The sequence below is a fragment of the Mauremys reevesii genome, linkage group 7 (assembly GCF_016161935.1).
Source record: "Mauremys reevesii isolate NIE-2019 linkage group 7, ASM1616193v1, whole genome shotgun sequence".
Taxonomy (NCBI): Eukaryota; Metazoa; Chordata; order Testudines; family Geoemydidae; genus Mauremys; species Mauremys reevesii.
In genome coordinates, this window is record NC_052629.1 from 73,682,374 (window position 1) to 73,752,146 (window position 69,773).

At 46.9% G+C, this 69,773-nt stretch overlaps 1 protein-coding gene and 1 long non-coding RNA gene across 7 annotated transcripts; one reads left to right on the plus strand and one right to left on the minus strand.

Moving 5' to 3' along the window:
- The first annotated feature begins 14,067 nt into the window (after positions 1-14,067).
- Positions 14,068-17,722, plus strand: LOC120409235. Its single transcript, XR_005601224.1, has 3 exons — positions 14,068-14,211; positions 14,750-14,856; positions 17,603-17,722. It is a non-coding gene; the product is annotated as an uncharacterized LOC120409235 (long non-coding RNA).
- An 880-nt stretch (positions 17,723-18,602) lies between these two features.
- LOC120408985 (E3 ubiquitin-protein ligase TRIM39-like) lies at positions 18,603-60,188 on the minus strand. 6 transcript variants are annotated; one of them, XM_039546237.1, is made up of 7 exons: positions 57,133-57,404; positions 53,068-53,175; positions 38,858-39,326; positions 25,830-25,852; positions 25,092-25,204; positions 20,834-20,893; positions 18,603-20,060 (listed from the first exon to the last, which is right to left on the minus strand). In XM_039546237.1, exons 3-7 carry the CDS (start codon positions 39,281-39,283, stop codon positions 19,504-19,506), a joined length of 1,179 nt encoding a protein of 392 aa, XP_039402171.1. In that variant the 5' UTR covers positions 39,284-39,326; positions 53,068-53,175; positions 57,133-57,404; the 3' UTR covers positions 18,603-19,503. The 6 variants fall into 6 exon arrangements, with proteins under 6 accessions (XP_039402171.1, XP_039402173.1, XP_039402172.1 ...); XM_039546239.1 differs by lacking the exons at positions 53,068-53,175; positions 57,133-57,404 and adding an exon at positions 60,063-60,188; XM_039546238.1 differs by lacking the exons at positions 53,068-53,175; positions 57,133-57,404 and adding an exon at positions 60,036-60,167.
- Positions 60,189-69,773: the final 9,585 nt, after the last annotated feature.

A 69,773-nucleotide genomic window follows, 5' to 3' on the forward strand; every position in this document is an offset into this window, starting at 1 on the left:
AAACCTGCTTGTTTGCACTGATTGTGAAAGTGAAACTAAAAATCATGGCTACTCTGACCAGGCCACTGGAACCTTTAGATGAGAATATAGAGCAATGGCATGTGTATACTGAGCGTTTTGAGCTTTTTGGTATTGCAAATGACATTATAGAAGCGAAGAAGGTGCCAATATTCTTAAGTGTTGTAGGGGCTAAAACCTACTCCCTGCTATGCAGCTTACTACACCCTGTTAAGCCTGAGACTAAATCTTACAATGACGTTGTGAAAATCCTGGGGTCCCATTTCTCCCCAAAACCACTGGTAATTGCTGAAAGATATAGGTTCCACAAAAGAGACCAAAAGGAAGATGAAACAGTTGTACAATTTGTAGCCATTTTAAAAAAGCTAGCAGAACACTGTGAATTTAAAGAGATGTTAAATGATGTCCTGCGTGACAGGTTAGTGTGTGGCCTCTACAGTGAAGCTATACAGAAGCGCCTACTGACAGAGGCTCAACTTACATTACAGAAGGCTGTTGATATTGCTGTCTCCATGGAACTGGCTACAAGGGAGGCGCAATACATCGGTGCATCCCCTAGGGTGCAAAAAGTGTCACAAGACCCAACCCACAAAACTGTGCAGAGTCAAGAATGTTACCGCTGTGGTAAGCCGGGTCACCAGGCATCAGAATGCTGGTGTAAAGACCTGGTGTGTCAACACTGTGGCAAAAGGGGACACATTGAGTGTGCCTGTAAACAAAAGAAAAAGAGGCCTGTGGTCTGGCCAACAAAAAGAGGAACCCTGCATACCCTAGAGCAGACCCAGGATGATCAAGGTGACACCTCATCGCAAGAGGAAGTGCCACTGCATGTTTTGTCTTTGGCAATGGGCTCACATGAATACTGGGTAACCCCGTTGTTGGATGGCAAACCTATATGCATGGAACTGGACACCGGTGCAGCCGTCTCACTGGTCTCTGAGACTGTGTATAAAGAAAAGCTACAGTATCTTCCGCTTAAGGCAACAAAAACTGTTCTGAAGACGTATACGGGAGAAGCTGTGCCCATGTTGGGCACTATTGATGTTAAGGTGGAGCTCAATGGACAGGCTGCTAAATTGCCTCTGTTTGTGGTGAGAGGTAACTACCCAGCCTTAATGGGTAGGTCTTGGCTTGGGAAGATTCAACTGAACTGGGCAGAAGTGCACCGGATGACTAAAAAAGAAACCAGTCTAACCCCTATTCTAAGGAAACATGCTGCTGTTTTTGGAGATGATGATCAGAGTGCACTGAGGACTGGTGGAGTATTTGTCACAAAGGGCACATCTTGAGTTTAAACTGACCCAGATGGGAACATGGTCACTGAGCCCCCTTGGGAGAGGCCAATGACTGGACAGGGGGGAGTTGTCACACTCTCACTAGGAGTTTCCAGGATCTGTAGGCTCTGGGGGACTTGCTGAGGCACACACAGCTCTGGTGTTAAACTATGTCTAAACCTCCAGAGCCAGGGTTGGCTCTGGCTTTTTTGCTGCCCCAAACAAAAAAAACAACAAAAAAACAAACCTGCGGAGCGGCCGGACCCAGGGTGCAAACTTTTGGTTAGTGGGACTCCCTACGCTGCAGACGTGCCCCGGGCAGTGGAGTGTGCTCCCCGGCTAGCGGGGGGAGGGGTTGTGGGGGGGGAGGGAGAGAGAGAAAGGGGTAGCCAGGGCTTCCTTTAGCCAGGGCGCTCACCACTTGGCCCCTCCCACTGCGCCGCCTGCCGGGAGGGCTCCGCGCCGCTCCGGTCTGCGGGGAGGGAAGGACGCAGGCTTCCGGGCTTGCTGCAGACCTGGCACCGGCTGGGGCAGACGGCGCACGCAGCTGACTCCCAGCAGGGCGCTCCCCTCCTCCGCGCCACCGCCCCCTACAGGGCGGCCAGAGCAGCATACAACCAAAAAAAAAAGTGCGGTCGTGCCGCCCTAGGATTGGATGGAATGCCGCCCCTTAGACTTTGCCGCCCCATGCACGAGCTTGCTTGGCTGGTGCCTGGAGCCAGCCCTGTCCAGAGCCCTCCTCACAGATGGAGCTAGTCCCATGAAGGGAGGTGCACAAAGATCCTGTGTGAGTGAGAATTAATGCAGATAGGATAATACATTGCTTCTGCCTCCGTGAAAGCTGGAGGGATGGGGATGAACTAGCATGTCCATTAGGTCTAGGACTCCCCTATCCCATTGAACAACGTATGGAGGTGAATGGCTCTCTCACACTGGAGCTGTGGACAATGAGACCCATTCCCCTCTAATCTAACTGACCAGGGAAGAATCTGTCTAGATGCAGAAATGCAGGCCATATGGCTTCAAATAGCTGTGGGGGCAGGAATCCTTACCCAGAAAGGTCACTGTCTCATAATTCTCCTGTAGAGGGCTCTCTGACCATGGTCCAGCAGAGCCCTCTGCCCCTTGGTGAAATATACAGCCACCTCCTCAAAGGTCACTGGCATCTGAAACAACAGGTGTTCCTCACTCAGTGCCTGCTGCTCCAGCCACAATCCCACTATTCATGGGGGAAGAAGCACAAAAACAGGACAGCTCTGGGAGGGCAAGAGGAGCAGAATCCCATCCTGCTCTGTACCAGAGAACAGAGAGAAGATGGAGGAGGGCAGGGTCTTCTCATTTACCACCCAATAGGCACAGGCTGATATGGGAAGCAGAGCTCTGCACAGGAAACAGGGACAGGAATCCCAGCACCTGTATTTCATAGAATCATAGAATCATAGAACTTAAGATCAGAAGGGACCATTATGATCATCTAGTCTGACCTCCCGCAAAATGCAGGCCACAAAAGCTGACCCACCCACTCTTGAAATACTTTTCTCCCTTGACTCAGCTGTTGCAGTCCCCAAATCCTGGTTTAAAGACTTCAAGAAGCAGGTAATCGTCCAGCAAGCGACCTCTGCCCCATGCTGTGGAGGAAGGCGAAAAACCTCCAGGGCCACTGCCAATCTACCCTGGAGGAAAATTCCTTCCCGACCCCAAATATGGTGATCAGCTGAACCCCGAGCATGCGGGCAAGACTCTCCAGCCAGACACTCGGGAAAAAGACTTTCAATATCCCAACATTGACCCTCGGTACTAATTACCAGTGGCGGCACGTTATTGACCTATTGACTAAATCACGTAATCCTATCAAACCATTCCCTCCATAAACTTATCAAGCTTAAACTTAAAGCCAGAGAGGTCCTTCGCCCCCACTGTTTCCCTCGGTAGGCTGTTCCAGAATTTCACTCCCCTGATGGTTAGAAACCTTTGTCTAATTTCAAGCCTAAACTTCCCGACTGCCAATTTATATCCATTTGTTCTCATGTCCACATTAGTACTGAGCTGAAATAATTCCTCTCCCTCCCTGGTATTTATTCCTCTGATATATTTAAAGAGAGCAATCATATCTCCTCTCAACCTTCTTTTGGTTAAGGAAAACAAACCGAGCTCCTCAAGTCTCTTTTCATACGACAGGCTTTCCATTCCTCGGATCATTCTAGTGGCCCTTCTTTGTACCCGTTCCAGTTTGAATTCATCCTTCTTAAACATGGGAGACCAAAACTGCACACAGTACTCCAAATGAGGTCTCACCAACGCCTTGTATAACGGGACTAGCACCTCCTTATCTCTACTAGAAATACCTCGCCTAATGCATCCCAAGACCGCATTAGCTTTTTAGACCACATCACATTGCCGACTCATAGTCATCCTGTGATCAACCAGGACTCCGAGGTCCTTCTCCTCTTCCGTTACTTCCAACTGGTGCGTCCCCAGCTTATAACTAAAATTCCTGTTAGTCATCCCTAAATGCATAACCTTACACTTCTCACTATTGAATTTCATCCTATTACTAATACTCCAGTTTACAAGGTCATCCAAATCTCCCTGGAGGATATCCCGATCCTTCTCCGAATTGGCAATACCTCCCAACTTCGTGTCATCCACAAACTTTATCAGCCCACTCCTACTTTTGGTTCCGAGGTCAGTGATAAATAGTTTGAATAAGATCGGACCCAAAACTGAACCTTGAGGAACTCCACTGGTAACCTCCCTCCAACCTGACAGATCACCTTTCAATACGACCCGCTGCAGTCTCCCCTTTAACCAGTTCCTTATCTACCTCTGGATTTTCATTTCAGTCCCCATCTTTTCCAGTTTAACCAGTAATTCTTCATGCGGTACCGTATCAAACGCCTTACTGAAATCAAGATATATTAGATTTCACCACAGTCTCTGCCTAGTGGGTTCAGGCTCCAACACTCTGGTCTGTTTTCCCAGCACTGTCCAGGGGGGTTGTTTCCTGTTTCAGAAATGGGGGAATGTTCACCTCCCCCCTCAATGGGCCTGTTCATAAATCAGGCCCTAGGCATATCCCCGCAGGTTTATCACACCCTGTCCCCCATCATGCATCACCCTGTGTATTTCCTGCCCCTCCTCCTCTACAGCAACCTTCTCCAGCAGCTCCACCCAAAATCCTCTACCTGAGCTGGATCCACTACAGCCATTTCCCTTCCCCGTCCCCTAGGAAGATGGGATGATCTAGAGGAAAATGCGGTCATTATTCTGCAGCCTGTCAGGGTGAGAAAGGCAATTGGGGAGATTTCTGAATTAGTGTTAGTCCACTTCAAACCCTGATTCCCCCAAGGCTCTTTCCCTGCAGACAGACACTCTAGACCAGGGGTGGCCAACCTGAGCCTGAGAAGGAGCCAGAATTTACCAATGTACATTGCCAAAGAGCCACAGTAATATGCCTGCAGCCCCCATCAGCACCCCCTCACACACACACACTCCCAGAGCCTCCCACCCACCAGCAGCCCTGCCAATCAGTGCCTCCCCTTCCCTCCCTGCACCTCCCAATCACCTGTTTCATGGTGTGCAGGAGGTTCTGGGGGGGAGGGAGCGGGGGAGGAGCGAGGGCATGACAGGCTCAGGGGAGGGGGCAGAAAGGGGTGGAGTGGGGGCAGGGCCTGTGGCAGAGCCAGGGGTTGAGCAGTGAGCACCCCCCGGCACTCTGGAAAGTTGGCACCTGTAGCTCCAGCCCCGGAGTTGGTGCTTATACAAGGAGCTGAATATTAACTTCTGAAGAGCCACACGTAGCTCCGGAGCCACAGGTTGGCCACCCCTGCTCTAGACTCCGCCATGCCGGGAAAACCCTCAGTGATGTTATTACAACACAGACCTGACCCCTCCCACTGGGACACTTTTAATGCTCCTCTTGCTTCTTTCAGTCTCTCCTCTCTCCCTTCTGCATGGAAGAACTGGTTACTGTCCTGCCATTCCTGTGGCTGTTTCCTCTCCAATAGCTACTGCCACTGCTAACAGGAGTGTGAGTCTGGGTGTGCCAGTGAGGGCAGCAGCTCTGGGACTCACATACCCCCGGAGCAGAGATGGGGTGAAGAGGGGCCACTTGGGCAGAGTCACTTTCCTGCCTGTCCCCGATACTTTCCCCCAGGTTTATCTCATCACCTGGAGCTAATGCTGGCAAAGTTGTAGGATGCCCTAGGGGGCTAGTTCCAGCCACAGGAGAATGTCCCCCCTCAGCTGGGCATAGAGGGACATTTAGTGATGGTCTGTCCTAGCACAGACCCCTCTGGGAGCAGCAGCTGCTCAGCCCGGGCTCCCAGATCATAATGGCAGCTAACTCTAGGGCTCTAGTATCTGAAGCACAAAGAGAGACTGACACAGGGATACTCAGGCCGATGCTGATCTCATTTGCCCATCTGGTCACTCACTGGAACCGGACAACCAGTTCAAGCCGGTATTTCATACTTGAATTGGAACCGAACCTGAACCATAATTTTGTTTTACGAACGGAACCTGAACTGAACACACAAAAAAAAGGGAAGGGGGGGCTGGGGGACCAGTTAAAATAAAGATTCAGCATTTTTAACCTCAATATTAAAAAACAACGGTGATATTATTTCATTTTAAGAGCAGACAACAAACTAGCCAATGGGCTGGTGATTGCTCCCAGAACAGCCTGCCCCAGGATAATGAGACGAGAATGAGAATAGAAGGGGTGCCAGACCACAAGGGCAGGGAGGGAGAGGGGAAATGTGAGAGCTGTCTGCACACCATGGTAGGCAGAAGTGGGTCCCAGAGGTAGAAGAACCATCTCTAAGATGCCCTTCTGGGGAGGGAAGAGGTGGGATGATCCCTGGGCCCTGAATTTCATAATAACTTTTCAAGCCCAAGGACAAAGCTAATGGCTCCCAAACCTCCTCCCCTTAGAAGGCCTCCTTCCACCCTCCCCAACTCCTGGGGCAGCTCCTCCCTCCAGTTGCCCCACTTGAGACAGGGTTCATGCTCCAAACTTCCTTCCCCACTGAAGCCAGCTGCAGGGACACAGAATTAACTAATCGGGATTTGGGAGGTTTGGGAAAAAGGTGGCTGGAAGATGGAGAAGATGGAGATCCAGGGACTGGTAAGTGTGACCTGGAGGTCACTGGGGAAGGGACGCTATGGTGGGAAGGAGCTGCTGGGAGGTGTGGGAGGGGGAATGTCATTTGGATGAAGGTGAGCTGGCTGTGGGGAGGGAAGATGCAGGTAGAGGGCAGGTTTAACTAGAAGGGAGAGAAGAAATGAAAGGGAAAAAACAGGCAATAATGAAATAAAACAAGAGTAAACAGAGAAGCCTGGGGAAAGGGATGGTTGGTGATCTCTTGAAGTCGAGGATGATCTCTTTCACGGGTTTTATTTTTCATGGGTCCTTTGGTGACAGAAGAGTCCAATTCTTGAGCCACAGGCTCCTTGGCAGACATTGCAGGTGGTGTTGGAAGACAGGGTTGGGTCACTATTGCTGCATGACCATTGTCTTTCCTTTCTTTTCTGGTGCTTTTCTGCAACCAGGGCAAGGCGATTTTCCTCAAAAATGGATGTTCCCTCTCTGACAGGTTTTCACCAGGTATCCCTATCCTGAGCTGTTGTCTCCCAGAGTGCAGTGTCGATGCCACATCTGTCAATGTTTATCTTGAGGGTGTCTTTAAAGCATTTATTTTGGCCACTTCATTTCCTTTCTCCTTTGGTGAGTTCGGCATACAGCAGTTGTTTCAATAAGCATACATTAGGCATGAGTACACAGTACTTGCTCCACTTCAGCTGGTGCTGGATAATCAGGGCCTCAACACTAAAGATGTTGGCCTCTGTGAGGATGATCCTCCCACTTTATGTTGAGGCTTTTCCGAAGAAAGTGCAGGTGCTGGCGTTCCAGGTTTTTCAGGTGTTTTCTATAGGTCACCCAAGTCTCACAGCCACAGAGGAGAATTGGGATTACCACTGCTTTATAAACCAAAAGTCTAGTATGTGTTCTGATGTTGTTATTGTTGAACACCCGGCAAGACAATTTGCCAAAGGCTAGGCTGGTACAGCGAATTCTCAACATCTATGTCTGCCCTCTGTGAGAGATGGCTGGCAAGATAGGCAAAGTATTCTATATTTTCCAGTTCTTTGTCAATATAGATCTTCCTTGCTGGGTCTGATGATTGACCAGGGACTGGCTGGTGGAGAACTTTTGCTTTGCTGATGTTCAGAATTAGCCCTAAGCTTTTGTAAGCTTCAGTGAAACAATTAAGTGCTGTTTGTAGATCCTCCTTTGAGTGAGCAACTACAGCACAATCATCTGTGCACTGGAGTTCAGTTATTATTGCTGATATTACTTTAGTTCTGGCACGGAGACAAGAAATGTTGAAGAAGTTGCCATCAATCCGATTGTAAGGGTGCGGACTCACCCTTGCGGTGCCTCCTGCTGGTGACTTGCGGGAATTAGCTCATTCCAGCTCCGGAGCCCCCTCTGCAGGCCGGTGACCCACATGTCCCCTGGACCCCGTGTCCCCCCCTGGACCCTTTAACTGGGGTGCTGTCCCCTGGCATTACCCTACCGACCTGGGTCTCCCCTCCCTGGGGAAACCCCAACCCTCTATCCCCACCTCGCCTCAGTATACGGCTACTGCCAGTCATTGTCTAGCCCCTGCACCCTGGGGCAGACTGCAGTATCAGCCTACTCATCACTGGAAAGGTTGGGTTTGGACTGCTGCCTTGGCCTACCCCTGGGCTACCCTCTGCAACCCCCAGTACATGTTGGCCTTATGCTAGGCCGCAGCCTGGGGCTTTCCAGGCTGGAGCTCCCCAGCTCCTCTGCCTTTCCCCAGCCCTGCTCCACTCAGGTACCCTGTCTCTAGCTCCCTGAAGCCAGGCCCTTCTCCCTCTACCGGCAGAGGCAACCTCGAGAGGCCATCTGCATTGCCGTGCAGAGTGGATTTCCGATATTTAATTTCATATGTGTGTGCTGAAAGTAACAATGCCCAACGTTGCATACGACTAGCAGCTAATGGGGGAATGCCTGTGTAGGGTCCAAAAATTGACGTCAGAGGTCGATGGTCTGTAAGAAGAGTAAACTTTCGCCCAAAGAGGTACTGATGAAACTTCCGAATTCCAAAAACAATTCCTAATGCCTCCCGTTCGATTTGGGCGTAGTTAGTTTCTGCTTTGCTTAGAGTGCGTGAAGCAAAAGCAATAGGTCTCTCTTCTCCCGAAGGCATAATGTGTGACACGACTGCTCCCACTCCATAAGGGGAGGCATCGCAGGCCAATTGCAGGGGTAAGGATGGATCAAAGTGCGTTAGAACTTCAGAATTTAACAATGCATCCTTAGCTTTGTTAAATGCAACATCACAGGCTTCAGTCCACTTCCAGGGCTTGTTCTGCCCAAGGAGCTCGTGAAGTGGTTTTAGCAGTGTGGCTAACTGTGAGATGAACTTTCCATAATAGTTCAGTAGTCCTAGAAACGAGCGCAGCTGGCTTACATTTCGTGGTGGGGGAGCCTCCACAATAGCTTTAACTTTTGCAGGGGCCTTATGAAGACCTGCAGAATCGATGATGTGTCCCAAATATTCAACGGAGGGCTTGAAGAATTCACACTTGTCTTTGCGAACTCGTAGGCCATACTCTTCCAATCTTTGTAGGGTAGCCTCTAAATTCTTTAAGTGATCCTCTTCATTTCTTCCAGTGACCAGGATGTCATCCAGATAGCACTGAACTCCTGACAAGCCACACAAGATCTGGTCCATAGCTCTCTGGAACAGGGCGGAGCCGATGTTATTCGAAGGGTAGGCGACAGTATCGATAAAGCCCCTTATGAGTCACAATAGTCAACAGCTCTTGGGACTTTTCATCGACGCATCTGTAAATATGCTTGACTCAGATCAATCTTACTGAACTTTTGTCCCCCAGCCAGGCCTGCGAAGAGGTCATCGATGCGGGGAAGCGGGTATTGCTCTGCACACAACACTGGGTTGACAGTGACTTTAAAATCACCGCAAATCCGGAGAGAGCCATCTTTCTTCACTATTGGAATGATAGGAGTGGCCCATGAGCTATGGGTAACTGGTATTAGGACTCCATTGGTGACCAGGCGCTCCAGGTCTGCTTCAACCTTTGGCCTGATGGCATATGGCACAGTTCGGGCTTTCAGATATTTTGGTGGACTGCCAGGTTTAATGTTCAATGTCACAGTGATTCCCTTCATACTTCCCAAATCATCTCCAAAAACAGCAGCATGTTTCCTGAGTATAGGGTTAGACTGGTTTCTTCTTTAGTCATCCGGTGCACTTCTGCCCAGTTCAGTTGAATCTTCCCAAGCCAAGACCTACCCATTAAGGCTGGGTAGTTACCTCTCACCACAAACAGTGGCAATCTAGCGGCCTGTCCATTGAGCTCCACCTTAACATCAATAGTGCCGACCATGGGCACAGCTTCTCCCGTATACGTCTTCAGAACAGTTTTTGTTGCCTTAAGCGGAAGATGCTGTAGCTTTTCTTTATACACAGTCTCAGAGACCAGCGAGACAGCTGCACCAGTGTCCAGTTCCATGCGTATAGGTTTGCCCTCCAATAAGGGGGTTACCCAGTATTCATGTGAGCCCGCTGCCAAAGACAAAACATGCAGTGGCACTTCCTCTTGTGATGAGGTGTCTCCTTGATCATCCTGGGTCTGCTCTAGAGTATGCAAGGTTCCTCTTTTGTCGGCCAGACCACAGGCCTCTTTTTCTTTTGTTTACAGGCACACTCAATGTGTCCCTTTTTGCCACAGTGTCGACACACCAGGTCCTTACACCAGCATTCTGATGCCTGGTGTCCTGGCTTACCACAGCGGTAACATTCTTTACTCTGCACAGTTTTGTGGGTCGGTTCTTGTGACACTTTTTGCACCCTAGGGGGTGCACCGATGTATTGTGCCTCCCTTGTAGCCAGTTCCATGGAGACAGCAATATCAACAGCCTTCTGTAAGGTAAGCTGAGCCTCTGTCAGTAGGCGCTTCCGTATAGCTTCACTGTACAGGCCACACACTAACCTGTCACGCAGGGCATCATGTAACATTTCTTTAAATTCACAGTGTTCTGCTAGCTTTTTTAGAATGGCTACAAATTGTACAACTGTTTCATCTTCCTTTTGGTCTCTTTTGTGGAACCTATATCTTTCAGCAATTACCAGTGGTTTTGGGGAAAAATGGGACCCCAGGATTTCCACAATGTCACTGTAAGGTTTAGTTGCTGGCTTAACAGGGTGTAGTAAGCTGTGTAGCAGGGAGTAGGTTTTAGCTCCTACAACACTTAAGAATATTGGCACCTTCTTTGCTTCTGTAATGTCATTTGCAATAAAAAAAAGCTCAAAACGCTCAGTATACACATGCCACTGCTCTGTATTCTCATCAAAAGGCTCCAGAGGCCTGGTCAGAGTAGCCATGATTTTAGTTTCACTTTCACAGTCAGTGCAAAGAAGCAGCTTTTTTGTTTGTTCTTTACCTTGACTTCTACTTCCTTCTGTTACTGGAGCAGCACCGGAGTCTCACCCTCGTCGCCACTTGTTATATCCTTGGGGGCAGCCAGTTTAGGAAGAAATCACTTGAGGCCAGAGAGCAGACAGCTAACAAAACCACCATTTTATTTACAGACCATAATACTCTAACTCAGTTGCCATAGCAACAGAAACCATGACAACCAAATACACAACACTAAGAAAATGGAGAAAAGGGTGGGTGCCAATACACAACCTTGTTTTATGCCAGTTCGGATGACAAAGGCCTTAGAGATAAAGTCGCCGCACAAGATGAAGGCAGTCATCTTGTCATGGCGGAGTTTTACAATGGTGATAAATTTGCTTGGGAAGCCAAACTTTGACATGATTTTCCACAGAGCCTCACGGTTGACAGAGTCGAAGGCTTTGGTCAGATCGATAAAGGTCATATACAGCTCCTGGTGGTGTTCTTGACATTTTTCCCGGATCTGCCTGGCTGCAGAAATCATGCCAATTGTGCCTCATGATGGTCTGAAGCTGCACTGGGACTCTGGAAGTACTTCCTCGGCAACAGGGAACAGGCATAGATATTCAGGCCTGTCTGCAAAGGCCTATACTTTAAGAATTTAGGTGTATTCTTATCAATAAGCTAGTTCTAGAGGTATAAAAGAATCAAAATCATTGTCTGTCTATGTAAGGGCCTTCCCTTACTGTGACCGTCTGAGACCCTGTTCTTAGGCTAAGCCTTTGGCTAAACATCAGAGGCAGCCATAAACTGGGAAGTGACATTCCAAACTAGTCACATTGAAATAAGGCAATCTGGGGCTGTTAGAAAGGTGATCCGATCTATCACCTCCAGATAAAGAGAAGAGCCTAGAAGATGTAAAAGGAAACTTAGTTTGATAGCATTCTGTCTGGCAAGAACTCACTTATCAATAGCTGTTTCTCTGTATAATCTCCGTCTGGTTCTCTGATTGTTTCTGTTTGCTGTATAATTAATTTTGTTGGGTGTAAACCAATTAAGGTGGTGGGATATAATTGGTTAAATAATCATGTTACAATATGTTAGGATTGGTTAGTTAAATTTCAGTAAAATGGTTGGTTAAGGTATAGCTAAGCAGAACTCAAGTTTTACTATATAGTCTGCAGTCAATCAGGAAGTAAGGGGCAGAGGGGGCATGGGAACAGGGAATAGGGGTCGGGGAATTGGAATCATGTTTTGCTAAGGGGGGGGAAATGGCAACAGGGATACAGGCAAGGCTCTGTGGTGTCAGAGCTGGGAAGGGGGACACTGAGGAAGGAAACTGGAATCATGCTTGCTGGAAGTTCACCCCAATAAACATCGAATTGTTTGCACCTTTGGACTTCGGGTATTGTTGCTCTCTGTTCATGCGAGAAGGACCAGGGAAGTGAGCAGGTGAAGGAATAAGCCCTCTAACAGGTGATTCAGCAAGACTCTAGCAAGAATCTTCCCAGCGATGGAGAGGAGGTCAATGCCTTGATAGTTGCCCCTGTCTCCCTTTTTGAAAATGGTGATGATGTTAGCGTTACGTAAGTCGGCAGGGATTTCTTCAGTGTGCCAGATTTTGAGGAGCAGCAAGTGAAGCTTGTTAGTCAGTGTTTCTCCCCCCCCCACTTTCAGTACTTCAGCTGGTTTCCCATCAGGACTTGGTGTTTTATTGTTCTTAATTTGTTTAATTGTTTTGCAGACCTCAGATGTTGGTGGGTTGGCAAGAGTTTCCCAGATTGGGTGCTGAGGGATGGAGTCAATGGTGTTGTGAGTCACAGTCAATTCTTGATTTAGAAGCGTTTGGTAATGTTCCTTCCAGCAGTCTTTGATGGATTTGTTATCTTTAAGAAGGGCACTACCATCTTCTGATCTCAGAGATGTGAGGCTACATGAGTTTGGTCCATACAGGATTTTTGTCTCACAAGAAAACCTCCGCATATCATGTCTGTCAGCAAATGTTTGGATTTCTTTTGCTTTGTCCTCCCACCATTTGTTTTTGATTTCTCGCATCTTCCTTTGAACTTCAGCTTTGAGCTGATGGAAAGAGCTCTGCTTCTGACTGGATAGTGGTTGGTTTTGCCAGTCGCAGAAAGCTTTTCTCTTCTGGATACGGTGGTGGGGAACTGATACGAAAAGAGTGAAAACAAAGCAATCCTGAGAAGGGAAAAGGTCAGGGGGAAGCGGGAGGGGAAGGAATAAGATCAGGGGAGAAAACTGGGAACCCAAGTTGGAATGATCTATGATATTTAGGGGGAGACAGAGAAATAAATGAATGGCAAACACATGCTAGAGATAATGATATGTAAAACTGGATAAAATGGAGAAGGAAAGAGAATGTGAGGGCGAGAGGAATCTCAGTCCCACCTGACACACATGGGATCCCTGGAAAGGATTTTGCTAATATGGTGGGGGGAAGGAGCCCTGCTGAGCTAAAGGGCTAATTCCATCTCCAATATCTACGTGTCTGTAATTCTTCAAAGAACAATAGTAATTCACATTTCAGGAATGCCCACACTGAGTTACACAGCAATCTCTGACTGTCCTGTCCCTGTGTTGGGATCGTGGATGTTTCAAACACAGTCTCACCTGCAGGAATTTGCCCACTGGCTTCTGATACTTCTCCCTTAGTTCACTGATCAGCTTCCTGAGACAAGAAATCTCCTCAGAGAGTTTCGTGATTTATTTTCATTCTGGATCTTCAGAATGAGCTTGGTCGCTCTTGTTCCTCAAGACACAATCTTTCACCTCTGGTTTGTTTCTGTTTTAGTAAATAAAAATAGGGAAAGGACTGGGCAGGGACATGGAGGGAGCTGGAGTCCTTTCATGGATTGGTGAGTGTTTAACAGGATAATTTCTTTTCAAACCCTAACATTTCGGATTTTCTCACACCATCCTGTTTGACCCCAAGTGTTTTTTACTCAAATTAGCTAAAACTTGGAAACACAAAGCCATTTCAAACTGGAAAGCTGGGATCTTTGGGTCTGACCAGGTTGAAACAAAACATTTAAACAACGTCAAAACTTAAAAATTGAAATCTGGTGATTTGTCAAACTCAGTCCTATTGTGTGAATAGTTTGGTTTTGATTTATCAGCGTTCATTAACAACAAAAAACAAGTTTCATTAAAAAATTCCTGCTCAGCTCTACCCCGATGACTCCTTCCTTGGTCTCTTCCAAGCCCTGTTCCTGGGTTTCAGTGGCTGGGCCTGGACAGACCAAAAGGAGTTACAGAAAAAGGGATTCACTTCTCCTCTGATCCACAGTGAGGAGCCCTCACGCAGCCCCTGTACAGCAGCAGCAGGTCAGGACAGGCACTTCTGGCTGTGAGATCTGAGATGATGACAAGCTCCTTGTCTTGTGGGATGAGGGAAGGAGAGAGTTTGACAGCAGGGAGCACAGGTCCCTTGTCAATGAAGGTGAGTGTGTGAGAGATGTGGCACTGAGAGGAAGAGGCAGAGTTGGTTCTCAGACATTCACCTCCCTCATCCTCACTCCGAATGTATGCTGTCTCACTGCACATGCTCTGCAATCCAGCCACCCATCTGCTCTTCTTTCTCTGAGTGGGGGATACTGTCCCTGAACTTAGCTGTCTTCTCACCCACAGCTTCCCCAACACAGGCTCTGTCTTTTCACCCCCAGAGGCTGGGTTCTAGGCTATTCATGGCTGCTGTTCCCCCTCCCCTCCCCTCTCCCTCTGGAATGCAGAGTACCCCAGTGCAGCCTGGGAATGGGGAACCGTGTCCCTATTGGTGTTTGGGTCATGGATTCCACCCCTGAAATAGATCAGGAGATACAAATGACAGAAAATACCCTCCACATAGAAAGGGAAGTTTTAACTGATTTATTTATGATCATGGAAACTGAGGCCTAACCCAAGTGGACAATGAGTCTTGCCTATTTGTGTGAATTTTGGTGGCTATGACTCAGTTGTTCCTCTCGACACCCTAATCACAGACAATGAGACCATTCTGCATTAACATCTCGCTGCACTGACACAGCGGAAGCTGGGCCCACAAGCTGTGTTCGTTGGATTGTTGGACAGCTCCAAGCAAAGGAAGCAGGTCAGTTGAGCTTGGAAGGTTTTTGCTGGATTCTCAGAAGCCCCATTGCAGGGAAGAGAGGAGCTGAGTTTCATTTTCCTCATTCCACAAATGGGCTGCACCTGAACCTTGACCAGCAGCATTTGGGATTTCTGTGTGAGGGAGGTGGAAAGGGTCAGATTCACAAAGGGGACTCAGACCCAGCATTGCAGCACCTATTTTTAACCTATTTTTAGGCACCCAGGCTCCCTGTACAATGCCCTGGGAGAGCTAGAGGCCTAAGAATGGGATTCCACAAAAGACAGCGCTCTGAGTGGGAAGCTGCCTCAGCCAGACAATAGGACATGCCAAGGACAGCGGTGTGGCCTAAGCCCCGTCCATCAAAGGGACTTAGGTGCCTGGCTGTAAACTGGAGGGAGGCAGCTCTCCCTACTTGGGATTCACAGCCATAAACCCTGTTCCGGGGCGAGGGGCCTACACCAGGTTAACCCCTTCTCATGGGAAATGAGAGGGATGGTACCATTGCCTGCCTTGCAGAGATGAAAGTAAGGTGGTATGGTCCGGTACAGTGTACCAGCAAGAGCCAGTACACTGTGCCGGACTGGACCAGCTTCTCCGGCAGTGATTAAAGGGCCCAGGACTCCAGCCGTTGTGGGGTGATCTGGGCCCTTTAAATCACCGCCGGAGCTCTGGCAGCTGGGTTCGGGCAGGGATTTTAAGGGCCTGGAGATCCAGCCCCTGCGGGGAGCCCCGGGCCCTTTAAAGTGCCGCCTGAGCCCCGCTGCCAGAGATCCAGTGGCGCTTTAAAGGGCTCGGGGCTCCCCGCAGCGATCGGAGCCCCAGGCCCTTTAAATCACTGCTAGAGCCCTGTCCCTGCTCTGGAAGCGATTTAAAGGGCCTGGGGCTCCTCGCAATGGCAGGAGCACTGGGCCCTTTAAATTCCCACCCATGCCCTGCTCCCCAGGGTAGCGGCAGCAGGGCTCCCGCAGTGATTTAAAGGGCCCAGAGCGCCGTGGCGGCCAGAGCCCCAGGCCCTTTAATTTGCCCCGGGGCTCCCAGTCACCTCTGCAGCTGGGAGCTCCGGGGTGATTTAAAGGCCCTGGGGCTCCCAGCCACAGCCGGAGCCCCAGGGCCTTTAAATCTTGAAAGGCCCCGCCTCTTCCGGTTGAGGCCATGCCCCTGCTCGGGACTCCGGCATACCGGTAAGTCCTTTAAGTTACTTTCACCCCTGCTGCCTTATCATCTATGGCCCAGCAGTGAGGGCACTCAGCCAGGCTGAGGGATGCACAGCCTCAAATCCCTTCTCTGCCTGGCCTGGAGCAGGGGCCTGAGCCCAGGTCTCCCATTTCTGAGGGGAGTTCCCTGGCCACTGGGCTCTGGGAGCTGGGGCTCTCGCAGTCTCTCCTTTTGGAGCTGTTCCACTTTTTATAAAATAGTCATTGGAGCAAGGCCTGGAGCCATGGTCTCCCCAGAGAGAGCACTAACCAGTAGGCCGGAAATCGCTTTTATTTGCTTCCTGTTCCACTTATCTCTAGCCACAGGAAACATAAATACCTCAGACATGACAGTAATGAAATACCAGCTGCTCTTCAATTAATGGCTCAGGTACTGCTAGTGCTAAAGGTGCATGTTAACCCTTTGCTTGCTAAGAATTATTACCCTTGGGGTGCAGAAAGAAAAAATCCAAAATGGCTTTTCTTTCTTTAATCACAGTGATAGAAAACAACAGAGTTTGTTGCTGAAACTTTGTTTGCAAAAAACTCTCTTCACCCTAACTGAGAGCCCATCGTCATTGCCCTTAGTATGAGCTGGCCACCAGCAGAGAGCCCTGGAGCCCTGAAGCCTTCACGTGTCCCCTGCATTGCACAAGCCTGCTCCTGAGACTCCTCTCTGTGGGGACACAGGGGCCAGTGCAACCTGCCTCTGCGGTTCTAGCAGCACAGCCTCTGCACAGACCTGCTCCTCAGGTCAGACAGCAGAGCAGAGCAAAGGACCTCAGCAATGATCTCCATTCATTGCCTCCTGCATATCCCTCTTCCCCCAACACAGATCGTGGAAACCATGGGTTTGGGACAGTGGGACAACATCCCTGACATATCCATGGAGCAGAAACTCCCATCTGTAAGAATAATTTCAAGGAAACGCTTTGATGTGAAGTTTGCTGAGTTTCATTTCCCTGGGAATAGACCACAGTACAGCTTACATTGTCTCAATGGGCTCTGAAATCTTTGCTCAGGGAGAACTCCCATCATAGCCATTTCTCTCTTACCCCACGTTTAGTGTCACGGGACAGGAGAGGTGAAAGGGGGCATTAGCATGTGTGCTGACTCCTGGCTCTGATATGAAGAAAGAATAAATAAATGCAAAGTTGCCAGATGCAAATTCTCATTTTTTTTAAAGTGACCATTCAATTTCCCCCCTGCAAACCCTTCTCCATGTGCGTAAATTTTGAACTCAAAGGGATAACTCACATACACAAAAATCAGCATGTTCTTAAGAGGCTTCAGGATCCTTATCCTCAAAATGATGCTCCCAACTAACGACTGCAATTTTCAAAAGTACCTAAGGGAGTTAGGAGTACAAATCCCATTGACTTTGAATGGGACGTATGCACCGAACTCACTTAGGTGTTGAAATTCCACCTTAAGTACTTAATTAACCACAGACCAAAATAATAATAATAATAATAATAATAATTAAAAAAAATAGTCTGGAGTGACGGTTGTGGCTACATTTCTGTGGTTTGCTTCCTTTACATGAGTTACAGAAGCAGTGAGATTCTTGCTGATTTGGGTGTCCAAAGCCCTTAGGACTGGAGGCTTTGAAAATCTCATTTTGCCACATTGGACATAGAAGACTGACAAACCACCAATGGATCACCACTGAGAACATGCTAGCCCATTGTGAGCTATGAAAAGAAATGGAAATGCTTGGCAGGCCTAGATAACCTATGGAAAGGTTCATGGGATGGCCCTATGAGTAAGGCTGGTTGAAATGTTTGTATAAAAACTGATTTTTGATAAAATTTGGGTTTCAATTAAACAAAAATTTTACATAAAAAGTGTCTGCTTTCCATGACTTTTTTTTATTTTTCATCAAACAAATGTCCCAAAACAGAACTATTTCAGCAGAAAAACAAAATACTTTGATGGGGGCATACCACCATGACTGAGTCTGTTCTATTGTTTCACAGCTATCTCTGATTACATTGGGACTGTCTGGTACGAAAAGAGTCTCCACTGATCTGACTCACGACTGTGTCTTTACTTTCAGATGTAACAGAGTGCATCGACATTAACGTGTTCTCTGAAGGACTTTTCTATGAGGCCACGCTAATCCAGGCAGCCAGGTGCAGGGCCGCGGCTTCTCTCCGGCTTCGAGAGGAGCCGCGGCCCCGTGCCTGCCAGGGACAGAGAGCACCGGTGCCCAGAGCCTCGGAGTTCTCTGTCCCCGGCAGACGCGGGGCCGCGGCTTCTCTCCCCTGCTGGGCACTAGGCACTAGGGGCACTAGGCGGTGCACGTCAATGCACCACGTTGGGGACCACTGACTTAAACTGACCAGCTTGAAACCCCACTATACAGCGACACCGCATTTATCGCGATGGAATTTTTTGGACCCCAAACATCGTGTTATAGCGGGGTTTCACTGTACTTCCAAAATAATGTCTGGTATCTCAGTCTCTCTTCTGGATTCCTTACCACAGAACATAGCGTCTCTCCTGTATTTCTCATGATGACATTTCCTGAGATCACAAACAGGACAGCAGGACTTTCAAATGTTTGTTTTTATTTGAAGTTCAAGTTCATTTGGACAAAAAGTGAACATGCTTCTTTTTCTCATACTGGTCACAAAAGATGCGCTCTGCAGCAAACCAGAATTTTTGTATTTTTTTTTAATCTTGATTCAAATTCCCCTCCCAGTGCCCCCAATTGCCAGCAGCAATGATGCTGAAGAGGTTGATCACAATGGCTGAATTTGGCCCACTATGTTTATATTATGCCATGCCTTGCTGGGGGTGGCGGGGGAGTTATTGTTAGCTGGAAGTGGTGCTCTCTGGATCTTAAAGCATGAGCCACCACTGCCTGAGCTATGAGATCCAGCTCTGTTAGCTAAGGCTGTAGCAGGATCATCAATCTCTCCCGCTACTGCTAGAAGTGGACAGAGCACCATGCTGAATGGAGGTGGGTGACAGTCAGAGCCAGACATGCCAGCTACTAAAAGGCAGAGTGTTAACTGAACTGCCAGAACTTATTTTAACATTAAGATCTGTTGAAATGATATAGACAAAGCAAAGTACAGTGAAGATAAAATTGGCTCAAAGAAGGATTTTCTTTCCTAATTTCTTCTTTAAAACATTTTCCATTCCTTTTTGCAAGAGAATTACATTTATTCCATATTGGTTTCCCCTTCTCCAATGCATGTTAAGGTTTGTGTATTTTGTTCTGCAGGGTAACTGACCCTCCCCTCCTATCTCCTTAGCCAGCTTCACCTCTCCACTCCCAAACATCTTCTCTATCGGTTTGCCCCTCTCCACACTCCACCTTCACACTCCCCACAGCACCTTCTCTCCGTGGACTCCACCTCTCTCATTTTCTGCCATTGAAGACTGCTAGAGTCCTCCACCTCGTGACATTCTTGAGAGTCATTGGGGTATTTTCCCCCATGTCTCAGGGACACACTGTGATATGGGATGGCCCACACAGGTATGAGAAAGATGTGTATATTCCTCTTTCCCCAACTGAGAAGAAAGGGCGGATTTTGTCCCCAGAGAAAGAGGCCGGTGGGAAAGTGAAGATCAAGGCCTCATTATCAACATCAAAAAATGTCACCTGCCCCCGTTCGTAGTCCAGAGAGACCCGGATCCTCCTGGGTTTATCAGCAAAAGGGAGGTGGGTCCCCTCAGGGGAAGTGTAAGCCACCAACCACCCTGCCCCGCTCCGCCGCAAAGCCCAGAAGCCCTGCTCAGGACTAACACTGATCCTTCCCTTCCTGCTCACAGACTCTCTGGCAACCCCCAAAACCCAGCTTCTTGCTTCCCCCACCTCCACCTCCCAACAATGTCTCCCCGAGGTGAATCCCTCACAACCCAGCACAAAGGGATCATTGTCAAATCTCTCCAGATTGTTGGGCAGATTCTGCCGTGTGAATCCCCATCTCACGCTTTTCTGATCCTCAGAGAGGACGAGTCGGGGATGAGCCGTGTCTGGATCCAGAGTCACATTCACTGAGGAGAGAGAGAATCAGAGTGTTAGAGGTAGAGCTTAGCCCTGGGGGAGGCTGGGGGCCATTTCTCACACTCCCTAGCAGCTCTGTTCCAACTGGAACACTGCCTGATTTTCTCCTTCTGTCACAGGGAGCTGCCTCCCTGGTTGGCTGGGCAGGGATCTCACTGCAGCTTCCATCCCACAATCAATAGGGGTACTGTTGTTGCTGCTGTTATGAGTGCAGAACCCTTCCAAGCTGCTCCTTGTTCCCCTTGTGGGGCTGCCACACTCCTAGCTGCAGAGACAGAGCTGGGAGGTAGCAGAGCTGGAGTTGCCTGCAACATTCAGTGAAGCCACCAGCAATACCTGGGGCAGGGAAAACAGCCGAGGAAATGGCACAGGGGAAAGATCCTTTCCCCACTCCAGAAAGCAGTGACTCCAAGCTTCTCTTCCAATCCTAAGGGAAAGAGAGAGAGAGCAGGGGAGAGTCCGGGAAGGGGATTGAAGGATGTAGCAGACCTTGAGAAGCAAGACTCTGTGCTCATTTGCCCCAATGCTGTGTCAGAAGCAGAGGGACAGAGTTAAGGTTGTTTGGGTGCTAGCTGAGTCTGTTACTGTGGGAATTTAACCGATGATTGCCTTAACATTTAATTTTTTATGTTTTCTTTTTAATTTCAGTGGGGGGTTTTGCTCTGTTTCAGCTTAACTTGTATTTAGGGAATTTATAAATTAATTAGGATTTTTGTGAGAATTTTACCAGATTTTAAAGAAAAAAATCCACATGAGGACTTACCTTTCTCATCTGGTCCCATAGATTGAAATATTTTTTTCTCTAATTCAGTTGTCAGATTGTCTGGAGAAAAAAAATGTTGACAGAAATTAGATATTATGTCGATACATTTGTAATTATATCCCCTCTGTTAACAAACTTGTCTTTTGGAGGCCCATAGATAGGAGCATAGAAAGAAACAGACAGAGATTGAGAAATGAAGAAAGACAATTTTTTCTAGTGAGGCCGGATTAAAATTAAACAATTTTTCATTTCTATTTCTCATTCGTCCTAGCATCCCATAGATTTAAAATGCCAGAGGGGCCCATTAGAATGATGTGGTCTGACTATCTGCAGAACTCAGGCTAGAGAACATTACCCAGTTATTCCCACTTGGGGTTTAATAACTTGTGGCTGAACTATAGCATTCTCTCTTCTGCTGATGGAGAACCCACCCCACCCCCATGTTAAATTGTTCCACTGAGGAAGAACATTGGATTATTTTTAGGGCTGCCAAGTGATTAAAAAAATTAATCACAATTGTGAGATTAAAAAAAATAATCGCGATTAATCTCAGTTTTAATTGCACTGTTAAATAATATTAGAATACCATTTATTTAAATATTTTTGGATGTTTTCTACATTTTCAAATATATTGATTTCAATTACAACACAGAATACATAGTGTACAGTGCTCACTTTATATTATTATTTCTGATTAAATATTTGCACTATAAAAAAGAAACAAGAGAAACAGTTTTTTTTCAATTCACCTCATACAAGTACTGTAGTGCAATCTCTTTATGGTGAATTGAAAAATACTATTTCTTTTATCTTTTTACAGTGCAAATAATAATATAAAGTGAGCACTGTACAACTTGTATTCTGTGTTGTAATTGAAATCAATATATTTGAAAATGTAGAAAACATCCAAAAATATTTATAAAATTTAAAGTGGTATTCTATTATTGTTTAACACAGTGAATAAAAGCGATTAATCACAATTAATTTTTTAATCGAGTTAACTCAAAACAAATCAATCCCTTGTGTTAACTGCGATTAATTGACAGCCCTAATTATTTTACAATTATGTCTTATTTTGTTTTATTGTTAGTTATTTGTTAATATAGCAGAAGTGAAGCAAGGCACATTACAGACAGAGAGGAGCAGATAGGGACAAAATACACAGAGAGACTCTGGAGCAAAAATGGAGACAGCTTTGGTGTGGGGAAGCATGACCCAGTGGTTAGGGCATGAGCCATGGACTTGGGAGATCTAGGTTTAATTCTCTGCTTCGCCCTAGACTTCCTGTGTAGTCTTGGAATGCTATGGGTACATGTGCACTGCAAACTAAGGTATAACTGTAGCATGAGTAGGCTAGCTAACATGGACAACAAGAGTAATTAAGATGTGGTTGCATGAGCTTCAGCATGGGCTCCCCACCCAGTACAAGCCTGCTGGGGACCCTAGGTATGTACTCAGGTTGCTGGTCCATGGTGCTGCGTTTTCACAGCTATTATTACCTGCGCTTGGCAGATTAAAGGTACATGGTGCAGCAATGCACACTACAGGAGCGTAATTTCTAAAGTGTACTAATGTGTGTTGCACAATAACTGGTGTGTGCAGACCCTGCTGGTGCACACTAAACGTTCCCTAGTGTGCTTTAGTGAACTATTGTTTCAAACTGCATTACTTTAGAGTGCTCTAGGGAACATTTAGTGTGCACCAGCAGGGTCTGCATGAACCAATTAGCGCACAACAGAGCATTGGTGTGTTTTAGAAATCACAGCCCTCTTCTGTGCATTGCTACAGCATGTAGACATGCCCTGAAGCTAGCACAGGTATGCCCAGGGGCGGCTCCAGGCCCCAGCACGCCAAGCGCGTGCTTGGGGCGACATGCCGCGGGGGGCGCTCTGCCGGTCGCCGGGAGGGCGGCAGGCAGGGTGCCTTCGGCGGCATGCCTGCGGAGGGTCCGCTGGTCCCGCGGCTTCGGTGGATGCCTGTGGGAGGTCCACCGGAGCCGCGGGACCGGCGAGCGTTAGAGCGCCCCCCACGGCATGACGCCATGCTTGGGGCGGCGAAATGTCTAGAGCCGCCCCTGGGTATACCTGTCCATGCTACAGTTCCACCTTAGTTTGTGGTGTAGCCATACCCTTAGTCACTCTGTGTCTCAGTTCCCCATCTGTACAGAAGGAGATAATAGCATTTCCCTATCTCACAGGAGTGCTGTGAGGATACATACACTGAACTGTGAGGGGCTCAGACACCAGGATAATGGGGGACAGACAAGCGTTAACTACCCTGACTGTGAGTAGCCAGAAAGGAAAGAGAACCTAGAACATAAAAAAAGAATGGCCTTACTGAGTCATACCAAAGTTCCATCTAACCCAGTTTCCTGTCTTCTGACAATGGCCAATGCCAGGTGCTTCAGAGGGAATGAACAGAACAGTCAATCAGCAAGCGATCCATCCCCTGTGGTCCATTCCCAGCTTTTGGCAAACAGAGGTTAGGAACACAATCCCTGCCCATCCTGGCTAATAGCCTTTGATAGACCTATCCTCCATGAATTTATCTAGTTATTTTGTGAACCCTGTTATAGTTTTGGCCTTCACAACATCCTCTGGCAAAGAGTTCCACAGAGGCTGACTGTGCGTTGTGTGAAGAAATACTTCCTTTTGTTTGCTTTAAACCTTCTGCCTATTACTTTCATTTGGTGACTCCTAGTTCTTGTGTTATGAGAAGGAGTAAATAACACTTCCTTATTTACTTTCTACACACCAGTCATGATTTTATAGACCTCAGTCATATTCCCCCTTAGTCATCTCTTTTCCAAGCTGAAAATTCCCAGTCTTATTAATCTCTCCTAATATGGAAGCCGTTCCATCACCCTAATAATTTTTCTTGCCCTTTTCTGAACCTTTTCCAATTCCAGTATAACTTTTTTGAGATGGGGCGACCACATCTGCATGCAGTATTCAAGATGTGGGTGTACCATGGATTTATATAGAGGCAATATGATATTTTCTGTCTTATTATCTTTTTCTTTCTTAATGATTCCCAACATTCTGTTCCCCTTTTTGACTGCTGCTGCACATTGAGTGGATGTTTTCAGGGAACTATCCACAATACCTCCAAGATCTCTTTCTTGTGTGGTAACAGCTAATTTAGACCCCATCATTAGATTCTAACCTGTTAGAATCACCATTAAATACTGTGAATATATAATCCAGCTTCTTTCCAAATAAAGAACAGAAGTATTTACTGAATACATCTTCCTTGTCTGTATCATAGAATCATAGAAATGTAAGTCAGGAAGGGACCTCAAGAAGTCATATTGTGCTGAGGAAAAATTAATCAATACCTAGACTATCCCTGACAAGTGTTTGTCTAACACGTTCTTAAAAACCTCCAGTGATGGGAATTCCACAACCTCCCTAGGTAACCTGTTCCAGTACTTATCATGAAGTATTTTACCATATCCATTTGGTTATAGATTTACACCATTGTTATTATCTCATTTGTTTCTACTTCATTTTTTTTAAATCCTTCGTATTGTCATTATTGTCATCAGGGGCGGCTCTACAAATTTGGCCGCCCCAAGCAATCATGCCCGGGAGGCGCCCCCGAGCCGCGGGAGCAGCGAACCGTCCGCAGTCATGCCTGCGGCAGGTCCGGTCGTCCCCGGGCTCCGATGGACCTCCCGCAGGCATGACTGCGGCAGGTCCACCGGCCCAGCCTGCCGCCCCCCTGGGAAAGGGCCGCCCCAGGCGGGTGCTTGCCCCGCTGGGCTCTAGAGCCGCCCCTGATTGTCATAGATTTTTCATGAATATTTGTAGCTTCCCTTATCAAATGTCAGTTCCTTCCCACATCCCATTTGTTATATGTTCTTTTCTTTATCTTGTTGCTTTCACTTGCCCTCTTAAATGGATCTTCTGTTTTCTTTTTAAGCTCATGACATTATAACCAACATTCTTTAAGGGCTTCTCTACACAGAGTTAGTACACATTGAAATGGCTGACACGCAAAATGCAAACCCTTAACGCGCACAAAATCTCCATTAGCTGCACAGTCTGTACTACTGTGCTACTTTCATGATATTATCATCACTGATTTTAAGATGTGGGCATCAAGATTACAAGGTTTCAAGATTCAGCACAGAGAGGCTAAGGTCCAAAATTTCCAGCATAATTTCTAAAGAGGAGATCTTGCTAACTTGTGCATGTGCCTAACTTTAAGGAAATGAGTAGTCCCACTGAATCCTTCTAGCTTCCCTTCTCGGTACCTTTGAATTCCCCCTGAGTCTCCATTAGAGCATCACTTTGGTTATAAGTATTGAGGCTCTCAGACAGTTCAGCAGAAATCTCCACTTGGTGCTGAAGCTTCGCCTCCACATGCCTAGAGGAAATAATAAGATTGTTATTCATGATAGGGAAAGTTACTGGCCTAAGGAGCCTAGGGAATGAATTACTTTGTTTATGCCAGCCTCAGAGCGAGTATAGCTCAGGCAACTGCAGTGTAAGCTTCCCCCATGGTGTCCCATCATGATGCTTCAACCTTACCCATGAGAATCCAGCTATAGGGATAAGAAAGAAATTCAGTCTCCAAAGCCAATTTACTTTCGAGCTCTGTGTTTTTCCGGATAATAGGAGAGGACCTCTTCAAAGGCAGCAAAGACAATTTGGTGCCTATCTCCCCCTTTTATCCTTAAAAATCTCTCACTCTCTGTTATCATATTTCTGGTGCTCTTTTTTTCCGTGGACACCTGCTCACTGGGAACTGGAGTAAGACCCCCCAGCTCTGCTCCCTAGTATACTTCACAATTCTCTGAACACTCATCAGATGGTAAACATTCTGGATCCCTGCTGACTTGGGCAGGAACCAGTGGCCTATAGGTGAAAAGCCCATATTCCATCCCTGGACTCCCAAGGAAGACAGTCCTCCAAGGATGGACTTTACTGGGAAAATATTTCATATTAATAACCCTTCCCATTCTATTGACATTTAAGGAGATGACACCTACCTGCTCAAGATGCTGCTGTCCTCCTAGAGGAGAGAGAAAGAGAGAGGGAAGCTCAATGTATATGCTGTAGTTAGCAAAAATTTAGTTCTTAAAAATCAGATCTTTGTGGTTATTGTTATGGTGAAGTTTTGTTATGGATGGATACAGTGCTCCGAGTCTCTCAAGACATTATGAAAAGTGCAGAGTTAAAGTTGTTTGTGTTTGCTATGACTTTCCAGACTGAGTAGCTTCTTTACATTTAACACTGTAATTCTGGGGCCTGGTCTACACTAGGCGTTTAAATCGGTTTTAGGAGCGTAAAACCGATTTAACGCCACAACCGTCCACACTAGGAGGCACCTTATATCGATTTTAATGGCTCTTTAAATCGGTTTCTGTACTCCTGCCCGACGAGAGGAGTAGCGCTAATATCGGTATTAACATATCGGAATAGGGTTAGTGTGGCCGCAATCGACGGTATTGGCCTCCGGGAGCTATCCCACAGTGCACCACTGACCGCTCTGGACAGCATTCTCAACTCGGATGCACTGGCCAGGTAGACAGGAAAAGCCCCGCGAACTTTTGAAATTCATTTCCTGCTTCGACAGCGTGGAGAGCTCATCATCACAGGTGACCACGCACAGCTCATCAGCACAGTTAACAATGCAGTCTCCTGAGAATCGAAAAAGAGCCCCAGCATGGACCGCTCGGGAGGTACTGGATCTGATCGCTATATGGGGAGAGGATTCAGTGCTAACAGAACTGCGTTCCAAAAGACGAAATGAAAAAGTATTTGAAAGAATTTCTAAGGCTATGACTGCTAAAGGCCACAGCAGGGACTCCGTGCAGTGCAGAGTGAAAGTTAAGGAGCTCAGACAAGCCTACCAGAAAACCAAAGAAGCAAATGGAAGGTCCGGGGCAGGTCGAAAAACATGCCGCTTCTATGATGAGCTGCATGCAATTTTAGGGGGCTGCGCCACAAGTACCCCACCCTGACCGTGGATTCCGAGGTGGGGTTGTAATCTCTGCCATGTCTGAGGATTATGCAGACGGGAAGATGAAGAGGAAGAAGAAGAGGAAGACCTCGCAGAGAGCACACAGCACTCCGTGAACCCCAGCAGCCAGGAGCTTTTTATCACCCTGACGGAATTACCCTGCTCCCAGCCCTCACAAGCAACTATTCCAGAGAATGACGCCCTGGAAGGGAGCTCTGGTGAGTGTACCTTTGCAAATAGCAAACAGTGTTTTTTAAGCAAGCCTTTTTTAATGATTGATTTGCCCTGAGGACTTGGGATGCATTCGCAGACAGTATAGTTACTTAGAAAAGTTTGTTAACATGTCCGGGGATTGAGAGGAAATCCTCCAGGGACATCTCGATGAAGCGCTCCTGTAGGTACTCCAGAAGCCTTTGCAGAAGGTTTCTGGGCAAGGCATCCTTGTTCCGCCCACCATGGTAGGACACTTTACCATGCCATGCATGTAGCAAGTAATCAGGTATCATTGCGTGGCAAAGCATAGCGGCATATGGTCCCGGTGACTGCTGGCATTCAAGAAGCATCCGCTCTTTATCTTGTTCTGTTATCCTCAGCAAAGTGATATTGTTCAGGATAACCTGGTTAAAAATCAGGAATTTAAGTAAGGGGGGTGGCCATTTTTCTACTGGGTTCGTGGAATGCAGCAGCTTAAAAAAAACACTTTCCTGCACGTAGCGAAGCGGGGGGAGGGGAGGGGTGAAATGCCGATGATCTTTTCTGTTTGGTCACCGGCGAGGCGATCTTCCCCAAGCTACCGGACAAGCAGTGGGTGGGGGGGAGGGGGAAGGTTGTTGATTAGCAGGGAGCTAGCGTGGTATTAGCCATGCGTTGGGGGGGAACTGAGACAGTGGCTTACCATGGCCGCATGCAAGCTGAATCCTGATGCCTGGACCTGTGTCTGAGATCTGTAACCCCAGAGATGCAAGCAGTCACTATTAAGATGAAAAATGCGACCTTGTAGGGAAATCACATGTGCTATGTAAGGTGAATAGTGCTTTTCACTGTGAAAGAGTATAACCATTGTTCTGTAAAATGTATCTTTCTAAATATTTATCTCCCTCATGCAGCTGCAAATTTTTCAAGCGTCCCTCCTCCATCCCAAAGGCTAGCACAGATAAGGCGGAGGAAAAAGAACACGCGAGATGAGATGTTCTCGGATATTATGGAAGTTACACGCAATGAAAGAGCTCATCTGAATGAGTGGAAGGACGTGGTTTCAAATTACAGGAAAGAGGCCAGTGAACGTGAGGACAGGAGGGATGAACGTGAGGACAGGAGGGACAACCGAGATGAGAGGTGGCGGCAGGAAGACCGGCAGGAAAATCAGCGGTGGCGGCAGGAAGATCAGCGGTGGCGGGATGCAACTCTGGGGCTGCTGCGTGATCAAACTGACATGCTCCGGCGTCTTGTGGAGCTTCAGGAACGGCAGCAGGATCACAGAGTGCCGCTGCAGCCCTTGTATAACCACCCTCCCCCCTCACCATGTTCCTTAGCCTCCTCACCCAGACGTGTAAGAACGCGTGGGGAGGCTCTGCACCCGCCCACTCCACCCCGTGGACAGCCCAACCAGAAGGATGCCGTTACTCTGAATTTTTTTAATGGCCTTCTCCATCCCTCCTTTCCTCCTCCCAAAGCACACCCTTACTTCTCTCCTCATTTTATAATGAAAAAATAAAGAATTCATGCTTTTTAAATGAGAGTGACTTTATTTGCATAAGTAAGCTGTACTCGAAGGGGGAGGGGGAGTTGCTTACAGGGACTGAGTCAATCAAGGGGGTTGGGTGTTCATCAACAAACACAGCAGTCACACTGTACCCTGGCCATTGATGAAGCTCGTTTTCAAAGCTTCTCTGATGCGCACTTCCTGGTGTGCTCTTCTAATCTCCCTGGTGTCTGGCTGCGTAATCAGCGGCCAGGTGATTTGCCTCAGCCTCCCACCCCGCCATAAAGGTCTCCCCTTACTCTCACAGAGATTGTGGAGAATACAGCAAGCAGCAATAACATAGGGGACATTGGTTTGGCTGAGGTCTGAGCGAGTCAGTAATGTGCGCCAGCGAGCCTTTAAACGGCCAAATGCACATTCCACCACCATTCTGCACTTGCTCAGCCTGTAATTGAACAGATCCTGACCACTGTCCAGGCTGCCTGTGTATGGCTTCATGAGCCATGGCATCAAGGGTAGGCTGGGTCCCCAGGATAACGACAGGCATTTCAACATCCCCAACTGTTATTTTCTGGTCTGGGAAGTAAGTCCCTTTCTGCAGCCATTTAAACAGAGTAGTGCTTCTGAATACGCGAAAGGCCATGAACCCTCCTGGCCATCCCGCGTGGATGTTTGTGAAACGTCCTTGTGATCCACCAGTGCTTGCAGCACCATTGAAAAGTACCCCTTCCGGTTTACGACTGGGTGCCCTGGTACTGCGGTGCCAAGATAGGGATATGGGTTCCATCTATCGCCCCCACAGTTAGGGAATCCCATTGCAGCAAAGCCATCCACTATGGCCTGCACGTTTCCCAGAGTCACAACCTTCGTAGCAGCAGCTTAGTGATTGCTTTGGCTACTTGCATCACAGCAGCCCCACAGTAGATTTTCCAACTCCAAATTGATTCCCGACTGACCGGTAGCTGTCTGGCGTTGCAAGCTTCCACAGGGCTATCGCCACTCGCTTCTCTACTGTGAGGGCTGCTCTCATCTTGGTATTATGGCGTTTCAGGGCAGGGGCAAGCAAGTCACAAAGTTCCATGAAAGTGCCCTTACGCATGCGAAAGTTTCGCAGCCACTGGGAATCGTCCCACACCTGCAACACAATGCGGTCCCACCAGTCAGTGCTTGTTTCCGGCCCAAAATCGGCGTTCAGTGGATAGAATCTGCCCCATTACCATCAGGATCTCCAAAGCGCCGGGCCCGCGGTTTGAGATAATTCTGTGTCCACGTCCTCATCACTGTCATCGCCGCTGCCGTATCCGCCTCTTACTCGCCTCGGTTCGAAGGTCCTGGTTCAGCATATACTGCACGAGAGTGCGCGAGGTGTTTAAAACATCCACGATTGCGGTATGGAGCTGAGCAGGGTCCATGCTTGCTGTGCTATGGCGTCTGCACGGTTCACCAAGCAAAAAGGGCGCGAAACGGTTGTCTGCCGCTGTCAGGGAGGGAGGGAGGGGTGAGGCTGTACCCAGAACCACCCGCGAAAATGATTTTTGCCCCATCAGGCACTGGGATCTCAACCCGGAAATGCCAAGGGGCGGGGGAGGCTGCGGGAACTATGGGATAGCTACGGGATAGCTACCCACAGTGCAACGCTCCAGAAATCGACGCTAGCCTCGGACCATGGACGCACACCACCGATTTAATGTGTTTAGTGTGGCCGCGCGCACTCGATTTTATAAAATCTGTTTTACAAAACCGGTTTATGCAAATTCGGAATAGTCCCGTAGTGTAGACGTACCCTGGTTGTTTAATGTTTTTGTTTGTTTCTTACTTACAATGTTATTGAAATATTTTTACTCTTAATTGAGAAATTTGTAATATCAACCATGACTTCACCTTAACACATATATTTGTTTGAGGATCATTGGTTGAATTAATAATGAAGTCTGGTAGAAGGTCAGATCTTCAACATAACTGCTCATTGCCTTTTCTATTTGGTGATTTTATCCATGGAAAAAGAGTATCATTGACTCCGGGCTACAGCAGATTTGGGGGGGCCTCACAGGTCTGTTTCACATTTGGAGCAGAAATGGGTGATGTGGAGCCAGGTATTTTTGGGATGTTATTTATTTACCAAATGTACACAAGCCCTGTTTCTTCAAGCACAGGTGGTGACAGGCTATATCCACACTTAAAATACTACAGTGGCACAGCTGCAGCTCTGCAGCTGCATTGACATAGTGCTTCAGAGTAGACATTTACTACAGTGATGAAAGGCTTTCTCCTGTCACTGTTGTTAATTCACCTTCCTGAGAGGTGGTAGCTAGGTTGATGGAAGAATTCTTGCATCTATCTTGCACTGTCTACACCGGGGGTTAAGTCAGTTGTGGATTTTTCACACCCCTGAGAGACGTAGCTATGCCAATGTAACTTTTCAGGTGTAGACCAGCCCACAGAATGCGCACAGACACCTTCCTTTAGAAAGAAAGACAACTCTGCCCTGCCTCCATCAGCAGTTCCCTTGCCTTTCTCTCTTTCAGGTCTCACCTGAGAGCCAGCCAAACTTTAGCTATGTCTATACTACAGAGTCTATCCCGGAATAGCCCCCTCTTGTAGACTCAGCATACAATGACAGAAGCAGTTTTCCCACCAATATATGAATACCACCTCCCTGAACAACATGAGCTACGCTGACAGCAGCACTCTTTTGTTGGCATATCTGTATCTACACGGGAGGCTTGTTGACATAGTTATGTTGGCTAGGGCTGTTGCCCTGGATTGGAGGGAGGGGGTGTAACCCAGTATGTGATCAAGCTAATTGGAACCATATTATGTGCATTCAGCCACCATGAATTAATAAAATAGAACACCACATAGTTAAGGGTTAATCTGAAACAGGCTTTTAGAGGCAAGGTCAAAGGAGAGGAGAAAAGTAAATAATTGAGCCTGAAGGAAGATAAGTGGATGGAAGACCTTGAGTCTGGGTGCCTCTGATATTAGAAGTTTATTGAAAGTTAGGAAAAGTGATGATCCCTTAGGGGTCATTATGACCTATGTGTTTTGTAGAAGTTACTTATAAAAAGTCTAGATAATAGAGTGTACTTTGGAACAGCCCTCTGAAGCCATCCTAAGAGAGATGATTTTCCTGACACTTTTACTCCCCGGCAGGTGAGCAACTGGCCACTGTGTATCTGCCGTTAATGACTCAATACCATTCCAGACTTTAGGTAAGTATTTGGATGTTCTAAACCTATTGCTTATGTCTGTGCTTAAAACTAATAAACTGTAATTTTAGATAGAGCACACTTACTTGCATTAATCTTTCATTCCACAAGTCCATGGGTCTAGATCTAATGCATCCAAGGGTGCTGAGGGAGTTGGCTGATGTGATTGCAGAGCCATTGGCCATTATCTTTGAAAATTCATAGCGATCTGGGGAGGTCCCGGACGATTGGAAAAAGGCAAATACGGTGCCCATATTTAAAAAAGGGAAGAAAGAGAACCCGGGGAACTACAGACCAGTCAGCCTCACTTCAGTCCCTGGAAAAATCATGGAGCAGGTCCTCAAGGAATCCATTCTGAAGCACTTGGAGGAGGGGAAGGTGATCAGGAACAGTCAACATGGATTCACCAAGGGCAAGCTATGCCTGACTAACCTGATTGCCTTCTATGAGGAGATAACTGGGACTGTGGATACGGGGAAAGCAATGGATGTGATATAGCTTGATTTTAGCAAAGCTTTTGATACAGTCTCCCACAGTATTCTTGCCAGCAAGTTAAAGAAGTATGGATTGGATGAATGGACTATAAGGTGGATAGAAAGCTGGCTAGATTGTCAGGCGCAATGGGTAGTGATCAATGGCTCCATGTCTAGCTGGCAGCTGGTATCAAGCAGAGTGCCCCAGAAGTTGGACCTGGGGCCGGTTTTGTTCAACATCTTTAATGATCTGGATGATGGGATGAATTACACCCTCAGCAAGTTCGCAGATGACACTAAGATGGGGGGAGAGATAGGGATAGGGTCCCGAGTGACCTAGACAAATTGGAGGATTGGGCCAAAAGAAATCTGATGAGGTTCAACAAGGACAAGTGCAGAGTCCTGCACTTAGGAAGGAAGAATCCCATGTGACTCTACAGGCTGGGGACCGACTGGCTAAGCAGCAGTGCTGCAGAAGAGGACCTGGGGATTACAGTGAGTGAGACGCTGGATATGAGTCAACAGTGTGCCCTTGTTGCCAAGAAGGTCAATGGACTATTGGGCTGTATTAGTAGGAGCATTGCCAGCAGATCGAGGGAAGTGATTATTCCCCTCTATTCGGCACCTGGAGTATTGTGTCCCGTTTTAGTCCTCCCACTACAGAAGGGATGTGGACAAACTGGAGAGAGTCCAGCAGAGGGCAACGAAAATGATCAGGGGGCTGGGGCACATGACTTATGAGGAGAGGCTGAGGGTATTGGGGTTATTTTGTCTTCAGAAGAGAAGAATGAGGGGGGATTTGATAGCAGCCTTCAACTACCTGAACGGGGGTTCCAAAGAGGATGGAGCTCGGCTGTTCTCAGTGGTGGCAGATGACAGAACAAGGAGCAATGGTCTCATGTTGCAGTGTGGGAGGTCTAGAGTGGATATTAGGAAACACTATTTCACTAGGAGGGTGGTGAAGCACTGGAATGAGTTACCTAGGGAGGTGGTGGAATCTCCATCCTTAGAGGTTTTTAAAGCCCAGCTTGACAAAGCCCTGTCTGGGATGATTTAGTTGGTGTTGGTCCTGCTTTCATAGAATCATAGAATCTCAGGGTTGGAAGGGACCTCAGGAGGTCATCTAGTCCAACCCCCTGCTCAAAGCAGGACCAAACCCAACTAAATCATCCCAGTCAGGGCTTTGTCAAGCCTGACCTTAAAAACCTCTAAGGAAGGAGATTCCACCACCTCCCTAGGTAACCCATTCCAGTTCTTCACCACCCTACTAGTGAAAAAGTTTTTCCTAATGTCCAATCTAACCCTCCCCCTCTGCAACTTGAGACCATTACTCTTTGTTCTGTGATTCATCACACAGAACTGCTGTGTTCCCATTGTTTTATTCCTGACACCACCTGGAGTGAAATAGTTAAGTTACCCCTGCTGTGGGTTTTTTTGCATCCCTGACTGACATAGCTATGCCGTTATAAGTTTTAAGTGTAAACCATTGCTTAACTCACAGTAATTTTATCCCAACCACATAAGGAAAGCCTGAGTCTCAGGTTTGGTCTCACTTAAAAGTTGTGTGCGCATAGACACAGCTGGAGAATGAAAGGAAAAAACCACACCCCTAATGAACACAGCTAAGCCCCCAGTGTAGATACAGCTATGCTGATAGAGTGCTTCTTTCAATGTATCTAATGTATTGGGGAAGTGGCATTCCTACCCTGGCAGAAAAACTCCTTCTGTTGGTGTACGCTGCACCTACATCAGGGAACTTTACTGGCATAGGTATGCTGATATTGCTATGCCAGCATAATCTCTGTAGTATAGACATAGCCCAAAACTCCTTCTCTGGGGCCACATGGCCTTTTCTTTACACTCACTCTGGGAATCTTTTACAACACAAAGAAGCCTCAAAAGTGTTTACTGCATGGGCTTGTGTATATGGGGAAGTTAATCAGGAGTTACGTAGGTTGTGAATTTAAAGTGCAATAGATATTCAAATAGCACCCTGTGTGGATATTCCTATTCTGGAATCAGAGTGCCTTTTTCTGTTTTAGCTTATTCCACTCTTATTCTAGGGCCTGGTCTACACTACGAGTTTATGTCGAATTTAGCAGAGTTAAATCGAATTAACCCTGCACCCGTCCACACAACGAAGCCCTTTACTTGGATATAAAGGGCTCTTAAAATCAATTTCTGTACTCCTCCCCGACAAGGGAAGTAGCGCTGAAATCGACATTGCCATTTCGAATTAGGGTTAGTGTGGCCGCAATTCGATGGTATTGGCCTCCGGGAGATATCCCAGGTTACCATGAATGATATCACTCTCCTGAGGATAACACAGCGAGATAAAGAACGGATGTTGCTTGAATGCCAGCAAACACTGGGACCATACGCTGCCAGGCTTTGTCATGCCAGGATGCAGGCACTCACTATTAAGATGCAAAATGCGACCTTGTACCGAAATCACATGTGCTATGTAATGTGAATAGTCTTGTTCACTGTGAAAGAGTATAAGCATTGTTCTGTAAAATGTATCTTTTTAAATAGTTCTCTCCCTTTTTTCCCTCCCTCCCACAGCTGCAAATTTTTCAAGCCTCCCTCCTCCATCCCGAAGACTATCTCAGATAAGGTGGTGAAAAAAATGGACGCGAAACAAAATGTTCTCTGAAATCATGGAATTGACCTGTAATGAAAGAGCTCATCTGAATGAGTGGAAGGACATGGTATCACAGTACTCGAAAGATGCCAGTGAACATAAGGACAGGAGGGGACCAACGTGAGGAGAGGAGAGACACTAGAGATGAGAGGTGGTGACAAGAAGATCAGAGGAGGCAGGATGTAACACTGGAGCTGCTGCGTGAGCAAACAAACATGCTCCAGCGTCTGGTGGAGCTTCAGGAACGGCAGCAGGATCACAGAGTGCCACTGCAGCCCCTGTATAACCACCCTCCCCGCTCCCCAAGTTCCATAGCCTCCTCACTCAGACATGTAAGAACATGGGGAGTGAGGCTCCGTGCACTCTCCCACTCCACCTCAGTGGACAGCCCAAGCAAAAGGCTATTATTTTGAACTTTTTTAGTGGCCTTTTCCTTCCCTCCTATCCTCCTCCCAAACCCCACCCAGGCTACCTTGTCAGTTCTCTCCCTCTTTTTATAATCAATTAATAAAGAATACATGATTTTTAAATTATAGTGACTTTATTTCCTTTGAAAACAAGCTGTGATCGAAGGGGGAGGGTGGGTTGCTTACAGAGAATGAGACAATCAAGGGGGTGGGTTTTCATCAAAGAGAAACAAACAGAACTTTCACACCGTAGCCTGGCCAGTCATGAAACTGGTTTTCAAAGCTTCTCTAATGTGCAGCACTTCCTGGTGTCTTGCTGCGTGTAATCAGCGGCCAGGCGATTTGCCTCAGCCTCCCACCCCACCATAAACGTCTCCCCCTTACTCTCACAGAGATTGTGGAGCACACAGCAAGCAGCAATAACCATGGGTATATTGGTTTGGCTGATGTCTGAGCAAGTCAGTAACGTCTGCCAGCGTCCCTTTAAATGTCCAAATGCACATTCTACCACCATTCTGCACTTGCTCAGCCTGTAGTTGAACAGCTCCTGACTACTGTCAAGGCTGCCTGTGTATGGCTTCATGAGCCATGGCATCAAGGGGTAGGCTGGGTCCCCCAGGATAACTACAGGCATTTCAACATCCCCAACTGTTATTTTCTGGTCTGGAAAGTAAATCCCTTGCTGCAGCCGTTTAAACAAATTAGTGTTCCTGAAGACGTGAGCGTCATGAACCCTTCCCAGCCATCCCACGTTGATGTTGGTGAAACGTTCCTTGTGATCCACCAGTGCTTGCAGCACCATTGAAAAGTACCACTTGCGGTTTGCCCACTCCAAATTTATTCCCAACTGACCAGTAGCTGTCTGGCATTGCAAGCTTCCACTGGGCTATTGCCACTCGCTTCTCAACTGTGAGGGCTACTCTCATTTTGGTATTCTGGCACTTCAGGGCAGGGGAAAGCAAATCACAAAGTTCCATGAAAGTGCCCTTACGCATGCGAAAGTTTTGCAGCCACTGGGAATCATCCCAGACCTGCAACACTATGTGATCCTACCAGTCTGTGCTTGTTTCCAGAATCGGCGTTCCACGGCTATAACCTGCCCCATTAACAGCATGATCTCCAAAGCACCGGGGCCTGTGGTTTGAGAAAATTCTGTGTCTGTGTCCATGTCCTCATCACTCTCGTCGCTGCACTGCCGTCGCCGCCTCCTCCTCGCCTGGTTTTTCAGGTCCTGGTTCAGCATAGACTGCACGATAATGCACGAGGTGTTTACAATGCTCATGACTGCTGTCTTGAGCTGAGCAGGCTCCATGCTTACCGTGGTATGGCGTCTGCACAGTTCACCCAGGAAAAAAGGTGTGAAATGGTTGTCTGTCATTGCTTTCATGGAGGGAGAGGGAGGATGTACCCATAACCATCAGTGACAATGTTTTTTGCCCCATCAGGCACTGGGATCTCAACCCAGAATTCCAATGGGCGGGGGAGACTGCGGGAACTATGGGATAGCTACCCACAGTGCAATGCTCTGGAAGTCAATGCTAGCCTCAGTACATAATAATAATTGTAGATATACCAATCTCCTAGAACTGGAAGGGACCTTGAAAGGTTGTTGAGTCCAGCCCCTTGCCTTTGCTAGCAGGACCAATTTTTGCCCCAGATCCCTAAGTGCCCCCCTCAAGGATTGAACTCACAACCCTGGGTTTAGCAGGCCAATGCTCAAACCACTGAGCTCTCCCTTCCCCCCATGGACACATACCACCAAATTAATGTGCTTAGTGTGGCCGCATGCACTTGACTTTATACAATCTGTTTCCCATAGTGTAGACATACCCTAGAAGTATGTCTGTACATGGAGTTATTCTGATCTTGCACTTTAAATCCACATCCTACATACCTACCTTAATCTGAATGAACTTGTAATCATAGACAAGGCCTCTGAGTTAACCATTCATTCTCACTAACAACCTTCTGAGTGTGGTTACTGTGTGGCACATTAACTCTTAGTACAGGGAGCTTTGTCCTGAATGCTGAGACAGAGGTTTCGAAGGATTAGATTTGTATTGGTAAATACTGATTTCACTGTACACACACAAACTACAAAAATATTTCCATCAATGATAATTGACATTTAGATATAGGCAAAGTAAGAAAAATGCTGCTTGAGAATGTATTTTATTTTAGAATATTACTTTGTATATTTTGACATGTGATGTTGAAAATTTTTATTTGAATGGTTATAATGCTTTACATTTTTTAATCTACATGTTGACTGTCATTAAATAATTCTTGTCTATCCTTTCATTTGATCCCTCTATCATTCCCAAAACTTTGAAAATTGAAATTAATAAAATAATTTAAAATTCTTAAAACATAATTTTGCACAACTATGAAAATTTAAATCGATAACAGAAAACTACTTTAAAATAAACACCGAAATTACAAAATAATAAAAATTGAATTCTGCCAAGCCTAGTTATACTTCAAAGATCCCCAGTCAGCAAGGCGTTAGCACCAATGACCCCCTAACAGACAGGAGAGGACCATATGTTTGCAACTTTATCCCCAAGTTATCTGTTAGCAGTGTTTTTATGGATTGTCTTTCCTGCTGTGTTTTCTACTTGTACCATTTCCCACAGGTCTCTGATATTAATCTACATGCTGATGGGCACCAGGTGAAGCTTCCCCTTGGGGAGACTAGCCCCCTGTCCCACCTCTTCCAGTGGAGGCCCCGCCTCTTCGCTCTCAGCCCCCGTATCCCCAGCCAGGGCAGGCAGGGGGACTGAGAGCTTGGCCCCTCCCTTCCATGGCCCTGGCAGGGGGCTGAGAGCTCGGCTGGGACTACGGAGAGGGGCTGAGAGCTCAGCCCCAGCTGGGGTCGAGCTCTCAGTCCTGCCTGGGACTGTGGCAGAGCTCTCTCAGCCCTGGCTGGAGCTCTGAGCCCAGAGCCCCTCCCTCATTCCGCCTCTTCCACCTGTGGCCCTGCCCATGTCCCCACTCCACTCCATCCCTTCCCCGCGGCCTCATCCTCATTCCACCCATGGCCCCACTCCTGTTCCGCTGCTTCCCCCACAGCCCCGCCCCCATTCCGCCCCCACTCCACCTTTTCCCCCCAAACTCTCCCCCTCAGCTCACTCCTTTCTACCTCCAAGACTGGAAAAACTCTGTGACCCCACCACAGCTCTGGTGTGTGGCGTGGAGCAAGAGCTCCTCCAACCCCGGGGCTGTGGTATTACACACCACCCATGTACACACCCAAGGCAGGAAAATGTTGGATACTGTTGTTCTTTTTCATCTGAATGCCCTGTCTGCCTGAAGCAGGCACATTCCTTGCATTCATGGCCTGGTAGCACCATGTACCAATCATGATCTTTAGGGGACAAGTGCTACCCATTCACCCCCAGGGATTGCTGAGCGTAGTTAACTGTAGGGTGCTGACAGTCTAGGGTGGCAGTGCTGAAAAGAGGTCAGTCCGTAATTCAGGACTATGGTTGAAGGAGAAGAAATCTGTGAAACTGGGAGAATCTGGTGTTTCTGAGAAATACTCAGAGAAATTCCACCTCCTTGGGGGGAAGAGTGTATCATTAAAAGGTTAAATCAGCCAAGCTTGTTTGTTTCCTACCTTGTCCTCCTGGGCAGAATCCTCTATGGGAACCACAGTGTGAGCTCTGTGTTCCTTGGACTCTCTGCAGATCACACAAATGGCTTCTCTGTCATCCTCACAGAACAACTTCAGCTCTTCCTTGTGTCTTGCGCACAGATTCACTTTCTGTTCTCTCTCTGCTTCAACATGCAAGTGTTTAACTTGCTCTACTCTATTTGCCAGCTGCCAGTTCAGCTGGAAATTCTGTCTCCGGATCTGAGCTCTGCAGCTGGGGCAGCACAAAGGGTCATAGTCCCCCTCTGTACATGTCTCACTGTGCTTAGTGATGCAGGCGAGGCAGAAGTTGTGCCCACAGTCTAGAGTCACAGGCTCCGTCAGGTACTCCAGGCAGATAGGACATATGGCTTCATCTTGCACTCTCCCTGCTGAAGTTCTTGAGGCCATGGCTGCTGGACTGACCAATGTTTTGCTGATTGCTTATTTTAGTCTGTATGGGGAAGACAGAATGAGAAAAAAATCAGTGAGAACTAAAAGGGGAAAATGAAGACTAAATGGATGGGGGAAGGTGTGGAAATGCAACGTGAGGATGGAGAAAGGATGGCAGAGGAGATGAGGACTCCAGCCAGGCTTTGGACGGTGTAGACGTATTGTAAGCTATTTGTACTCCCAGGTACTTCCAACTCAGCGCCTCAGTGAGCTAGCTCTGATATTGGACTTGCTCTCCTACTCTAGCTAACAGCACTTTCCCTCTAGATGCCCTTCTTCAGTTCACACTTGACTGAGTGATTTCTGTTCTTTTGCTTCTGCTCTTTAAGACTGTGGCCAGACCATGTGGAGGATCAGGGATTTATTCACTTCTTAAAAGCCACACTGCTTGCAAATAATCAATCATTCTGTTACAAGCAGGCGGCGGTTCTGCTTTACCCTGGCTTGACCACACCCATTGGGCCAGAGTGTCTGGGCCTGTCAATGATTCATAGTCCATAGCGAGGTGAGGGATTTATAGAGAGAAGAATCCATTCTGCCTTATATCAAAGAACAGCAGACAGGTATATTAGAATTCAATCACCTAGACCTATGAGGATTGTCTAAGGCTGTGGAGATCACAGTGGCCTTTGAAATGCTTGACTTGGAGCTAGGAAGGTGGGGGCCTTTCCAAAGCTAGATGAAGAGGCATTATCAGAATAAGAGTGACACACCCAGAACAGAAGTCACTGCTTTACCCCTCTGCCTCAGCAAGAGGGAGCTTTGCTGGAGCTTAAGCTGTGTCAGCTCCCTGACACACCAGTCTGTTCACCTCACTAGCAAACTCCTTGAGACTCTGTCAGTCTTACCCCTGCCTCGCAGGTAACATTCCCTGAACCAGAGTTTCTGAACCCCCTGGAAAAGTGTTCCTCTGCAGTATTCAGCCCCTATCACTGGATATTCACAGAAATTACCAAGACCACCACTTCCAAAGAGCCAGGGCACACCCAGCCAGTTAGGTTAGCTGAGGATCCACACTTTACCTCAATACATGGCACTGAGGTGAGTTTATTAATAAATTAGTTTTTTTATTTTACCATAAGGAACTGAGATTTAAGCCATAGTGAACAAGGATAATAGAACCAGGAAATGGCTACAAAGAAAACCCACTTTCCAGTGTCTTGAACTGAACAGATCACAATCCTGGTCTCACACAATTTCTCATTCACAGTCAGTTCTCAGAGTCCTCAGCCCTCATGGCTGGGGGACCCGCTTTTCACGGATTGCAAGGGCACTGGCCTCTTTGTCCCTTCAGAGATGGATCCACAATATCTTTTCCCTTTTGCTTAGAGTTCAGAAAGCCTTTGAAATGCATTTTTTTAAAGTAACCACAGACAAAGTTCTTCTCTCCTGCTACTTATTCCTCAGGGAGCAGAATTCATGTACCCTTTTTGTCCTCTTGTTAATTAGCTCTTTCTGTGGGTTTGATCACTTTGTTTACCTTAGATACAAATGTATTTTCAGTGTATCTGCCTTACAAACTTGTCTCAGGCAGAGTGGTAAATTCACATGCCTTTGTCTGAGACAAACCTGTTTATCCGCTCTATTCAAATTGCTCGGTCTGAATATATTTTAGGAACATATTTCCAGCACATATACATAACTCTTTACAAGCTAACCGTACATATGTCAAGTACTAATATCATTGACCAGTGGATAACCATTTTTCATATGGTACCTCACAAGATACTTTGTGGATAAGTATAGGTTTCAGAGTAGCAGCTGTGTTAGTCTGTATCCGCAACAGTGGGTTAGGTGTAGTGGGTTTGTCAGGCCTGATAACAGTTGTATTTACAGAGCTGTGAGCCCTTTGCCATTTGACACTGAGAGGCTCTTAGTGTCCCACAGGGGACATTAATCATGGTATGGAGAACAAAGAACCAATCATAACAAATACAATGATGTCTGCCCTGAGCCTGCAGAAAGCCTGAGACCATAGGCCTGGAAGGTATGAACTGCCCCATGCATCTCCACAGGGTGTTAACTCCAAGATGCCCTGTAGCAAGTCAAGCACCCACCAGCATGGCACATCCTGCTGGTCAGTCCCGGAATTAGCTCTTTTCCAGCACTGAGAGCACGTCCTGCTGGCTGGTGTCTTGGCTGCCTCCGGCCCCATGTCCCTCCCAGGCCCCGGTGCCCTTTACCTTGGGGTTCTGCCCACAGCAGTCCCCATGCTCTGGGTCTCCCCTCCCAGGGGAACCCCCACTCTCTATGCCCACCTTGCCTCAGTGGCTACTGACAGTTGTCAGCTAGCCCCCTTTCTCTGGGGCAAACTACAGTCTGTAATGGCCACTCACCATTGGCAAGGGGGTTGGATTAACTGCCTCTGCCTATCCCCAGGCTGCACCTCGGCAGCCCCAGTACCTGCTTGGGCCTTAAACAAGGCTTCAGCCTGGGGAGTTGCCAGGCTGGAGCTCCCCAGCTCCTCTTGCTCTTCCCCAGCACTGCTGTGCTTCCGGTACCCTGAGCTCCCAGGCAGCCAGGTCCTTCTCACTCCAAGGCTGGAGAGAGACGGTTTGCCATCTGGCCCAGCAGCTCTTTAATAGGGCCCAGCCTGGCCCTAATTGGCTGCTTCCCAGCCTCTTCTTATTGGCTCTCAGCCCCAGCCCTCTCCAAGGGCTGGCTTTTAACCCTTTCAGGACCGGAGCAGGGTGACTACCCCACTACACTCCCCTAGATTGTGAGTCTGGCTGCAAGGAGTCCTGTATCACAGAACACAAAGGGCATTTTGCTGAATAACAGCACAAAATGTTACCCTTTATCTTAAAAGATTCTTTAAAAAAAATCTGCAGTGAACCAGGTCTAGTCAAGATTCATCTCTGTTTTGTTTCATTTTGTTTTTATAGATACACAACATTGTTTTAAAAATAAAAGTGCACAAAAAAGTGAAGCTACCATGAATGAATTTCAGCAAGACCTCAATTTCAAACACTTCCTATTAACAATGTATGAAAGGGAACCAAACAAGAACTACACAGACAATGTAAAGGACATAAAAACATGTGTGTGAAGTTTCATATTGAAAGGACACGTACACAAGAATTTGTAACCTATTTCAGCACATTTGAGAACATATCCTTAATGATGGAGCCATGACCATCATCTCTAATAATGGTAATAATATTTTTAAATAATTGTTGCTGTAAAGAATTAACTAATGAATCCTTACAATTGCCTGGAGAGATATGGGAGTATTAATAACAGAGCTAGTCAATTCTTTGACTTCACATTTTTTGAACCGCCACCCCTCAAAAAAAGGCTCTTCATGGAAGCAAAAAATTTCATCTTGATTGAAATTTACTAGGTTTTGACCAAACAACAAAAAGATGCAAGTAAAATGTTTCAAAAAAATCAAACAGTTTTTTTCAATGAAAAAACAAACCAAAAAAATTGCAGGAAGTTTTTGGAAAGTGTCTATATTTATTTCCTGAATAATAATTGGCATTTTGCAACCCTCTCTATTAATAAGCTGTTATGGATTATGGGGATGTGCTATGCCTCTGACCTTTGTACAGTCTTTCAGGGAGCATTGTAAGGCCCTGGACCGCCACTTTTGACAAGGAAGAGCCCCACAGCTCTGCTACTCTGAGACTGGATCCTGGCTTCAACACCTCTGTTTCTCACCACAGCTCCTTCAGTGGGTCCAAAAGAGCCCTGATGGAAATACACCCTCTTGGGAACGATGGAACCTGCAGATGTTTGCAGAGACGCAGCACGCCCTTTTTAAAACAAGCCATTATTTATCAGTGAGCTGGAATACGGTGTTTACGGACATTGGGTTAGAATGGAAAGCAAAGCCTGAACATATTTCTGTCACACAACTTGCCAGCTTCCCCTTGTTCCATTAAGCAGGCCTCACTGTAAGCTCTGGCCTGGAAGGCCAACTGCCGGCTTGCAGCAACCTCCCTGCCTTGCAGAGTCATCCTTGACTGACTTCCCATCTGCTGGGAAACAGGTTTTTATGCAGTCAGCTCACACCTCAGGCCTTTTGTTTCCAGTTCCAGTTATGGTTTTTTCACATGCAGAGCCCCCCTCTCCTCCCTTGCCAGCAGTCATTAACAGTGAATGGTCTGGTTCTTGGTCTCCATTGTGTCCCCAGGACAGCTCTGTTCACATGTTAACAGTTTTGGACAGTCCCTTCCCACCAATCCCAGCCAGATCCATGCGATACCCACCCAGATTCTCATCACTTCCCCCTAGCTCTGGAAAGACATTAACCCCTTCATACCTAGTAGGTAGCAATACAAAAGTGAGGAAACTGAGTCACACATTTTTTCATAAATACAGGCTTTCTCCACATTCTCCACAGAAACCCTTTTGCAAGGATGGCACAAAGAGGTCCAGTGATCACAAATCTCAAGTCACTGGGCTCTACACAGTCAAAATGAGGAGTCTGAGGTCAGTAAATGCACCTCTATCCTGTGGCCTGGGCTACATCTGGCAGCCATTCATTCAGTTTGGGATCTAGAATAACAGCTGGAGTCCCACTGTACTACCTGGTGTTACTGGACACCCCTTCCATGGTGGTTGAGTGCAGTCACTGCTGCTGAGCTGTGTCGCCTCACCACTGCCCCAGATCGAGGCCTACACTTTGTGAAGCACTTGGTAAATATACCCTCCCAGTGATGGCTGGTAATCATCCAGAGCAGGAACAAGTATTGGCAAGAGATCCTTGCTCCTTAGTCCTGTGCTCAGACCACTATGACATGTCACCTCCTAAATGTAAAACACTGACACATGCTCCGGATGCACCCACACATGCACAGAGGAAAGACTCACACTTTAAATACAGATCAAAGGTAGGGTGACCAGATAGCAAGGGTTAAAAATCGGGACTGGGGTGGGGGTAATAGATATCTATATAAGAAAAAGCCCCAAATATCAGGACTGTCCCTATAAAATCGGGACATCTGGTCACCCTAATCAAAGGACAAAACAAAAATTCTTCTCTTACCTTACGTGTCTGCAAACCTCAGGGTCTCTGGGAAGCTCCCAGCTCCCTCTTTGAGTTACAGTGAGTCCAAGAGAGGCCATTTTTAATAAAAATATTTTATTGTAAAATATAAATCCATTCATCTGAGTGTCTAGTGTAATTCTAGTAGTTTCAAACGACTGATTGAGTACTTCCCCCTCTCTGTGCTGTGAGTGGTTCTGACTGCTATAGGGAAGGGAAGGGAAGGAAATATCAAGTAATCACATGATGGTTTTGGCATGAAGAAAACAACTCACCATTTTTATAATGCAATACATCTGTGATTTCTGCCAAATCATCAGCCTCTCAACCAGCCTCTGGTTCAAGCAGAGTCACAAGAGAGTTTTATTTTATTTTTTGGAACCCTTCCCAGCAATAAAGAGGGGAAGAGGAAAGACTAGTTGAAGCTTCAAGGATAGAGATAACAGTATGGGGTCATTTTAATTGTGCGGTTCTTTGCATTCAAATGTGTCTTTGTGTTGCAAGTTCAACCCTCACCTATAATAATTTAGTGAGTTTTGTGTAACTTTAACTCTGGATTTCTGAGTTTTCTCAAATTGCTTAGTAGTTGCTTATTGGTTGTTTGTTTCAATAGGTGATGGCTTAATGAAACTTCCTACTGCAAGCACAAAATTTATCAGTGCAGGAGACAGAGCTTTCTTGGCAGTACATCAAAGACTGTGGGATGAATTCCTGCTATTCTAAGAACCAGAAAAGTAATAATAAAAAAATCAAAAAAACTTCTCCATGTGCCAGCTGCACTGCTTTGACTTGCCTCTGTTAACCATATAGAGCAGAGAAGCAATTAACTTTAAAAAAAAAAGAATTTTCTCTCTGGAAAAGGGAGGAGATAAAGTAGAAACATACCACACATACACATGGCAGTCATGCCGCTGAATGCAGGACTGGGAGGTGCTCAGATAGTTCAGTGATGGACACAGGATACATTCTGGTTGACACACACTTTCTATACCAGCATAACTATGTCAGTTGGAGGTGTGATTTTTTTTTAACTGATATAGTCCTAGCAGTACAACCTCTAGAGTGGACACAGTTATACTGGTGTAAATGTATTTATACCAGTATAGGTGTGGGGGGAGAAGCAAAGGGGTAGAGTAAGAGAGGAAGGAAATGGTGGGGAAAAACCCAAAATGTTACCATAGAATCATAGAAATGTAGGACTGGAAAGGACTTGGAGAAGTCATCAAGTACATCCCCCTGCGCTGAGGCAGGACCAAATAAAAGTAGACCACCCGATTTCGCCAACCTGTTTTTAAAAACGTCCAGTGATGGGGATTCCACAGCATCCCTTCGAAGCCTATTCTACAGTTTAACTACTCAGAGAGTTAGGAAGTAAATCTCCTTTGCTGCAGATTAAGCCCATTACTTTTTGCCTACCTTCAGTGGACGTGAAGAACAACTGATCACAGTCCTCTTTATAACAGCCCTTAACATAGCTGAAGACTATCAGTTTCCCCCTCAGTTTTGTTTTTTTAAGACTAAACATGCCCAGTTTTTATAACCTTTCCTCATAGGTCATGTTTTCTAAACCTTTGATCATTTTTGTTGCTCTCCTGTGCCTCCCCCCCCCCCCCACATTTGTCTACATCTTTCTTAAAATGTGGTGGCCAGAACTGGACACAGTACTCCAGCTGAGACCTCACCCGCGCTGGGCAAAGTGATACTCCTGTTCATACACCCCAGAATGATATTAGCTTTTTTTGCAACTGTATCACATTGTTGACTCACATTCAATTTGTGATCCACTATAACCCACAAATCCTTTTCAGCAGCACTACCACCTAGCCAGTTATTCCACATTTTGTAGTTGTGCATTTCATTTTTCCTTCCTAAGTGAAGTATTTTGCACTTGCTTTACTGAATTTCATCTTGTTGATTTCAGACCAATTCTCCAATTCATCAAAGTTGTTTTGAATTCTAATCCTGTCCTTCAATGTGCTTGCAACCCCTCTCAGCTTGGTGTCATCTACAAATTTTATAAGCATATTCTCTACTCAATTATCCAAGTCATTCATGAAAATACTGAACAGTATCAGATCCAGTAATGACCTCTGAGCGACCCCGTAAATACACACTCCCAGTTTTACAGCGAACCATTGATAACTACTCATAGAGTACAGTCTTTCAAAAAGTTTTGCACCCACCAGATAGTCAGTTCATCTAGACCACATTTTTCTAGTTTGCTTATGAGAACATCATGTGAGACTGTGTCAAAAGCCATCCTAAAATCAAGTTATATCACGTCTACTGTATCACCCCTATCAACTAGGCCAGAAACACTATCAAAGAAAGAAATTTGGTTGGTTTGGCATGATGTTCTTGACAAAATCCATCCTGGCTTTTCCTTATAACCCTATTATCTACTAGGTGCTTACAAATTGATTGTTTAATAATTTGTTCCAATATTTTTCCAGGTCTCAAAGTTAGGCTGACTGGTCTATAATTTCCCAGGTCCTCTTTGTTCCCCTTTTGAAAAATAGATACTATGTTTGCCCTTCATTAGTCCTCTGGGACCTCATCTGTCCTCCATGAGCTCTCAAAGATAATCACTAATTGTTCTGAGATTCAGCTAGTGATGAACTTCAGCAAGTCCTCAGCTGTTCTTCCACATTCCATCAGTACTGGTCAGGGACTGTGAGGGGTATGGTTCCCTATTCAATGCCAGGGAGAAAGCATGCCCTAGTAACGGCAATAAGAAATATATTTGGTACCAGCAGACTTCTCTGCACCACTGTTGGTTCTAGATCCAACAGTGATCCAGATGTAGGTTTCAGTACTGATGCTGGTCTTACTGTTGGTGCCAGTGGAGTTTGTTGCAGCACAGACTGCTTCCACACACCCAGTTTTGATACCTGGTGAGATTTGGAAGATTTCTCTTTCAAGGTCATAAGAAGATAAGGACATAAGAATGGCCATACTGGGTCAGACTATAGGTCCATCTAGCCCAGTATCCTGTCTTCCAACAGTGGCCAATGCTAGGTGCTTCAGAGGGAATGAACAGAACAGGCAATCATCAAGTGCTCCATTCCATCGCCCATACTGAGTTTCTGGCAAAGAGAGGCTAGGGACACCGTCCCTGCCCATCCTGGCTAGTAGCCATTGATGGACCTTTCCTCCATGAACTTATCTAGTTCTTTTTTGAACCCTGTTATAGTCTTGGCCTTCACAACATCCTCTGGCAAAGCATTCCACAGGTTGACACAGGTCTTCCCATATCTATGCATGTTTGGGATACGGATCTTTTTTGCAAGCTTTGATCCCAGTGTTCTATGCAGAATCTATCAGTCTCCTTTACTTTTCTCAGAATAGACAGCTGAGACAACTGTTTCATCCCAGCCAGGACTCTTGTACCAGCCTGTCTGGGGCCATTTCCAATGGACAAGCTAGACCCTCCCCCTCACAGCACTGCCCACCAGACTGTCCCAGGGATGGACCAGGGCACATAGGCAAATGCCCTTGTGGGTGCAAATAATGTCAGGATATGGAATAATCGCATGGTGCCCCTTATGCACCCAGCCCCCCCACCCAGAGACTTCCCCCCAGCCAGAGAATTCCTCCCCATCACCCAACCCCTCTGGGTCTGTCCCTCCAGCATCCAGACCCCCTCACCAAAAAAAAACTGGGCTGCCACATGTGCCTGCCCTTCAGAGAGGGACTGCCCCCTCCAGCATCCAGTCCCACATCCAGGGACTACCCCCCATGCACCCAGTCCCCCACTTAGGGACTGCCCCTCAGCACCTGCACCCAGCCCCCACAAGGACTCCCCCCAGCACTCAATCTCCCCATCCAAGCTTGGAAGGATAAATTTTTATTGGTAAATGTCAGTAATTGTTGATTTCACCGCACACACACACACACACACACACACACACACACAAAGCAATGACAAAAATATTTACATTGTTAATCATCAGAATTTACAGATAGGCAAAGTAAGAAAAATGCTGCTTGAGAACTAGTTATAGTTTGATGCAAGGATATTTACTTTGTGTATTTTGTCATGCAATGTTGACAATTTGTGCTTTAATGGTTATAAAACTTTAACTTTTTTGAATCTCAACGTTTACTGCCATTAAATAATTATTGTCTGACCACCCCTTATTTACAGACTCTCCTGCAACTGTGGACATTTCACTAGATAAAAATTGGAAAAACATGTTTAAAACCCACAATTTTGCACAACTGTGAACAATTTGAACAAATAAAAATAGAGAAAAATGCTTAAAAAAACCCATCAAATGTTATCGATCAAAATTATTAAAAAACCACTGAATTCTGCCAAGCCTGCCTATAAGGAGTAGGGAAGAGTGTAAAGTCCCATGGGGGAAGAGGGGAAGTGTGTAGGGCTGTGCGAGGAAGTGGGGCTTTGAGGATATTGGGAGGCAAGAGGGAGAGGAGTTAAGCTGTACATTTTGTTGCATAAGAAATGTCACCTTGACTCTGTACGTCCCAGTTTTTTAACATTTGTTGTTTGGTTTTTGTTCTACAATTAATATTCCTGTTGCCCCTTTGCCCTGTGGTAGCAGATTTTGCAGCAGGTCATTTTCCCACTGCAGGAGAATTTGGTGACCCAGAGTCAGGGTATTTTCTAGTGTAATATAATAATCTTTTACAGTGTGTGCATGGGTCCTATTTCCTTCTGTGTTCTCATCATATTACCATGCAACATCTGCTCCTACTGGTGTTTGGTCAGCAGGGAATGACCCTGGTCCTGTCTGCTCCCTCCAGGAAAAACAAAATGGAACCAAAAAAAAAAAGTATTAATGTGGGGAAAAAAATCCACAAAAATCACTTAATATTTTTTTTAAATATTTGGTCTCCCATCACTGTGAGGGCTTCAGCAGTGCTGGGAGTGGTCATTTAATAATCAGAATAGGAACAAGAAACACTTCAACAATTTTTTTAAGGCACTGAAATAACTCCACTTCTCATGAACAAATGCATAAAATGGGTGAGCTATGCCATGAATCACACCCTGACTTTGAATAGCACTTACCAATCTCACTGTCACACTGACTTCTCTCCTTCATTGTCACTGCCCTTCACTCTCCCTGCCCATCACCTGTGTGTGTGTGTGATAATTAGTGCTGCCCACTCTTCCATGTTGGTAAGGTGTGTGCACCAAGCACCAGGTTATAGTTATTCTCACACTCACGCTGAGGCCCAATGGCTGTGGAAGTATTTCTATATAATGGAACAGCTTCTACAGGGGAGACTGAGAGAACTCACATTAGAATAGCCCAGAGCTCAGTGGTGAATGCCTGCTGGTGAGTGGTGGGAGACCACCTGTTCAAATCCTTTTCCCCCTGAGGCGGGCGGGAAGAGGGGAATTGAGCCAGGATGTGGGAGACCCAGGTTAAGTGCTTGTTCTAACCACAAGGCTAACAGTTATAAGGTAGGCAGCTGCAGAAGCTTCTCCTCCTGACAGATTTTGAATGGGACCCGAGTGGGCAGGAGGTCTCTGAGCACACCTTCTGGACTAGACCCTGCAGGCATGGTCTAGGTATATGGATGTCTGTCTGCCCCTGCTCTGTGGATTGCACTGGGGCTCTCGGTGGGATACAGGCATCCGGCTGCCAAGAGTGAGGCAGAACTCAGGCACTTAGGACCTTTCACCAAGAAAATTCAGGTGCCTACACAGTTAGGTAGGTGGGGGTGAACTGCAATGATACCAAAACTGGGATTTAGGCACCTAAATTGACTTGTGAATCTGGCCTCAGATACTCTGGTGATGGACACAGGATAAGGCCTGATGGACACACAGCATCTATACCAACATAACGATGCCAGTTTTGGATGGGATTTTTTTTACTGATACAGTTATACTGGTACAACCTCCAGAGTGGACACAGTTACAGCAGTGTCAATATATTTATACAAGTTCAGCTGTGTGAGGAGAAGGGCAGCGGAAGAAAGGGAAAGCAAACTAACAAAAATGTTATGAAATTTTTATATAATGAAAAACCACATGAAATTTTTTTTTCATTAAAAGTCTTTTTAACACTTTTTCTCTAGATCCTCACATCCAGGCTAGGTATAAATTGTGCTGATTCTTTCTCCACAACATCGCTAAGACGCAGCCTCTTCCATCCACCCACACAGCTGAAATGCTTATCCAAGCTCTCATTACTGTGTATCTCAATTGCTGCAACATCCTTTTCTTTGGCCTTGACAGTGCCACCTTGCCTGCTCATGTCCATTCAGAATGCTGCTGCAAAGTCATTCTCTTAACCCACCACTTTGCCCATGTCACCCCTCTCTTTGCATCCCTCCACTGACTCCCCCTTCTCTACCACATCAAACATAACCTGCTCGTCTTCATTTTCAAGGCCCTTTCTGACTTATCTCCACCCAATTATCATCTCCCATTCACTATCAAAAGGTCGACTCCCACCTCCAATCAGCCCATGGGACCAGCCTCCATCACCCCCTTGTTACATTGCAAATAAGCACCTTCATGCTTCCTCCCAGGCTGCCCCATAGGCCTCAGAGGAACTACCCATAAACATCCACAAAGCTCCCTCATTCTTCTCCTTCAAATCCCTCCTTACAACTCTTCTTTGCCCTGATGTCTACAAAAGGCTGGACAACAGTTAGGCCACAGGTGTTCCAAGACCACCACCTTTCCTGCTGAGCAGTGCTGTCTCTGTTTCCTTGTGCTACCCTATCTGGCTGGCTGTACCCAGCTGTTGGCTTAGACTGTACACACTCTCAGGTGCAGGGACCATCATTTCATTCTGTGTTTGTACAGCACCTAGCACAGTGGAGTCCTGGTCCATAAGTTGGACTCCTAGACACTATGCTAATAAAAATAACAGAAATAATAAAATAATAATGTAGCTAATACCCACTTCCAGGCCCCTTTATGCTGCCAGAGTGGTATGAAGGGGCTTCAGTGCAACTGACAACCAGCCCCACTTTTCAACTCAATGTTCTTTGAGGTGGGTCAATGGCCAGGTATAAGGGACCACTGAAATTGAAAAGATATCCATTAAAATGTGGTCATCTAGCCCACATGAAGCCTATAAGCTTTGGCAGACAAGCTGTTGGGGGATGAGAGGGGAGCTGAAGAGCTAGAAGCCAGACATACACAAGGGATTCTTTATGCAGAGATCTTTAGTCAGCTTTCTCTGAATATCTAGAAAAGCTTATACTGTACATCTGGGATTTTCAATGGAGTCTGAGGGAGGGAGGTACCCAACTCTGATGGAATTTCAATATTTATAAAGAAATCCCCACTCTTATCTGGCTTATCATGACAAATCCCAAAGGGAAATGGCTGCCTTGCAGATTGAACTCTACCACATCAATCTTTACCTAAATCTTTAACATGGCCCAGCTGGATATGTCCAGCAGTTTATGTCCATCAGTGGTAATCTTATTACACCACTTTTGTTGGCCATGTGATCACTGGCTGTGTTGCAGCATTCTATCGGAAACATGTGTTGGAATTCCTCAATATTCCAGTCTAATAATATATCCATGCCTTGAAAGCCATCAAAACCCATGGAGATGATTATTGGATTCAGCTTTAAACATCCTTCAATACTTTATTGACATAACTGTTTTAATTATGACTGAGAAAAAGGCAGAGAGGGAAGAAACACACAAAGATCTTTAATAAAATGTAGTTGGGAAATCCTATGAGTTGAGATTAGGTGTATGGGGGCTGGTCAGTGACAATGTTTCTGATTATTAGTGTGTGTTTGAGTGGTGTGTTCACGTTACTTTAATAAAGAGGTTTTCATATGTGAATTTTCTCTTAATTTTAATAAAGCTCACCCTTTGTATATGACAACAATCACTTCCAGTACTCCCTCTCCATTTCAGATGGCAGAGCATCTGGAGGGAATAACAGAATAAGTGAGATGAGATTTTACTCTGTCATATTTACAATAGTATTGCCCCTATTAACTGACAAATGTTTTTATTATGACAGAGGAATACACACACACAGATCTTTCTAAAGAGGCCAGATAAAATTAATCTGAAGCCTTGCACTTTTATTTCCTCTTTCATTCAGGTATATCAAAGCTGTTGAATCAACAGCCACTCAACATCACAACCATCTTAAGAAATAAGAAAATCAGTAGAAGAGTATAAGAACAACCATACTGAGTCAGACCAATGGTCCATCTAGCCCAGTATCCTGTCTTCTGACAGTTGCCCATTGTGACAGGATCCCCTGGGTACAACTTGGAATTGGGATACCACTGTGCCCCCTTAACTCCCCAGCCTGGGCGACCTCTCACAATGCTTTGCCAGTGACAAACAGCAAACTCCTCCAGGCACTGTTATCACTCAGTACAACAGCATGTGCAGCTCCACACCCAGCTAAATTGTGTGAAAGGCACCAGCAAATCTCCCAAGCCCTGAGCCTTGCACCCCAGATCTGTACCAGCTTGCCCTAGTCAGAAGCCTGACCAGTGTTAGTTTATTACCCAGTCCACCCCTCCCTTGATGTAGAGAGGACACACACTGGCCTTTGTAACCGGAGCTGAGATTTTCCAAGCACTTCAACCAAAATATATTGTTTTCAGTAAAATATAAAGCAGATTTAACAACTACGGAAAGATAGATTTTGAGTGATTATAAGTGGTAGGCACAAAAGGTCAGAGATAGATACCAAAGAAAATAAAAGGTAAAGTGCATAGTCTAAATCTTAAACCTTATTAGACTAGGCAGTATGTAGATCAAGCAGTTTTCTCACCACACTGGATGCTGTAGGTAGATTTCAGTTCTTAATACACAGGCTTCCCCCTTAAGCCCAGGGCCAGTCTCTCCAGTTCAAATCTTTGTCTTCCCAGCGTTCTTGTTGCTTCCAGCATAGGTGGGGGAGGAGAAAGGCCAAAGAATGATGTCACTGTCCTCTATTTTATATCTCAGTTCATGTGCCTGGAAAACACTAGCCCACACATGTCCTGGTGGGCTTTGCTGAGTCACAGGGTTGAGCAAACCCCAATTGGGCAGCCCTCTTACAATATTATAAATCCCTTGTTTACAACTCCCCTGCCGATTAATGGTCACTTACCACCCTCCTGGGAGTGGATCACCACCTAGCAGTAGAGACTCACAGAAATATGTTGTAAGTTTGATACAACCATACAGCAGTCATAACTTCATACACATACACACATACACATACAATAACAGAACAATGGGTTCCAGCCAGATCATGTCATTTCATATCATACATTATATTACATGCTATATAATAATTATATATATCATATATAATATGAATATGGGGGGGGGGGGGTGCTGTGCTTTGAGCAGGACCATGCTTTTTTTTTTGCAGTTGAAGGTTTATTGCGGATGGGATTGCATGATTCATCATCTTCATCATTTTGATTGATACCCCTGATTGATCCTATCCTCCAAAATATATTTTAGTTTTTTGAGTTAGTTAAACTTTTTTAAAGAAGTTCCACAGGTTGTTGGTGTGTTGTTGTGTGAAGAGTATTCATTTTTGTTTTTTTTAAATTTATTTATTATTTATTTTATTTATATACCTGGTTGTTATGTGTGTTGTAAAAGTGTAAAAAACTTCCTATATATATTTTTTCTCTCACTCATGATTTTAATAGACCTCTCTATATCTCTCCCCCTTCTCTCTTTCTCTCTTTCTCAGTTCAGTCAGTTCCAGTTATCTCTCTCTATATGAAGTGGAGTCACTCTTCACTCTTTTTCTGTTTTTTTTTCCTTTTTCAAATAAAATATATATATATAGAGATGGAGAGAACTAGAACTGCATGAAGTATTCAAGATGTGGACATATCATGGAATTATATAGTGGCATTATGATATTTTGTTTTACTATATATCCCTTTCCTAATAAATAGTTCCTAACATTGTTAGTTTTTGTGACAGTAACTGTATGTCAAGCACATGTTTTCAGATCTCTTTCTTGAGTGTAACAGCTAATTTAGACCCCATCATTTTGTATGTATAGTTGGGATTATTTTTTCCATTGGTCATCACTCTGCATTTATCAACACTGAATATCATCTGCCATTTTGTTGCCCAATCATCCAGTTCTGGGAGATTCCTTTGTAACTCTTCCCAGTCAGCTTTGGATTGAACTATTTTGAATCATCTGCAAAATTTTCTACCTCACTGTTCACCCCCTTTTTCTGATCATTTATGAATATGTTGAACAAAACAGATCTTTGAGAGATCCTGCTAATTACCTCTCTCCACTGTGAAAACTGACCATTTATTCCTGCCCTTTGTTTCCTATTTTTTAACCAGTTACTGATTCATGAGAGGACCTTCCCTTTTATCTCATGACTGCTTATTTTGCGAAGAGCCTTTGGTGAGGGACTGTGCCAAAGACTTTCCGAGAGTCCAAGTAAACTATATCCACTGGATCACTCTTGTCCACATGCTTGTTGACACCCTCAATGAATTAGATTGCTGAGGCATGATTTCCCTTTCCCACCAGTTTGTCTGGTTCTAAATTTAGGCTTACCAGCATATACTTTCAAGAATCGCCTCTGGAGCTTTTTTTTTAAAAAAAAAAAAATCAGTATTATGTTAGATTCCCTCCAGTCATCTGGTACAGAGTGATAGGGTACATACCACAGTGATATTTCTGTAATTTTGTATTTGAGTTCCTTCAGAACTCATCTGATCCTGATGACTTATTACTGTTTAATTTAACACCTCAGTCTGGGGCAGTTCCTTAGATCTGTCACCTAAAAAGAATGGCTTGGGTGGGGGGCTCTCCCCCACATCCGCTGCATTGAAACCCATCTCCACCTATTCCCTCCACTCCTCTGCACCCTAATCCTCCTCCCAGGAAGCACTCAAATTTTATTTTCTGAAATAACCTGAACACCTTCTGAATTTTCTGCTGTACTCGGATTACATTTCTCCAACATAAAAAGCCCCTTTGGACAGAGGCAAAGGCAACAGGCCAACAACTCATTTCCAGATTTCTGCCTAGAATGGGTTCTCAACTTACAATGCCTGGGTGTTGTTCTGGAATGTGCACAGCACATTCCGTGAGCCACGCAGGTCACAGCAAAGCCTGGTGGCTAGTAACCCTCTTGGGTACTCTGCACATGTGCAGTGTAATCCATTCTGTGCATGAGCATTAGGCTCCAGCCAGTCTGAAGAGTGTAACTCTTTATTGAACAGAACATTTTAAATGTTGCTCCTCCTAAGACAGAGGTCTCCAAACTAGAGGGGCACGGAGGAATGTTCAGGGAGTGCGGCAGGCTCGGGTCAGCCCCCACGGGGGATGGGGAGGAGCACCACCCAACCCGACAGCACCCCCAGCTCTGCTCCAATCCCAGTTGCAGCCCCATCTCCTGGCCCCATCCCCAGCCTCAGTGCGGCTCCACACCCAGATGTGGTCCCAGCTGTTGGCCCCCACCATGGCCCAGCTGCAACTTCACTCCCGCCTCTGCCCCCAGTCTCAGCCCATGGCCACGGTCCATTCCCGGTCCTGGCCCCGGCCTCAGACCCACCCTCAGCTGCAGCTCCAGCCTCAGCCCCCTTATCTCTGTTCACACATTTGACCCCCTCAGGAACTGCAGCCCCACTCCGAGCAGCAGCTCAGGAGAGGGCTAGGGAGAGGGGAGCAGACAGGGGTAAGGCAGGGGCACAACTGTCAAAAGTTTGGGGCCACTGTCCTAAGAGGTAATGGGTGTCAGGCACATGGGGGGATTAATGCTAGTGAGATCATTTGGGGTCTGAACAGAGCCATGACTTGATTCCCCAAGTGCGCACAAAAATTTGTTGGAAAATCCATCAATTTTAAGAAAAACGGTTGGGGGGAACCTATATCTTAGGAACCCCTTTGTCAAATGACCCCGAATTTGGTCATTAACCCTATTCCTTGCTCCCATAAGGCACAGCAACTTACAAGGCAATCCAAGTATCTATGCAGATTTGAGAGCACTAAGAAATGTCATCCTTAAAACAGAAAGAGCTTCTCAATTTTAACTACAGTGGAGCTGGTGCTCCCACACAACTTGCCAGCTCTGCTAGCCTGAGGTTTCTCTCTTGCAGAGCTTGTCTGCACTGAGGGCAAGAGACATCTGTATGCGATCCCTTTCAACACGGGGAGATGCAGGCTAGACAGAAACTGCGCCTACAGCCTAGAGTGACAGGTTCTGATGTCGCAAGTAGCTTCACTCTGGAGACTTTTCCTAGGCTTCCCTGAGGCCCCGGCTCCCTCTGGACAGTGGAAAAGGGCAAGTCTCACTTTCCTGAGCTCAGAGATATGCTCCACCTGCACAGCAACTGGGAGGTTCCCTTCCAGAAACTGATTCATGCGGTTTGCTGAGATGCTAGGAAGCCATTCAGAGAGTCACAGCCCTGGAGTCTTATGTGAAAATGTAGCATTGCCGACCTCCATGAGTCACCCCCTCAAAATAATGAAATTAACCCCCAAATCGTGTGGTGGTGTTTTTTTTAAAGATATCATGTTTTTGGTCTCTTTAGATGTCTGGGGAACCCCCCCCCCCGTCATCCCCAGCGTGTGAGAGACAATTAGCTGCCCCCTCACCCACATCTACGGAGTGAATTGATGTTTGCCACACTGCACAAGCTCCCACCCCCTCATTTGCCCGGCCCCCAGTCCAGCAATTAATCTGCCCCCGACCCTCAAATCAATCCACTCCCCCACAACCCCCGCATCAGTTCTGCCCCCCAGATCTGACTGACCCTTCAATCCTGCCCAGCCCCCACGTCAATTCCCCACCACATCTGCCCCTCCCTCAGCCCCCATATCAGTTCCACCCTCATATCCGCCCCCCAGCCTCACCTCTGCTCCTCCGGCAGCCCCTGGGGCTCTTCATGTCCCTCTCCCAGGCCTGGGGGCTGCCATGGGGTCCCCTCTCTCCCCTTCCCGGCCGGGTGGTGCGGGGAGAAGCAGAGGAGATGAGCTGGCTGCTATTCAGAGGAGGAGGAGACAGCGCAGAGCTCGCCACCCTCGCGTGGGATCACAGAATCCGCTTCCCATCACGATTTGCTACTTTGCTGTTACTGAGCAGGCTGGAGAGACCGGAACATGCTCAGTCACATCTGCTGAAGCCGCTGCCCTCACTTGCATCCCAGCCAGCTCACTGCAATCAAAGTGAGGGGGGGGGGTGTAATTTGTGCAGGAGCCAGATAGGGGCGCCAGCCATCCAGTTTTCCACCAGAACTCATGGTCGAAAAGGGACCCTGGCGGCTCTGGTCAGCAGGGCCGCCCAGAGGATTCAGGGGGCCTGGGGCAAAGTGGGGGAGCTGCAGCGCTTGTACTCACCCGGCGGTGGTCCAGGTCTTCTGCGGCATTTCAGCGGTGGGGGGCCCTTCAGTCGCTCTGCGTCTTTAGCAGCATTGAAGGGCCCCCTGCCGCCAAAGACCCAGACCGCCGCTGGGCCAGGGCAAATTGCCCCACTTGCACCACCCCAGGCTGCCCTGCTGGTCAGTGCCGGGGCCCGGGTCTAAGGCAGGCTCCCTACCTGCTCTGTCTCTACACTGCTCCCAGGTCCCTGCAGCCCCTAGGCAGTGGTCCCCAACCTTTTTGTCTGGTGGGTGCCAGATGAAGGACCGTGGCGGTGGTCGAGCATCTGCCAAAATGCCGCCGAAATTCAGCAGCAATTCCTCTCGATGATATCATTGAGACCCCTGTCCTAGGCACTGGGGCAGCCAGGGACTGGGAGGCTCCATGCACTTCCCCTGCCCCAAGTACTGGCTCTACAGCTCCCATTGGCTAGGAACCGCAATAAATGGGAGCTGTGGGGGGGGGCAGTACCTGTGGGCATGAAGGCACTACACACTGCTGCTTGGCTGCAAATGCGCTCAGAGGCTGCAGGGACCTGGTGGCTGCTTCCTTGGAGCCACAGTAAGCACCACTGGGACCCTGCACACACATCCCCGCACTCAACCCCCTGGCCCTGCCTGGAGCCCCCTCCCACACCCCAAACCCCTCTTCCCTGGCCCCACCCCAGCTGGAGCCCTCACTGCCCCCAGCACCCCAAACCCCTGGGTCAGCCCAGAGTCCCCTCCCACACCCCAAAACCCTCATTCCCAGCCCAACCCCAGAGCCCACACCCCCAGCCAGAGCCCTCACCTCCCTGGTACTCCAACCCCCTGGGTCAGCCCGGAGCCCCATCCTGCACCCCAAACACCTCATCCCCAGCCCCACTCCCAGCTGAAGCCCTCACTCCCCGACACATCCTAACCTTAGGGTGACCAGATGTCCTGATTTTATAGGGACAGTCCAGATTTTTGGGTCTTTTTCTTATATAGGCTCCTATTAGTCCCCATCCTGATTTTTCACACTTGCTGTCTGGTCACCCTACCTAACCTCCTGCCCCAACCCAGAGTCACCTCCTACACCCTAAACCCCCCATCCCTGGGCCCATCCCAGAGCCCGCACCCCCAGCCCAGAGCCCATACCTCCTTCTGCACCCCAACCTCCTGCCCCAGCCCACTGAAAGTGAGTGAGGATGGGGGAAGAGCAAGTGACAGAGGGAGGGGGGAATGGAGTAAGCGGGGAAGGGGTGTTCGGTTTTGTGTGATTAGAAAGTAGGCAACACTAGGACCTACGCGTGTCCAGAGAAGGGTAAAACAGGGGAAGGAGATGGACTGATGAACATATTGAGGAACAGGGTGCAGAAGCTGGGGGTCAGAAAAGAGAAGATGCACTGCCAGACAGTGGGAACCCCAGGACAGAGAGGGGCACATGGGATAAAAGTTACCACAAATGGGGTGAGCCATCTGCTGTGGTTGCCAAAATAGGGTGTGGGTGGCTTTGTGTTCCTGGCTTGTCCATCCCAGCACCCCCACCCCACTACCACACAGCCCCACCCCTACCTACAGCAGCTCTTCTCTATCTGCAATGATGGACTGAGCTCCCACTGGAGACTTATTCAGGGAGATATTTTACACAGACACATACACTACCATACACAAAAAGTATCCATTTGTTTTGTGTTTCTGATGCTTCAAAGAATTCCTGCTCTGTTTCTGTAGGTGTCAAACTTCTGCACAAGGCCTCACAGCAGTTCACCAAATGGCCTTATCTGCTATCCTAGGGTACGGCTACACATGCAACTTCAAAGTGCTGCTGCAGGAGCACTCCCGCCGTAGAACTTTAAAGTTGCAAGTGTGGTCACGGCACCAGTGCTGGGAGAGAGCTCTCCCAGCGCTGCAGGTACTGCACCTCCCCATGGGGATTAGCTTACAGCAGTGGGAGCATGGCTCCCAGCGCTGGGGCACTGTTTACACTGGCGCTTTACAGCGCTGTAACTTGCTGCACTCAGGGGGGTGTTTTGTCCCACCCAAGCGAGAAAGTTGCAGCGCTGTAAAGCACCAGTGTAGCCAAGGCCCTAGATTGCCTGTTTCAGACTCTGCAAATGTGTGTGACTCACCCCTGCAGCACCTCCTGCTGATCATCTCAGGGAATTAGCTCTTTTCCAGCCTGGGCACCCTCTGCAGGCCAGTGGGCCACTTTTCCTAGACCCCTGTATCCCTCCCAGACCCCAGTGCCCCTTCACCCTGGGGCTGCCCCCTGGCAATACCCCCAGTCTCTACGGATCTCCCTTCTCTGGGAGAACCCCCAATCCTCTAATCCCCACTTTACTTCAGTCTAGGCTACTGCCAGTCATCACCAAGCCCCCACTCCCTGGAGCAGACTGCAGTTTAAAAGCCACTCATCATAGGCAAAGAGTTTCAGACCTGCTGCCTTTCTCTGCCTCCTAGTACCTCTGTGGGCCTAGGACCAGGCCCTGCAGCCTGGGGAGTTGCCAGCCTGGAGCTCCCCTGGCTCTTTCCAGCCCTGCTTCACTGTCAGTACACCTTGCTACAAACAGCCAGGCCCTGCTCTCTCCCAGCCTAGGGAGAGACTCCTCTCAGGAGTATGCCTCACAGCCTTTTTATACAGGCCAGCTGTGGCCTGACTGGGGCATGGCTCAGCTGTGGCCGCTTCCCCATTCAGCCCAGCTAAGCAGCTGTCAGCCACAACCTTCTCCCAGGGCTGACTTTAACCCTTTTTCCGCTGGAGTGGGGGAGCAGCCCCTCTACAGACTCCCTTTCCTGTCATCCACTGGAAATGCACTCCTTTTAATTTATTTTAAAAATACAATTTTTAATATGATGTTTGCTACCGTACAAAGAAGAGGGTCAACGTGATAGCTACCCTCAGGCGATTGCAGGCTAAGTCCAGCTGGGATTTCTCCGTTCATTTATCCATCCATCTGTAATATATGTTTTTCTCTCCATCCTGTGACTATAACATGGCTAAGAGTTATAGCCAGTCCAAATCCTTACAGGGTCTATTTCTGTAGAACATAGAGGCTCTCCTTCTATGTTTTATGGGATAGATTCTGCTCTCCTACATCAGTGCAAATCTGGAATAAGGAGGAGAAACTTCAGATATGGATTTATTTCAGTTTTACAACATTGTAAATGAGATCAGAACTTGATCCTTTTTGTCTAGTGTGTAAACCTCCTCAGCACTGATGGACAGCATGCTGTCTACAAAATTATCTAGCAGAGAGAGCAGTGCATATGGGGTGAGAACTTTTGGGTTTGATTCCTGGTTCTTCTACTGTGTATGGAGAGCAAGTTGCTTACCTCAGTTTCCCCATCTTTAAAACACCCTGACCACTAGACCATAGGATGTTTTGGACTATACAATGATTTGTGCTTGTTCTCTGACCCAATTAATGGTTAATTACACTGGTCTACAATTTTTGAGAAGTTGTCTGCTTCAGAGATAAAATGTGCTATTTATTATGTATTTTGATGTGCTGAATTCAAATATGACAATTAAAACAACTGATTGGCTACTGTTTCTAAGATATTTAAGTTTTTACATTTTATGTCTATGTATATTGTGTAGATAGTAGAGTTTTAATCATAAATTGTAAACCTAGGTCTTTTCATGTGTTTATGGTTGCTTTACATGATAATATTTCACCTGTCCTGTTTATGTAACACTTTATAAATCAGCAAAAGGGTTATATAAATAAAATTTATTATGAAACAAAAGGCAAAAAACTATTATATATATAGTTTAGTCCTATTCAGTGTCTACTCGGCGCTTCTTGGCTTGTCTCTTGTATTCATTAAATGGAGCATCTCTTGTCACTGTCCAGCAATAGTCTGCAAGCATTGATGGGCTCCATTTGCCCTGATAGCGTTTCTCCATTCTTGCAATGTCCTGGTGAAATTGCTCGCCGTGCTCGTCGCTCATTGCTCCACAGTTCGGTGGAAAAAAATCTAGATGAGAGTGCAAAAAATGTATCTTTAGTGACATGTTGCAACCAAGGCTTTTGTATGCCTTGAGGAGGTTTTCCACCAACAACCTGTAGTTGTCTGCCTTGTTGTTTCTGAGAAAATTTATTGCTACTAACTGGAAGGCTTTCCATGCCGTCTTTTCCTTGCCACGCAGTGCATGGTCAAATGCATCATCTCGAAGAAGTTCATGAATCTGAGGACCAACAAAGACACCTTCCTTTATCTTAGCTTCACTTAACCTTGGAAATTTTCCACGGAGGTACTTGAAAGCTTCTTGTGTTTTGTCAATGGCCTTGACAAAGTTCTTCATCAGACCCAGCTTGATGTGTAAGGGTGGTAACAAAATCTTCCTTGATTCAACAAGTGGTGGATGCTGAACACTTTTCCTCCCAGGCTCCAATGACTGTCAGAGTGGCCAATCTTTCTTGATGTAGTGGGAATCTCTTGCACGACTATCCCATTCGCAGAGAAAACAGCAGTACTTTGTGTATCCAGTCTGCAGACCAAGCAAGAGAGCAACAACCTTCAAATCGCCACAAAGCTGCCACTGATGTTGGTCATAGTTTATGCACCTCAAAAGTTGTTTCATGTTGTCACAGGTTTCCTTCATATGGACTGCATGACCAACTGGAATTGATGGCAAAACATTGCCATTATGCAGTAAAACAGCTTTAAGACTCGTCTTCGATGAATCAATGAACAGTCTCTACTCATCTGGATCGTGAACGATGTGGAGGGCTGCCATCACACCATCGATGCTGTTGCAGGCTACAAGATCACTTTCCATGAAGAAGAATGGGACAAGATCCTTTTGACGGTCACGGAACATGGAAACCCTAACATCACCTGCCAGGAGATTCCACTGCTGTAGTCTGGAGCCCAACAGCTCTGCCTTACTCTTGGGTAGTTCCAAATCCCTGACAAGGTCATTCAGTTCACTTTGTGTTATGAGGTGTGGTTCAGAGGAGGAGGATGGGAGAAAATGTGGGTCCTGTGACATTGATGGTTCAGGACCAGAAGTTTCATCCTCTTCCTCTTCCTCATCTGACTCAAGTGAGAATGATTCTGGTGCATCAGGAACCGGCAGTCCTTCTCCATGGGGTACTGGGCGTATAGCTGATGGAATGTTTGGATAATGCACAGTCCACTTTTTCTTCTTTGACACACCTTTCCCAACTGGAGGCACCATGCAGAAGTAACAATTGCTGGTATGATCTGTTGGCTCTCTCCAAATCATTGGCACTGCAAAAGGCATAGATTTCCTTTTCCTGTTCAACCACTGGCGAAGATTTGTTGCACAAGTGTTGCAGCATATGTGTGGGGCCCACCTCTTGTCCTGATCTCCAATTTTGCAGCCAAAATAAAGGTGATAGGCTTTCTTAACCATAGTGGTTATATTGCGCTTTTGTGATGCAAAAGTCACTTCACCACAAACATAGCAGAAGTTATCTGCACTGTTCACACAAGTACGAGGCATCTCTGCTCACTTTGGCTAAACAGAAATGTGTCCCTTTGCAAAATCAGACACTGACAAATAAGAGAGCACAACACTGTATGATTTCTAGAGCTGATATAGGGCAATTTGTTCAGCAGAGTGATGTAAGCTTCGTTATGATTGCATCATCCATGACTGCTAGGAATAACATGATGCAATTCATATAATGTATGACGCAATACCAGCTTCAGATTGCATCATTCATTGTTTTGCCTAAAAAGCAAGTACTGTCCAAACCCAGTCATAGATTTATTCATAGATCCAGTCAAAGATGTATTTTAGTCATTTCTGGTTTAAATTGAGATCCCTTCCCTTTATAACTCACTTATCCTCTGCTATTCCCAAGTCAAGGGTCGTATATACTAACCCAATAGCATATGTTGAAAACTAGAGTCAATCAACAATTTTAAGCATCATTTTCGTTCTCAGTGACCCAGAATTAGTAAAGTTTGACTACATTTATTTCAGAAGCATTTTGGCTGTAGAGCAGTGTTATTTAAATGAAGTGGAATGGCTTCTAAAAGAGCTATTGAGAGACACCCCTGTGAGTGTATCCTATAGGTCAGTGGTCAGTGCATACTCCTAAGACCTGGGAGCTCCCGTTAAATCCTTTCTCTGTGTCAGTTGGAGGCCAGATTCTCAGGTGGGGTAAATTAGCCTAACCCACTGAAGTCAATGAAGCTTTGCTGATTTAAACCAGCTGAAAGTCTGGCCCAAAACTACTATTTAAGCTCATTTTGTTAGATACACTACACAGTTACAGCTGTGTAGCAAGAACTGGCTATTTACTGCATAATTTGCTTTCCCAGCCCTTGATATGCCTTAGCAGCCAGAGGCCGTGTCCTAATAATTTAAATAGGAAGCCACAGAAAACAAAGTCAGGGCCCTGGAGTGGGTGTCTCAAGCTTTTTCACCCTTGAGCTCCCATTGTTTAGGCCTTGTCTATGCTGGCTATAGGGTATGTTTTTTTACAATGTGTAGCCCAAGGTTCAGTATGCTTCAACAGCAGCCCTGGGAACTAATACAAACTGCAGCATGTTGGGAGAACTTCCTGGTTCCTGCCAGGATGTACCCTCAACCCTACCCTCTTCTCCCCGTCCCAGCCCCCCAGCAGGAGGTGTCAGCACTGACTGAGCTGGGAGCACATACCAGGCAAGCAGAGAGGAGGCTGATGGACTGTAATCCTGTTCTATGTTCTTTACAGAATAAAGTCTTGATCTGCTCTGAGGTGAACACACAATGCAGAGCACACAGAGGAGCCTCCAGCAAAGTTTCCCAAAGTTGTGTAAAAGGTTGCAACACCTATCTTGAACAACCTCCTCCTACTGGGCCACTGAACAGGACGCGTGTGTGTGTGTGTGTGTGTGTGTGTGTGTGTGTGTGTGTGTGTGTGTGTGTGTGTGTGTGTGTGTGTGTGTGTGTGTGTGTGTGTGTGTGTGTGTTAGAGAGCTTATTCCTTCACTCTCACCCTTCTCGCATGAACAGAGAGCAACAATTCCTGAAGTCCAAAGGTGCAAACAATTCGATATTTATTGGGGTGAACTTCCAGCAAGCTTAAATTTAAGTTCCTCTTCCTTATTTTCGAATCCCAACTTACTTCCTGTTTGCCCCTAATTTATATAGTAATATTCTCAGCTATACCTTAATCAATCATTCTACTAAAATTTACCTAACCAATCCTAACGTATTGTAACATGATTAGCTAACCAATTATATCTCACCACCTTAATTAGTTTATACTCAGCAAAATTAATTATACAGCAGACAGAAACAATCACAGAACCAGACAGAGACCATGCAAATAAACATACAAAACAATACAGAAGTGAGGATTTCACAACTACATCTATACAGACTTAGTGTCTATTAATAAGTGAGTTCTTACCAGACAGTATCAGAGGGGTAGCCGTGTTAGTCTGGATCTGTAAAAGCAACAAAGAATCCTGTGGCACCTTATAGACTAACAGACGTTTTGCAGCATGAGCTTTCGTGGGTGAATACCCACTTCTTCGGATGCAAGGCCTCAGACTGTCGCAGTAAGAGAAGGCCATTACACAGACAGTGATTTTTTATTCTTTCTTTTATACCTCTATAACTAGCTAAGTGATAAGAATACACCTAAATTCTTAAAGTATATGCCTTTGCAGACAGGCCTGAATATCTATATCCTAACAGGGGGCTACATTTTTTTTATTATTGGTGCTGTGACTCAGATAGGGGAAATTTAATTTTTTGCACAGTAGGGAAGCTGCCACACAAGAGAACCAGGATAGCATGGATTCACAGTTTGGAACCCAGGGGGGTTGGCCTAACCCTGATTTGGTGTCAGTGAGAATAGAGACCCCCAATGGGTGTTGTAGCCTTGAAACTCCTGCTACTAAGGGTGAAGCTATTGGGGGGGAAATCTTGGGGAGGAACACAGTAATGTCATACCTCCCTGCACAGCACCAAATCCATGGGGTTCCTGTGTTCAATGGTGGTGCAGATTGCAGGGTAGACATAGAGCACTGGATAAAAGATATACAGTACCTGCTAGCAGCCACTGACATTCCTGAGCCTTTGAAGTTCCCCACTCTTGTCGATACACCTCTACCCCGATATAACGCGATCCGATATAACACGAATTCTGACATAACGTGGTAAAGCAGTGCTCCGGGGGGCGGGTCTACACACTCTGGCAGATCAAAGCAAGTTCGATATAATGGTTTCACCTATAACGTGGTAAGATTTTTTGGCTCCCAAGGACAGTGTTATATTGAGGTAGAGGTGTACAGGCGGGAGGGGGGAAAGAGGAGAGCATAAATTAGTTCTTAACCTGCCACCTCAGGAGCAGTTTCCAACCCGAGCTATTGAAGAGCTTAGAGCAGAGTACAGTGACTACCATTTATCGCTGGACCCCATGGCAGACTTTTATGAGAGATGCCAATGTTCTAGAGCAAGAGTGGGCAAACTTTTTGGCTTGAAGGCCACATCTGAGAATAGAAATTGTATGGCAGGCCATGAAGGCTGACAAAATTGGGGTTGGGGTGTGAGAGGGGGTGAGGGTTCTGGTTGGGGGTGTGGGGCAGAAATGAGGAGTTTAAGGTACAGGAGGGGGCTACAGGCTAGGATGTGGGGGAGTGAGGGCTCTGGCTGGGGTGCGGGCTCTGGTGTGGGCCTGAGGATAAGGGGTTTGTGGTGCAGGAGGGTGCTCTGGCTGGGATCGAGGGGTTCAGAGGGCGGGACGGGGATCAGGGCTGGGGTAGGGGGTTGGGACATGGGGAGAGGCTCAGGCGGGCAGGCTCCGGGCGGCGCTTACCTCAAGCAGCAACTGGAAGCAGCAGCATGTCCCTTCTCCAGCTCCTACGCGGAGGCACAGCCAGGTGGATCTGCACACTGCCCCATCTGCAGGCACCACCCCTGCAGCTCCCATTGGCTGTGGTTCCTGGCCAATAGGACCTACAGGGTCAGTGCTTGGGGAGGGGGTAGCTTGCAGCTTGCACATAGGAGCCAGAGGGGGGCCCTGCCACTGCTTTCAGGAGCCATGTGGAGCGGCCCCTGCACCCCAGCTGGAGCACCGGGGTGTGGCAAACCCCAGACCCCTCTCCTCAGCGGGAGCTCAAGGGCCATCTTAAAATGGCTGATGGGCCAGATTTGCCCACCCCTGCTCTAGAGAGACAGCTTCATCCTGTGCCATTGAGTTAGAGGCCCTACTGCGGGTAGTAGAGGAGAAGCTCTAAAGGGGCCATCCTTTCCCTGATCAGGACTATAAGTTGTGTCAGGGTTCCTTCCCCACTCTGAACTTTAGAGTACAGATGTGGGGGACCTGCACGAAAAGCTCTAAGCTCAATTAACAGCTTAGATCTGATTTGGCTGCCACCACTCACAAGCACTACTTCCCTTCCCTAGGTAGCCTTGAGAGACTTCACCAATTTCCTGGTGAACACAGATCCAAACCCCTTGGATCTTAAAACAAGGAGAAATTAACCATCCCCCCTCCTTTTTCCCACCAACTCCTGGTGGATCCAGATCCAACCCCCTTGGATCTAAAAACAAGGAAAAATCAATCAGGTTATTTAAAAAAGGCTTTTAATTAAAGAAAAGAAAGGGAAAAGAAAAACCTCTGGGAGAGATTAGCATACCAGCTACTCCCACAGACTACAGATTCCAAACACAGAGGATGTTCCCCTGGGCAAAACCTTAGTTACACCAAAAAAATACCCAAATACCCAATTTGATTCTTCCTCTAATTGCACAAGACAGGTTACAAAGAAATAAACATAAACCTATTTATTCCTTTCTAAAACTTACTACTCTGATAAGAGGCTGGTTCCTTGATCTTTTTTTCTCTGGCTAAAACTGAAACTGACTAAACAAAGGAAAAAACCCTCCTTCCTTTTGAAACATCTTGTTCCCCCATTGGTTCCTCTGGTCAGGTGTCAGCTAGGCTAGGTGAACTTCTTAACCCTTTACAGGTAAAAGAGGCATTAACCCTTAAGTATCTGTTTATGACAAGTTGACACAGCAGTTCATGCGGGCCATCCGGGAGCGAGAAGTGTGGGACAGGCTGGCACCTATGCAGCCTCCCTACATGACATTCTGACAGCTGCAAGAAGAACTGTGTCAGCTGGCCCAGCAGAGGAACATAGAGGGTGGAATGGATATGCCAACCCAGAGGATAAACAGCATGCAACAAGCTACCCTATCAGATGGTGCTGTGCAGGCTGCCTCCACCCCAGATCATGTGATGCTGAAGGCAGTAAAGGGCCTAACTGGGCTAGTCCAAGAACGGACTGTCCTCCAGAGACAGAGCCATGAGAGAATGGGACAACTGGAGGAACAAATACTGCAGCAGGGTGCAGTAGCGAGGACGACACCCCAAAATTCTAGATGGGGAAATGGTCAAGGTTCCCCTGATGTTAGTGTTCATGGCACCAGAGGCCATTTCATATGGCACTGTTGTGGACAAGAAGACCACATAGCCCGGGGCTGCCATCAACCCCCTCAGCCTCACCTCATGGGGCCAGGGCAAGGTGAGGCTCCCTCTTCTTTAAACTGCTAAAGCCTGACAATGAGGGGCAGGTGAAGGGCATAGAGCTGGTGAGAAGTCCTCCAGTAGCATTAGTGTTCACAGCTTCCCAGCATATTCTACCAGTTGCAACCTGGCATCCTGGCCTGGTGGGGCCCTTGAACAAAGAAATTGTGGAAGTGAATGGTATCCTGTGCAAGGCTCTAATTGATTCAGGGTCTCAGCTCACAACCATCATAGAGGATTTCTGGAGAAACCACCCTAACCTGGGCAAGTTGCATCCCATGCCTGTAGATACCCTAATAGAGGGAGCCGGTGGCCAAGGAGTCTCCCATCAAGGAGCAATCAAATTAGATGTATCTTTTCTTGGCCGATCCTACAAGGGAGTCCCTGCCCTTGTGGTGCCTGGAACAAAGTACCGCCAGGGAGTCTCCATGTTGTTAGGGACTAATGTCTTCTGTTCCAGTTGGCAGGATTTAGCTAACCAGTGGGGGAACCAATTCCCGGCCTGCCTAAAAGGGAAATCATCAGCAAATGATCTTAGCAAATGATCTCTGGCCAAGATAGGCCATTCTTGAGATACACTGGCAAGTGGCCCATCTTGTTAAGAGCTGGAGAAGAAAGAAGTATACCTGTGAAGGCCCCCTAGGGTACAGGATGTTATGCTTATAAGAAGCACACAGAATCTTTTTAAAAGGGCATAAGGCAATATGCCGCATTTATTGAGAGTACAATTTAAGCATTGAAATCAGTATATGTTTTCATTCACATACATATCCCAAAAGATTCTGCTGCTGGATCTTATAGTTACCAGTCCTTAGTGTTGCTCAGTCAGTTCCAGTGGCCAGCTGAAACCAAACATGAGGGAGGGGAGCTGGGGCTCTGTCAAACGAGTTTGAAGCTCCAGTGTTGCTGCAGAACAAACCCAAAGTCCCATGGCAATACACCCAGTGATGAGCTGGAGCTGGTTCGCACCGGTTCGCAAGAACCGGTTGTTAAATTTAGAAGCCGGTTATTAAAGGGGCTGGCGGGTGGGCGAACTCCGGTCTGCAGGCCACATCCAGCCTGTGGGACTGTCCTGTCCAGCCTGCCTGAGCTCCCAGCTGGGGAGGCTCCCCCGGCCCCTCTCCCGCTTCCCCCCGCCCTCTCAGAGCCCCAGTGCACCGCGCCACCAACGCCAGTGCTCTGGGCAGCTCTGCAGCTCCTTCTGCTTTGAGCAGCATGGTAAGGGGGGCAGGCCGGGGTTGGGAGGACGGGTTGGATAAGGGGCGAGGAACAATTGGAGGGGGCAGAGGTTCTGGGGGGCAGTCAGGGGACAGGGAATGGGGGGGTTGGGTAGATGTGGGTGTTCTGGGGGCCTTTCAGGATGGTGGTGGATGGGGTCAGGACAGCCAGGGGACAGGGAGTGGGGAGAGTTGGGTAGGGGGTGGGCTCCGGTGGCTATTTAAAGGGATGGGGCGGTAGAAGCAGGGAAATCCTGCCCTTTAAATAGCCCCCGGAGCCCAGGGGCAGCGAGGGGCTCCAGGGGCTATTTAAAGGGCCTAGGGCTCCAACTGCCTCTGCTGCCCCGATCCTTTAAATAGCTGTGGGAGCGTCACCACTTCCCCTGTGCTCCAAAAACCTGGAGCAAGTGAAGACACACACACACACACACACACCCCGCTGAAGTGCC

Excerpts from the sequence above, each read along its gene's own strand:
- LOC120408985 (XM_039546239.1), bottom strand. The coding sequence starts at position 39,283 with ATGGCCTCAAGAACTTCAGCAGGGAGAGTGCAAGATGAAGCCATATGT. Across the intron at positions 25,853-38,857 it reads ATTCTGCCCAGGAGGACAAG|GAGGACAGCAGCATCTTGAG; the intron begins GTAGGAAACAAA and ends TCTCTCCTCTAG. Across the intron at positions 20,894-25,091 it reads GACTCAGGGGGAATTCAAAG|ACAATCTGACAACTGAATTA; the intron begins GTACCGAGAAGG and ends TTTTTTCTCCAG.